General features: G+C 36.6%; 1 protein-coding gene across 2 annotated transcripts; it reads left to right on the forward strand.

The window, feature by feature from the left end:
• The first annotated feature begins 12,752 nt into the window (after positions 1-12,752).
• On the forward strand, positions 12,753-60,011 carry IGF1 (insulin like growth factor 1). Of its 2 annotated transcripts, XM_058023454.1 has the most exons (5): positions 12,753-13,015; positions 15,441-15,511; positions 17,236-17,392; positions 52,481-52,662; positions 59,871-60,011. In XM_058023454.1, exons 3-5 carry the CDS (start codon positions 17,242-17,244, stop codon positions 59,928-59,930), a joined length of 393 nt encoding a protein of 130 aa, XP_057879437.1. In that variant the 5' UTR covers positions 12,753-13,015; positions 15,441-15,511; positions 17,236-17,241; the 3' UTR covers positions 59,931-60,011. The 2 variants fall into 2 exon arrangements, with proteins under 2 accessions (XP_057879437.1, XP_057879436.1); XM_058023453.1 differs by lacking the exon at positions 15,441-15,511.
• Positions 60,012-72,089: the final 12,078 nt, after the last annotated feature.

Here is a 72,089-nt window from a genome sequence, read left to right on the forward strand (position 1 = left end):
AGTCTCCTGCAGACTATAATCAGCTTGGCACATGTTAAAACACCCATGCCAGGGCCATGGCCAGAACGAGTCAAGTCAACTGCTGTGTTGCAGTTACAGCTTGCCTTGTTACAGTTTCAGCAACACACTCAAGACCAGACTCTCTGACTGCCCACATTGTCTAGCGCTTCACATCTCCTTTATGTGAAACTGAGAGCATTGCAGCATTAATGTCAAGAAATAAACCTTAAGAGAATTTTCCTCCAGCATGCTCTGAATTCCTTACACAGCTTGGATGATCTGCATTCCTGCCAGCCCACCCCAGTACTCCAAAACATCACGGCTGACACAGCACTGCCCATCCTGCCCTCATCTCATGTCAGACTGGTTAACCCCTGTAGCTCTTCCTAAGATTTGTCCTTTCCAAAATCCTGCTGAACAGACCAAACTCACTGGCAGGCATTTTTTCCTTTTGGAGAGGTGTGACCACGACATCTGGGACAAGAAGAGGAAGCGGAGTACATCATTCCCTGGGAGGGGAAATTCAGGGAATCAGATATCCAGGTCTACAGTCATGAGGATGCAGTGGAGCATCTCTCCTGTCTACATGGCCACTGTTTCCTATGCAGGACATTCTGTTCACAGTCATATACAGAAAATGTGATAGCAGATATTTTTTAATGAACACTCAGTGGAGAATTCAACAGCCTGCATGACAGAGAAGGCTAATGGCACTCACACTTTGCCCATTGTTCTTTCAAAAAAACATATGGCTGTTAGGGGACGAAATTTTTTCTTAAATACTTTGGAGAAAAACAACCTTGTCACTGCATGACTGGTATTTCAATTTTCTGGTTTTCCCTGAACTGCAAAATTTGCTAACACTATAAAAACATCAAAATAAGGCAGCCCATCAAGGGCATAAACATGATATAGTGCTTCTAAAAAAAAAGTCAGTGCTTAATCTGACTGTGATTAATATGGGTAGCCTTTTTATATAGATTCTGTCTGTATTAGCAAAAATAATTTTATCCCTTTTGGGGAAGAGTGTTTGTATTTAACAACTGAGAAAAAAAGGCCTGTCTTTCAGATTTTACAGTATTTTACAACTCTTTTATCCATGCAAGGCTAATAAAATCATCTTAAATTGTAAAACAGAAGTGAATTTGAGAAACAGAAGTGACTTTTACATTCGACCAAAAGAAAAAAAATGTTTTTGCTGTTTGCAAAGAGACTATTACTTTGGCCTAATGCCCAGTATATGTTGATACAGATGGTATATCTCCCTTACCTTGCAAGAGCAGTGTCCACCAAGGTCAAGGTCTTCCCTGTATTCATATCAACAGTGGCAATCCATGCACTTTGCACAGAATTTTGAAGAGCTCTATAGTCCTGAGTGATCCTTATAGCACTCTCCACACTGCCAGTCCACCTGCTTCACAGGCAATGCCTTTGCAGATGCGTGGCACCTGTTCCATGTAGCTAAATTCCTTGCAGTCACCTCATTGGGGATGCTGACAAAGCAGGCCAAGAATGACCAGTGCCAGGGAAAAACAATGCTGCTTTCCTGTTCTGGGCAGCAGAATCAGCTGCCCTGGAGCCTCCTGCTCCCTTCCTCACTGTTCTTCAATGTCCTGGACAGTAATACAGTCACAGAAAGGCCAATGGCATTTTGAAGGGCAGCAATGAGAAGGCTCCTTTAGGAAAAGCAGGGTGATGGATCACTGAGTGTTTAGAGCAAAGAAAGGAGGAAGCATCCTTACAAGAGCTGACTGCATGGCAAGGACATCCTGTGAATGGGAATGGCACGGCTCAAAGTCCTGTGGTCACCTCATGTTGTCACCTCATGTGGTCACACATTCGTTGTGGTCATGTGTAGGTCCTTTCCCTGAGATATCTTCATTGCAGAGATGATCTGGAGAAATATAGAAAAGTACAGAACTGTGGGAATCTAGAACCCATTGTGAACTTCCTTCCTTTATTTATCCTGGAGCAGGAATGTTTCTGGGCCATCTTACCTGTTCCTATTTTATGCAGGAATGAAAAGCCCTAGAAGAAGCTATTTCTTGCAGTACACTGTAAAAAATAAATATAATTTTCAGCTACTACTGCAGCACAGACTGACATGTATAATGCTTCCCCACCTCCAAATTTGCAGATTCTTTTCTTTCCTGAAGATATATTCTTTAAGATAAATGTTTGTTTAACATTAGTAAAAAGCCTAGACATGTCTATTTATTATAAATCTAGTAAAATGGACCCTTCTTATTGATGAGGCATTAAATGTCAAGTTTATCTTGGATGACACTTGGAAATGTAAGCAATTAATAAATAAATGTGTCTTTTTTTGTTGATATAGGTCACTTAATATTACAGTTTATCAAAAATCAGTCATTTAATGGTATGCTTGAATCTGTGTGTGGTTTGCTTTCTTTTTTCTCCTTTGATACTTCTGGTATTAGCTCAATTTCAGAGTTCCTACAAATTTACTGTAAAAGATCTGTTTGACAATGAGAGAAGAAGTTGCCAGCCATGCCAATTATAGTGATTTTGTGGTGTGGGACTTAAGGCCACTGGGAACTAAAGATCCATGCCAGAAAAAAAAAAATAAAAGCTTTTCTAGGCTTCTGTGTTTCTTTCACAATTGTATTCACATATCCAATTCAAGCTATGGCTCAGTGGTATGTTATCTAAAGAAAGAGATTAGGTTCACATTAGGTTCACATTAGGACTTTTCTGACTACTTGATAGTAAGCAGGAAAAAAGAAGATTTTTTTTTTTTTTTTTTTTTGCCTAGAAAAGTAACATCTGGAACAAATAGAGTCTTTAACTGATTATCATTAACACAATTGTGTTGTGTTCTCAAAAAGCTATTAAAAAGTGTTAACATGGTTACATCATGAACTTCAGCTGGTTCTTATAACACAAGATCAACTAATGCCAGACATGTACACATATGGATATTTAAAATACTGTATTGTAAGACAAGATTCTGAGAACATTTTCATTAATATTCAGAGTACTTACCAGTTCAAGCAGTTGTTTTGAGGACAGATTTCACTACCCATATAACTCTGAACAGTATTTAAGCTCACATGTAAAGATGTTAACAGTTCTGTGGGTAGTAAGGAAGCAAGCAACCACTACGAATGAAGAGAAAATCCTTTTTTTTCCTTTTTGTCAAACCATTCTGTCTCACCTGTTATTCAAATAATGCCTTTTAAAAAGTGGCACACATGACAAAAAAAAAATCAAATACAGACTTCATTATATTACATTATGTCAGAATGTTAAAAATATCTCCCTGTATAAAGCCCAAGTGGACCGTGACAGCTCTTTTCTCACTATGCACAGCTTGATGTACCAGTGCAAGACAGGAACTAAAATAAAAATAAAAAACAGCGATCTGCAACTACAAGGATAATATGGGAAAACTAGTACCTGCCATTAACACCTGCTTTTGGCTTTGAGAGAGTAAAAGTGTTGGTTAATCCATTTGTTTTTAGGAGACAAACCTCCTTGACAGAACTTCCCAGCTGTATCATGAGCAAACTCTGGTCAGTTTGTCACATATAGCAGTGAGATAGCCAAAGGCCAGGTGCTTGCTGAGCTGTGAAAGCATTCCATGTGCTTGGAATGAAGGTTGCTCTAGACTCCTCAGCTCACCTGAGAAACAAGAAAACCCAGTAGTTGTTAGCAAATACAAGGAATTAGTACTCAGTGTTTCTGGACCACATTGGATTTTTCTGATGTGCAAGGTCATGAAATGGTTGCCTCCAGGAAGACTGAGACACATAAAAATTCAGGACACTGTTTCTCAGGCAATCTTTAGCCTGTGAATTTCCTGTGACTACATAAGGACAGCGAAACTGAGAAGGACTTCTGAGTTCCCCAGCTAGGATGTGCATTTTGAGCCTCAAGTCAAGACCTGACCATGTTGTGAGACCTTCCCAAAAAGGTGATATCCAAAAAATATCCAAAAAAAGGTGGTGACTGGATTGTCTGCCCAGTGAAGTGTAGGCACAGCCCCCAAACTCAGCATTGCTGGTAAGTGTGGCACTGAACAAAATACTGGTTTTCCAGTGTGTGGGCACTACATGCCATGTGCACCCACAGGGAAGCAATAATAATTATACTAAATAGTAGAGATACCATTTTCATGGCAGGAGGAGTAAATTGTGAAGAAAAACAATGAGTTCCATGCTCAAAGACCAAGAAATTATCTGCTTGCTATTCAGAAGGATGTTTTGCAAGGCTGAAAAGTGGTCTTGGAGATGCCAAATATGTGCTCATTCAGGTAGTCTTGAGTCCATACATTTTGTCCTATTACTGAGCTACAGAGTATTTCCAAAAACATTCAATTTTCATTCAGGAAAGAAGCTGAATGCACAGTGGGGGCTGATGAAAGGGTTCAGGTGCAATTCTATCTTATTCCTATCATATCCTGCACTTTATTTTTCAACCATAAAATCCTATTATTTAATATAGCGTGAAAGGGATGTTATTTTTATGCAGTAACAAGGCTATGGATTCTTATGATGAAAGAAATACTGGCAAAATAGGCAAATGTTTTTCCAGTAATGAACTGAACAGTAAATTTACACCTATTGCAATATGGCTGGAATCACATATAGCTGTCACAACAAAAAGTAGAAAGAAAAGCACATAGCATACTCTTCGTTTCCCTGTAAACTATGTTTCTGGAATAAGAGTAGAAGAAAATGATAAAAACTATCAGTAAATATTAGAATAAAAGAAACAATGCACCTATCAGAATAATATCATCTTATATAAAGAGTATAAAAAATATATCTGGAATTTTAAAAAACCAACTGATTCCAAGCCAATATGTTCCAATCTTGCTAAAATCCACGGTTCAATTATTAGTACTGAATTTTAGGGTTTCTAATACTAGATAGAAATATTCTAAGCATACATGACACAAAGCTTCAAACAAAACTCAGCGTGCCTGTTAAAATTTGCTGGAGTTTTGACAGGCTAATTCTGTACCTGCAGTCCTTATGGCAGCTCACATAAAAATTGCCTTCACCCCTATATTGTTATGAAGAATGAAATACCATGTCTCCTTCTGCAACCAGCACAAAACCACATCAACACTGAATCCTGCTCTGCCTTATTAGCTGAAATGTGATCTTGTGTTCACAGCTGATCTGGCTCAGACTTGTGATTCTGAATGACCTCGTCCCATACAGATCCCCTACAATGAGTATAGCCACATAAAAAAGGTCTGTTAAAATATGAATCATTCACCAAAAGACAGAAAAGTATAAAAAATTCCCAAATAAATACAAGCATTGCAAAATATAGGTGGATACTATGCTTGCATGTACTCTTTCTTTTATGTCAAAAGGAAAAAAGAATGAAAATAGAAACTTATAAAGAATGAGAAAATTTAAAATCAAATACTAAGCAAAGATATTTGCTCCACTGATGAAATCTGCTACACAGCCTGCTAGGCTTTTCAAATCTCTAAGTGTTTTGAAACATTGATGATGTGTGATGATCTCAAAACTGCACCAATATTCAGTTCTTTACCATTATGCTAATGCTCTTGCCCATAAAAAGAGTTTTCAAAAAGTACCTCTTTTTTTAAGGAAGTAATAATAATCTTTAGATGATGTAGAAAATAACCTATGTAGGAAAAAAAAAGTAAGAAAAATAAACATTTAGAAAACTGAAATAGGAGAGCTGTAAAGTAGACATAGAAACAAGAAAGTCCTGTTTAAACAGATAACACAGAATACAAAGTAAATGTGCTCACCCTTCTCTTAATCTTTTGTGAGGAAAGCTAAAATTCCAAACAATGAAAGAAAATAGCTTAAGATTTATTTCTCTTCATCATCTAAACTTCTAGCCCATGATACTCCTCACAGGACTTGCCCTTCTTTAACAAAGTTAAAACATGTGTTCTTACTTTCTTCTTTCTTTTATCATTTTAGAAAACCCTTATATTTATGCTTTTTTACTTTGTTGGTTGTTTTTAATCTAAAATTCTAAGTAACACAGAAGGATAAGAGGTTGAACTATCACAGAAAGCGTGCATAGGATTCAAAATGATCTTGCCAATCTTAAAGAGTGGTTACCATCTAGTAGCACCAAAAGAAGTCCAGTTAGCTCTGCAGGTGCTCATTGCCACTGAAAAGCACCCCAGCCAGTAACCTTGGCAGAAAAAGGTTTTGGCTGCACAAATGCAGGTTCAGGGCCTCAAAAAAATGTTATTCTCATGAGTCCATTTGTAGAACCAGGAACTTATTCTATAAACCAGTGATGTGTCCATATTTAGACTAATGATTAGTTAATAAATGCTTCCCTTACAACCCTTGCAATCCTAGGCATTGGTGTCTTCCACTTCTTGGGATGCAGTTCCCTTTCCACTTTAATTTCACTGTCTTTAGAGATGTTACTCCTCTCTTACTTAAGTTTAAATAACAGCCTTGCTTTTTTAAGCAGCATAGTAATGAGGCATAAAATTTTATTCTACCTGATTGTACTTGTATTGTACAGCAATCATTCCAGAAAAAAAGTTTTGTGAAGTAGGTCTTTGACAAGAACACTTGTGAATGGTGCAATAGAAAAAAATAAGAAAATAAGTAAAAGGAAGCATCTGTTGGGAATTCTTCCAGCTGTGCTTAACACATTTGGAAGATGACAGAAACATAATATGTGCAAGGCTAACACAGTAGCTTGTCACTTCCTATAAACATGCAGAGGTGTTCTTTCAGCCATGATAACGTTTTCCAAAAAATACATAATATGGCTTGCTCTGCTTTCCCTCCATGGGTCTCAAAGTAACTATTATTCCTATCTCACAGAGAAAAACATGCAATTGGTTGGAGAAATTACTCAAGTGTCTCAGGTCATTCAAAGGTAGGAATTGAAATAACAGCCAAGTTCAATGTAACCGTATTTAAGATCTGTTAGAGATCAAAAGTGCATTTTTGTTAGTTTTAATTCATTTACATACAGGATGCCCTGAAGCCCAGAACCACAAGTTTGCAAAATTGGTCTCAGTGGCCTAAGCTGCCACTGCCTTTCAGAAAACCTAAAACCACATCCAGTGACAAAATAACATTATCAAAGCACAGCAGATAAAAATAAAGGGTGCAAAATACATCAAGCTTACTAAGCAGATATTGCTCAGAACCACAAAATCCATGCACAGGTTAAGATCAATCTGCTATAGTTCAATGTACTTCATATTTTAAGATGAAAATAGGGGAAGGAAATCAGAATTGGTCATTTGATCAGACAATGTTTAAAATGGCAATGAAGTCTGTTATAGAGAAGCACTCATGAATCAGAGTCAATATAGCTCTTATTTGGAGTAACTTTGTCCTTCTGTGGGCTCTTTTCAGTACTTAAATTATCCAGTAGTTTCTTGATGAAAGCATAGTTGACCAAAATCTAAGAATCAGAATTTGATTAGGTTGTTTACGGGTCTGGGTTAATTTTTTTTTCCATTAGTTTTCAATGGTTTGTTCAAAATAAACCAGACTATCACTATATCAATAAGCCAAACTAGAGGTGACTGATTTATCTGTAACTTCTATTTGATGAAAATATACAGAAAAATGTCCGTGATAGAGCTCAGTATATTAGCATACAGAACATATTGGCTTCAGTCCACAAAACACTGTGTAAATTTAATGGGATAAGCCCCTTCTGAGTAGTAAATCATGGGAGTGAAGAGAAATGAGCCCAGAAGAAACAGTCCTAAGACATACAATAAGCACCAGATTAATTGCAAATTAAATAAATTTAAAATAGTCAAAGCAGATGTTCATTTTTTTTAGAGACATCTTAATTCATCTCCAAATAGAGTTTGCTTTAAGTAGAATAAGGAGCAGTATCTGAAGTGTCTAACTCATGCAAATACTCTTTAGTCCAAGATACAATAGATGGGCATTTTTGTCATTTTCTTACACTGTTTGCTTTGTATGGACATACACAACCTGCTTGTAATAAAATTTACGGTATTCAGTTCTCTTTACAGTTTTTCCTAAGTCAGCAATTAAAAAAAACCACATAGGCATTGCATTCATGTGTCTAACTTACAGAAAAAGCAAAATACCATTAAACATATGTGCTAGACCCTATTCTATAAAAGTCTGTGAGCACATATTTAGCCTTGATGCTAATGATTACTCAGGGAAAAAATTAATATGTCTCTACATTCCACCTAAATGTGGAAGGAACAGTTCTAGGAAATTAAGGGAATATGGTTATGCATTCTTTTCTAAGGTTATGCATTCTTTTTTCTGTAATAGAGGCACTTAAATGAATCATAGAAATCACTCTTCATACACATATAAGTTAATGGTTGCCCATCTCAATTCCCACATATTTTACCTTCTTTCTATGAATGCAAGGACACAGCTTACACAGTCATATGTCCTAAATTTCTCTCTTTCCTAATTCTGACTTTTTGCTGCTTTTAGGAATAAGAAAGTAAGCAAATTTTTTGAGCAAAGATGACCTATTCAGGAATTAATATTGGGAAAATGAGAGCAAGACTACAAACAGCTAAAACTGGGAATTTCCAGTTTAATGGAAAATGCTGGTATTTTGATTATTCTGAATCAGAACAAACTATTTCAAAATTTCCCACAAAGCAGAAATTTAAAAAAAAACTTTAAAAAATGCTTCCAGAAATGTTGAAACACATTTTTGAGCTTTTTAGTTTTGTTTAGTTAATATTTTGATATTTTGTATTTTTTTACAGTCATAACTATAGCTCATCTCATGACACAATTAATGCGTAGCTTCCATAATATAGTATAATTTTTCAAAATTTAATTGTTCAAATTGTGAACAATTATAACCAACAACAGTTAATGTATATTTCATTTGAGTAGGAAAATAGGATCAATAGTTGACTTTCTATTACTCACAGCACATTTGTTTCAGAAACAATGAAAACGTCGTGTTAATATAAACATATCAAAACAACAGTTACTTGAATTAATGCTGTACATTAAAATTTTGAATTAATTTTATCTTGCTCATCATCACAGCATTTTCACCATACACCATCAGTTTACATGTCCATGGATTAATTTTGAGCTGTTACTAACATCATTTTTTTTACCACTGCTACCTATAAGCCATAATTCTGGACTTTCTCACACATCCAGCACTCATGTTTTTCTTGATCAGCAAATACAAAGGATTTCAATTTATGTGATCCTCCCTAAAACTTAATCATGAAACTTGCACTCTCCCTGTTTTGCCCAAAATGAGAAACTGTTTTTCATGGCACTGCTTTCTCCTTGGTGTCTCTTCAATACTGACAAAACAATGACAGCTCAGTCTGCATGCCCTCATCCTTCCCATCAAATTTGTCACTTGTATTTCATCTAGTGATGATGCTGCTTGGGTCACCATTACAAAAGGTGTCCGAGTCTTTTTTTTAAAAAAAAGTTCTTTAGCTCACATCAACTAGCAAATTTTTTTTTTTGACTTCTGAACTTTTAATTTGATGAAAGGAATTTTCCACCATACATTTGACTAATCACTGACTTCAAAACAGAATCCCATATTAATAAAATATTCCACCTCTTCCTGCAAAGACAAATTTGTCTCTGCCATTTTATATAATGAAGAACAGCTGTTTGCCAGCCACTGGGTTTATTCGCTTTCTTCCATCCTCTCCTAAACCATGCCCTATCACCCTCTCAGTGATATCTGTTATGGTGGTGATATCTATTACAGTGGTTCTTTCTACTAGAGTGGTTCTGTCTTGGTTTTCTATAGGAAAACTTGTAATCCCAGTGTAAAAAAAAACAGACAACAGCTACAAATAATTGCATTTGGTTAGAGTGATCTAACAGAGAAGAATACACAACCAAGGCACGTTGGTTTGGGTGGTTTTAGGCATTGTGGCAATGTTCCTACCTTTTAAGAAAGGATTTAGGTAGAGACAATATATTAATTAGGATAATTGCCTATTTTTTTATTTGCTATCTTCTATAAAACAGAGTTGTCCCTGGAAAAACTGACACATGAGATCTATAGCATTAGAGCATGTTAGTGAAATCATTGGAGTAATAAAGAACAAAATATGAGGGTCAGGACACATAAACACACATAAATACCTGAATCCATGTCTCACACATTTCATATATCTTTGTGGCTATTATAACACTGAAGGTTATACTTAATAAGCCAAACAAGGATATATATACTATAGCCTTTTAATGTAGAATAGCTACACACATTCCAAGTAGAAAACTGTACATCTTTTGTAAATACTTTGAAAACTGCCATAAACTCTGTAGTTTACAGCTGCATTTTATTTAAGGGAATGTATACAACTGCATAAGCAAGCAGTCACTTATTCTAAGTGGTTTAAAAAGTTATTATATTTAACAAGGGAGGAATGAACCAATCTCCAATAGTTAACTGACTGCTATACTGACCAGAAAACTATCACCAGCATAGAAGCTGTATTTAGGAAATTAGTGATCATGAGATCAGTATGACCTAAGGGATTTTTAATTTTCTGTTTAAAAAAAATGGTCTTTGTGAAGAAAAGCACTGCACTAAGTCTAAAAATCTCTAATGGAATCTCTTGAATCTCTTCTGTTTTTCTGACTTTTTAATACCACTTTAAAACAAGAACCAAATGAAAGAAGGGAAGTGGGACAGAGCCTTAGGTTGGTCAGGTGTGTTTAGAATGGCTCTGTGGAGAGAACCAACATTACCAGTTGTTTGGAGACACCATGATTCTCTGATTACCCTGAGAGCCCAAAGCTGAGCCTTCTGCTGCTTGCTGCTCTCATGACCAAGAGAGGCCTGCTGAAACCTTGGAGAAATCAAACAGTGAAGAGTGAGGAATGTTTGAAGCCTGGGCAGCAGGGAGGTTATGGAGGAGTGTATTCCTTCTCTTATTTAGGAAGGGAAAGGCAGAAGTGTGTGCACCCATCTGTTGTGCTGCAAAAAGAAAAAAAAAAAAAAAAAGGTAAAGATTATAAAGATTATCAAAGCTTTCTAATTTGCCTTCCCACTTTCTTCTCTAAGGCTAGTGGAGTGAGTGATACATGTCCTGCAAGTTGCAGCAGGCTTCATCAAGGTATGTGCAGAATGGTGCCACCACTCAGTGACCTCTGAAGTGCACAGGGGAGGATAAAACAGAGCAGAACATGAAAACACAGCACCTGCAGTACAAATGTGTATCAGAATACCTGAAATATTAGTATTACCTGAACCAAGCAAAATTACCTCCAAGCCCCCTGTGCTTCTGCCATTATGGTACATTAGAAGAAATCCCTTCCAAAGATTAATCAGCTTAGCTAACCATACACTGTTTAAAAATGCACAGAGCAGAGTATTAGCCATCCATGGAGCATACAAATAACTAAATGTGTCCTTTCTGCCTGGCAAGCACCCTATAGTTCAAGGTGGATCTGAAAACTGACAACAGATCTGGGCCAACGTGGTCTCAATTGTTATTTTCAATAATAAAGTACAGCTAGCACCTCAGCATGCAACCCTCACTTAGGGGAAGCAGACAGGGACAAAATGCAATGTTCTGGAAGAGCTTTTATGGAAATCATGCACTGCTTGTGACATGTGTTTGGTCTCTGGAGCTGCAGCCTTGTCTAGCCCTCTACTTTTAAATGCCATCTTCCAAACTCCGAGGGTAACAAGCATAAACTGTGTCTATAAAACAACATCACAACTTTATTCTCAATAGCTAAGTATTGAAATGCAAGCATACATTATAAATAGAAAAACAGCTGGCTTGGAGCACATTGCAAGCCACTAACACAGTTGAGGGATTTGAATGACATCATAACCCGTGAGAGCATGTTGCTGGCCAGCTGGTGTTATTTATAATATACTCATAATTGAGGAAAAATAAAAAGGCAGAAGTTAGGTATTGCAGAACTAATAAAGTTGAATTCTCTCTTTCTCAGTGTCATTTAAATTGTTATCAAGAGAAATTTGAAAATTACTACTAAAAAGGAGGGGGGGGGGAGGGTTATCACTTTATAATTACAACAGCAGATATAAATGTCATGGAAGCCCCCCAAACTGGGCTACTTGTTTTACTCTATTCATAGTACTGTAAGTTCTAGGAAATTACATTATTTCTCCTGTGTTGTTGTTGAAACATCACAAAGCTATTTTGCCCTATTTACAAGTAGTTCTCAACAATTCTGTTATTTTTAGCAAACTACAAACTGCTGTTTTAGGGTTAATCACGGAGAGAGTTGGAGGTTTTAATTGGTAGTCACCATATAGGCGTGCCAAGTTTAATAACATAAAGACACATTAAGGGAAAAGTAGATAACTGCCTGCCTGCCTTTTGCTACTATATAAATAAAATACCTATGCTGCTATGCATAAATAAAATATGTATTTATATATGTACACAAAGGTATGCATATGTACAAACATTGCCCATCCATATTTAAGTTTTCATATATTTGAAATGCAGACACACATAAATACAAACGCACACACACAGCTACCTGAAAGTTAACCAGAATACATTTTCTTATTTTTCATGGCAGCACAAGCTCTTTTTGTCTGCTAACCCCTCAGTCACTAATTCACATTCTTTTAAAGGGAAAAAAAATATGCTTCTGTGCTCTAGTTTTAAAATGCAAAGGTATGATGTTATTTGTCACCATGCCCAAAAAAGTCCTTACTCGGTAACTTTGCCAGAAGAGGGAGAGAGAGAGAGGCAAATGCTCCCCCAGCTGTTTCCTGTCTACAGTGTCTGTGTAATGTAGATAAATGTGAGGATTTTCTCTAAATCCCTCTTCTGTTTGCTAAATCTCACTGTCACTGCTAAAATCAGAGCAGATAGAGCCTGCGCAATGGAATAAAGTCCTCAATATTGAAATGTGACATTGCTCTCAACATCTCACATCTCTCTGGATTTCTTTTTTCTCATCATTACTGCTAACAAATTCATTTCCAGACTTTGCACTTTCAAGAAGCAATGGAAAAAATCAACAGTCTTTCAACACAATTAGTTAAGTGCTGCTTGTGTGATTTCTTGAAGGTAAATCTTTATTACTATTTCAAATAATTTTTTAGTTTTATTTTGCTGTGTATTGTCTGCTGCTGGCTTGAGGAGTATTGTGCACTTTTCAATAACATTATTTTAGAACTGAGAATTATTTATAAATTGCTGAACATGCAATTTTATGTGATCTGGAAAATGGCTGTATGTAATAGTTGCAATTACATAGATAACTGTAAGGGTAAACTATTGCAAATACCTGTCTTAAATTTCACTTCTATTCAGAGAACTTTGTAATATTTCAGTTATGTCATTATTAAAAGGTCCACTTACATCATTGTCTATATTGTTAATGAATGCTTGTGAAAACATGAACTTTTAGCTATTTTCTGCAGGTGCAGGGTTTCACAGGAAAAAAGGTACTATTCACATGTTAAGTTTCTGCAGTTTTATTATACACAATTATAGAGAAAACGTTCATGCTTTCACAAGGAAACTTTTAAGGGATGTTGTCACTGCAGCAATTTTCTGGCAGCATCGTGGCATTTACTTGGTTTTTGCTTTCATAAATTAAAAGTAAATGAGAAGTTCAGTTTGTTTTCTACATTAGAAACCAGCTGCGACTCTTGCTGACCTTGCATATTTGTACAGCTTAAGCAATTGTACATAAAGAAAATGGAAATTCCTTTACATGTTCATCTCCAAGTTTTCCCTTCTAGGGAGGGCTTTCTCAGGAAAGTTTGCATGTGAAGTTTGATGTTATGACCCTATAATTTCTGCACAATAATATAAACTGTCTTAAGGTAAATTTGACTTCAGTAGGTGCATTGACCTCTGTTTCTGTCAGTTGGCTCGAGTCCAACTTTCCATTATCTGCAAATTTATATCCTTCAAGAACTTTTTTTCCCCTTAGTATTTTGCAAGGATATTTATGGAGTTGAAAGAATTATCTTATTTTAATTGCTTAGGGCCTAATATTTTTTTTAAGTTGCTCTTACACTTAAAACACACTTATCTCATTCCTTAATGACCTAATTACAGATCTGAAATTGCAAGGGATGAAATCATTCCCTTAATGTATAAATGGGCATCCTTTCCAATATACTTGAAAGAAGAAGGGTTGGGGTTTTTTTTAAGTATTGAGCAAGGCACTAAGAGACATAAAAGTAATGTGCTAGTTCCTCAGCTGTGCATCCTGCCAAGCTTCCTTGGAATCAATGGAACATATTGATTTAGGTTAGCATGTAGCCCAGATTCTCTGCTCAAAGTTAACAGTATTTAAGCCTTGATCCACTCCAGAGTATATATGCTTTATTTATATAACAATTACCAGTGAATACTGATATTTCATAATAATTGCACATTTCTACTATGGCTTGATAATCGGGCCCAGCCCCTCTGGAATAAAATGTAATTTTGAATATATAACTCTTGATTTCTTGCTGTAGCATATAGTCTCCAAAAAAATGTTGCCTCCTGCACGATACTTATAATTCTTGCAGATGTTCTTACATGTTACTGAAATGACCAAGCATGTGAAGAATTCTTATGCACAACTTGTGTCAAGTGACAATCTGTTAAATGAAGGGGGCTTACATAGAAGAATTAAGAAGTGACTGAGATGCAGTGTTCATATATGACATTCCTTTGTAGTGCTACTCTTCTGGACTACTAAAAGAGCAATGTAGCAAAAGCTGGCTATTTTACTGAAAAAAAAAAAAAGGAAATTCCAGCTGTGAAAATATGGTCAGTCATTCTATGCAAGTAAAAGAAGTGCTTAACCAGGCTCATCTTGAACTTGTATTCAATTTCCTAATGTAATTAGATGCTTCAATAAACCCCACCCACACGCCAATGCCTTTTCTTTTAAGCTCTCAACTTTCTAGTCAGATTGGGGATAATGTAAGTACCCTGCTTGATGGTAGAGAACCTGCAGCAATATTGGATTACAACTCTGTATTTCCTTAAGAATATTCCCCTCAGATGCAAAGGGGTACTTGGATTTTATCACTGGCATATTGAATCAATTAATGTTGTGTTTAATTAAAATGATGAAGTAAAGTTAAAGTTTTAAAATGTGTTTTGGAATTTGCTTTAATGAAACGGTACTTGATTTGTCAAACAATTGATTGAACCTCAGAAACATGTGAGCCTGTTTTCTTTTCTGCAAAGTTTTTACTTGTTTGAAAGTTCTTGACTGTTGTTAAATTTGGAGATAAAGTTAGAAATTCTCTGTGGTTTATACTGTGTAGCCTTTTTTGGCTTCCACTAAAGGAAAAACAGTAGATAATCTGTTTTGTCGTAGTTCAGTGCTGATATTTATCTGAAAATGCAAGCCAGCTGAGAAGTCTTTAAAAGTAAAAAATTGTTAAATGTCTAAAATTTATGTTTATTTCTGGACCAAATGTTATACGAGAACAAATTGTTAAATACATAATGTTCTTGTATTTGTAATGTCTTTCAGCTTTCTGAGGCAGTGTGCTAAACAGCTTTCTGCTTTACCTCCTCAGAACTGGGAACCATCTTAAACTGCAGGTGCATCACATTTATCTTATAAATTCAAAAATATGGCAAAGGAAAAAAGAAATTGTTATTAAGATATGGAATCATTGCAGGAAATAGTGCCTCATGTTATCATCATTCATTTACAATCTGATCTTTCTCCATCTGCCATTGAAGTCATGACCATGCATTTGAGCTTGTTGGGGTTTGCATGGCAAAGTTGGCTAAAGACACTTGTGAATTGGAAAGTAATTATTTTTTTTTATTATATATCATGGGATTTAAAATTATTCATTATTTTTACAGTGGAAATAAGAGACTCATCCAGCAAGGCACTAAGATCTCTTGCCAAGAAAATAAGAATTCTTAAAAATTATTGACTAAAAAAGGCTCAATATCACACTGGATCAGATCCCAATTGATCAGAAAATAGATAACTACATCTTTTTTTCAAAAGTTCAATGAAGAAATATTAAAGATTAAGTGGTCCCTGAACCCCTGAAAGAAACTTTAGGGAAGATGAATCATTTTACTTTCAATTACTTTGCACTAGACTGCTAACACAAAGCAGTTTTAAGCCAAGTTTAACTGTATGTGGAAGACAGATTTGTAACTTCTTACCCAACTGCAAAGCTAATGTTAACCTTAAAAGAGAATGAAAAAATTAAATGCAGATTTACACCTTTCAAAACTATCATTTTTGGCAAGTGATCTAAACAAGCTCAAAATATGCATTAAGCACGTTACTCAGTGTCCTGCTACTATATATAAATATCTTTTCTTAATATTAAAAGAAAAAGCCATCTTCTTTGCATGTTGGGTAAGAAATTGGGTGGACATAAAGGGATACAAAAATAAGTGACTAAATGGATTGGTGCAATTTTACACCCACTGAGAACTGGTCTTTCTTTGGTCATAAGTACAGGAAGATAGTTTGTAATCAAATGTAAATGAGAAAAGAATTATCACCTCTGTATTAACCTCATGGCCACATCTGCCTATGAGGGGACAAGTAAAAATAGAAATCTTTAATGGTTTAAAATTCACACTCCTGTTAATTTCTCAAATGTTTGCCTGCTAGTAACAGGGAACTGAAAGAGTGAATGAATGTGGTCTTCAGCTACAGAAGATCCCACATCAATTCCTGTAACTTTGGCAAGTTGAACCTTGAAACATTTTTGGTTTTTCCTGGTGTTTTCCTTTCTAAGGTGGCTGGAGAACTGTGGAGTGCTAATAATGAACTATTTTTCTATTGGGCCAAATTTCCTTACAGCAAGTTTAGAGCCATTTATTCTTCTGACAATGTTGATTTTAGTTTAAACAGCCTTTCTCCATCCTATGCCACCCCCCATTTCCCACAGTACATTGGCAGGCACCTATCATATTCCCTCTTAGCTTATCTGGTCTGAGACAAACCAATTCAAGGTTGCTTTCTTTATTTATATTATTCCAGGCTTCCCTTTGTTTATTCCACTCTTCCATCTTTTGCTTTCCAAAAGCAAATATAAGTCATAGATACTACAGGGTTCCCTACCTAGATGTGATTGTGAGAATTCACCAGAATAAATAATCAGTTTCCAAAATACATAGACAAGAACATGTAGGCGGTTGCAAAATCATGGAGAGACATTTCCTGATACCATGCTTATTGTCCAAGAAATCACAGTACATATTCATTATCATTCACAAGGGTGCAGGAGTCATTTTTTGTAAGACTCTTTGGGGAAATTCTGACACTGCTTCTGCTTCCTTGGCAGGTGAAGATGCACACTGTGTCCTACATCCATTTCTTCTACCTTGGCCTGTGTTTGCTTACCTTAACCAGTTCTGTTGCTGCTGGCCCAGAGACACTCTGTGGTGCTGAGCTGGTTGATGCTCTTCAGTTCGTGTGTGGAGACAGAGGCTTTTACTTCAGTAAGTCCTCCCTTTCTTTCCTTTAACTGCTAAACACTTTCATGTAATCCACTGGAGTCTGCAAGTGCTGTAAATGAGCTTAGCTATGATCATCCAGGCTGCCAGCTAGGACTGGTGTCTTATACCTGGAAGATGCTCAAGCCTTCAGTTACCATAAAGCCTCAGTGAGGAATAATATTGTGCCTGTGTTAAACCTCTCTGACTTTCTGATAAATTTTTATGTTCAGACTTGTTATTGTTTTTCACCACTTTCCAGCTGTCGCTATTTCACCTGCTGTGTTCCTGCTTTCCACTGACCTGTCACTGAAATCAAATGAATGAGAGCAAATACCAAACCCAAGACACTCATGAGGCAGAACTACATGTACCTGTTATGTGAGACTGCTAGTAAACACTTTCAGTACACACTTTTTCATATTAAAAACACACTAAGCTTCAACATCTGGTTTAAAAAAAATGAAGAGCTGGAAGGCAGCAAGCAGAAAGTTACTGCATCCAAGTATCCACATGCTTCATCATTTAAATACAGGTGGAGGGAAATTCATGTGTGGTGAGATAATAAAGACTATCATCAGTACAGGCAACAGATAAAATTAACTCTGCAATAGTGAGGATCAAGAAATACTCAACTTTTATGTAACAGAAATCTATTTCTGATTTTCAGCTATTTGCCACTTAAAGTTAATGAAACTTTTAGTTAGGAATATATTCATTCTGAACACATTCATTAATACATTTCTTCAAAACATGGTAGAATTTGTGCTCCTATAGCCTCTGAAGCTAGCATTTACTTTCAATAACAATATGTATTTCTCTGATATCCTTGATATTCCTTCATGGCTGAAGCTTCTTGTCTTCTCTGCTACCATTTTTGTTTTTCTGATCACATCCACCCTATTCCTATTCATTTCTATTCATGGAGTCACTGCTTTCAATGTTTTCTCCTTGCTTGCAGTAAAAACAAATTCAGACTCTTGCACTTCTAAATTACAGAAAATTCTAATTTCTTCAGCATATAAATTGTAGAGATTTTCACTATCTTCTTGGCATATTTTATTAAAGTTCACTTTTGGAACCTTAGTTTTACATATACAAAGTAATCCACTATTCACCAAAGAACCTTTCTTTTCTGTATTTAACACCTCAACTCCTGTGAATAAGCACCTACTCCAGGGTGCTGTTCAGCTTTGTATTCTGATGCTAAACACAGTATTAAAAGTACTGGAATCTCTCATACAGGAATTTACATTTTTCTACAAACTCATCAGGTGTTCATTTATACACCAAAATCTGTTGTGTTTATTAGCAGCAGAGTTAGGGATTATTTGAGTGTCCTACAAATGTTTTATTGCTGGAGTGCATGTAAAGACTGTCATCTCCCCGTCCTGTTTCTGCACCAGAAAACATTGAGACAATACATATAGAACAGCAGAGCAACTGTTCTTTTACTGTGGACGACTCTCAGGTGTTTCTCTACCAGCAAAATGTTTGCTGCTGGTTCAGAGACCTCTCATGCTTGCTTTCCACAAGAGAAGCTGTTACTGCCCAGCAATCAGACCTACTGTTAGGTGTACTTTGTGATCCTCAAGGTAAGAGGTCATGTGAAATGCTAATCATTAGCAATAACTCTCTTTGCTTTCAATCTCAGTTATTCTAAGGTTTCACAATCTGTTTCAAACCTCTACCCCAAGCTAGGTCATCCTTAATTTCAAATACCATGATGGGCTTCCAATATTTCAAAGGAGATCATTACCTTTGCAATCTTGACCTTTATCTGCTGTCAGTTTAGACTTTCTCTCTAGACTTTGTTGTTTTCTGACATTCTGAGTTTTCACTAAAAATAATGTAACGACACCATAAATGTCGACCTTGTTTTCTATGGAAAACTGTGGAAGGTTTTACTTATGAATGGCCACCCCATTTTAGGAGTCCTGCACAGTTTCAATCAATAGCCTGCAGCTGCATCATTCAACAGGAATGTTATGAAGCTGACATGTATGTGGCCCCTTGGATGCCAAGTAATGTGTGTGCTCTACCTGGCTGCTTCTTATTTATGAGGAAGAAAATCTGTTTAACCCTCTCCCTCTTATTTGATAGAACTAGAGAAATATAATATAACTAGAGAAATACAGAACTAGAGAAAAGTAAGCCCAGTAACATTGTTAAAACAAATTGAGATCCTCATATCAAATGTACTACAGAATGCAGCATACTATTAGAAGTTAAAAATGTTGCTTGATTTCTTGGGACTTTTTAAGAACGCCACATCATTTGCAGAGGTAAAAACCCAATGAATTTTTTTTGTTGTTGTAAAGAGTATGTCAATAAAAGTAGCATTTTAAGCCTTCTTTTCTCATACTCTGGTTCCTTTAAAGTATAATCAATGGTAGTATTGGCCTTTAACTTGCACAGGAAATAGCTGTGAGGAATTTTTTTTTCTTCCATCATTCTATATTTCACTAGAGACTCCAAATATAAAGAATACCTTTTGGCTGAGGTGGAATTCCTGGTTCTGAGTCAAGGTCAAAGCTTCTGACTGTTCCTTGGGAGTTGTGGGTGGAAGTAAAGATAGAAATAATTGTATTACTTTCTGTTGAAACTCTGTGCTTCCCAGCCACAAGGATGTATCTATGGCTAGGACTGGAAGACAAAAATTTCCTTTAAATAGTCTACTCTGCCCAACTTTCTAGCTATAAAAGGAAACTCCTTACAGCTTCTGAGGAGATGCCCCAGCTGCTTACCACACACAAGGAGAAGTACTGATTTCAAGAGAAAGTAAAATGTGATTTCTACCACTCTCTGTTGTCTTGAGATAGATTGACAAGGAGCATTTTTCAAAGATTTTTAAGGGAAAACACAGCACAAATACCCAAATTGAGCATCTTCTTTTTTTCCTTGGTCACATTTAACTCCAACCAGTACTGGCTACTCCTCAGACAGTTTTTTGTTTCTTATCATTTACCAGAAAAAAGCAGATTGTTGCCACCATTTACCTAGGGACATATCTCTAGGAGAACTTCTGCCCCTCAGGTTCATGTGTGCTAGGTTTTGTTAGGAGAAGATGACAGAGAACCTGGCCACAGCTACAAAAGTGGCTACACTTAAACACAGCTCTTCTCAATGTTTCTCCAATATCAAAACCTCTGGATCCAAGAGTCATGAAGCCAAGTGGGATGGCTTTGACATTCACTTAAATTTTAATGTCCAGAAAGGTCTACCATGGTACACTCATTACAAAACAACGCTGAGAGGAGAGAATGTTGGAAAAACTTAAAGGAGAAATTACAGGAAACTTACAAAATTGAAAGCCTAAGAGGCAGGAATTTTTTCTTGGAATAGTCTAGTCTTATCACAGAAATTTACTTTGTAGATTACTCAAAAAAAAGTCTTCATAAATGTTGAATTTGACGAACAATCATTCATTCTTGCTCATGCTGTTTTCTCAGGGCCATTACTACCATGAGATCTAGTAGTTTGTTCTAAGGAGAAAATACTTTATTCTTTTTTTATCTTCTCCTTTGAAAATATACCTTTTATAATAAATACATAGCAGTCTTGATAGCAATACAAAAGTGCCAATAAAGAAACAGATTTCTTAATTCCTTAAACATTTTCAGTCTTCTAATTTCTAAAGCCCAAGTTAGATGGCAATACTTATTTGAAACCATGACAATCAACATTCTGAATTAAAACTCCACCCTCTTTTTCTGTTAAAAACACTGCTTTAGTCTTTTGGTGAATCTTCTGAACAATCACTTGCATAAAAAAGCAAAGAGCTGAATTTGGGTACCTGAGACACTGGAGTTCCTCTGATATTCTTCAGAGAATGACCTAGCACATGCTTCCACGTGTAAAGCAGTGAATCCCATAAAAGATGGGCTTTTCTGGCATCAAGCTTAATGTTCCCTGTGTCAACTGCATTGAGGAGAATTACTGCAGATTTTTACTACTTTTTTTTTTTTTTTTTGTCCACTAAGACAATCAAAATTGTGTGCTGTCCTTGGGAAAATCCCCAGCTGTGCACAATGTAAGACTATTAGTTTATAATCATCAGAAAATCAGGATAAGCCTGTGAACATAATTTTGGGTGATGAGAGCTGTCATGAGATCCCATTGCTTTGTAGATCTAAGGTATATGTGGAGGAATTGCTGCCTTAGAAAAGAGGAAACAAGCAGCAGAGCAATAGGCAATTACGTTCTGCTTCTTCCATTTCCCTCTAGTTAAGAGCTTCTTGTTTACTTCAGGAAGTCTGCTTTTAAGATGTTATTAAAGTTTCTAGGCCTGTCAAACCTATCAGCATAATTACAAGAGATGGCATGGCACTCAGTTCTTTAAGTACTCCATACCTGTAGGAGCTATGAGTCATTAGCTCCTCTCTGCATCCCTGATTGAAAGGAATGTTAATGTTAGAAGCCCAGCAGAGGCATGCTGAAAAGCTGCCACGGACACACACAGACTCTGGTGTCACTGACTGGCTTACAAATCTTTGCAAACATGTGCTGGTCATCTTGGCTGTGTCCACAGAGCAAGATCTGAGAGTGTTTTTGAGTTCCTTGGTCTGGCTACATGCCCCATTCATGTCCAAATATTGTATCTATGGAAGATTTGAGTGTATTTCTCTATCTATCCCTAGGTTCCTTACCTCTTACCCTGGAAAGGAGCTCAGGTGTGCTTTAGCCAGGTCTGCAGGGTCAGTGCTCAGGGAACAAGAACTATAGGCACAGCTGCTGATGGATCTGTATAAGAAAGCAAACAGTTCTGGCTTCTGGAATGATATCACTGTAGAGTCAAACAGCTGACACAAGTTTGCTGTGTGCTTTGTTGCCCCTGGTAGTAAACACTGAGGAAGATCTCTGAAAATAAGCCAGTCTTTGAAAGAATTTTCTCATTTTTTACCACATTAAGAAAGGGTAAGGAGTTGTTCATAAAGGTTAACCTCAGTTTAGGTTAATCTCCTTAAGTTACCTCCTTAATAACAGAGAGGTTTTGTCTTCTTTCTCCATGGATTGCAGAGTAAGTCTAGGAAGAGTCAGCCTCTGATAGACACTAAATTTAGTCCCTACAAACAGGTCTCTGCAGCTAGTTCCTTAGATCACCAAGGATTTTATAATTTTTCAACCTTAAGAGGGACTGCAGTAGTGATGATAATTTTAATGAAGTGACTGGAAACAAATCATTGATCAAAATTTCAACAAGAAACATCTCTGTAAAAAGTGCCTACTATCAAAACCAAATAAGTACATTTTCTCCACAAGTTCAATTTATATATGTCCCTTTTAGCTGGTAGATATCAGAGATGTTATTGCTTTTTATGATGTTTACCTTTTTTATGCACTAGACCAAGCTTCAAATTTGGTCTCAAATAACAGAAAGCTGTTACTTGACATTTGATTCCCTAACTGCTAGATGTGTATTTAATACACTGTTTAGTCTCATGTTGGATAAAGTCACTCAAAGAAGCCCTTGGCAAAATCAACATTAATTCTTGGCATAGCTGCCCCTCTTACTTTTCCACTGAATCTTAAATACTGAGAAAAACCCTTCCCTGACTTCAGCTCTGGCACATGCTCTGTGCAATCAGCCAAAACCTTTGCGTATGGACCTCCTTGTTTGTTCTGGTATCAATAAAGCATTTGTGATTTTTGATCAGCAGCAGCGGTCACAGAGTGAATCATTCCATTCAGCAGAACCACATGCCCCATTAATTAAAACCTTTTGCATTTACTACCTGGGCATGGAGGGCATTCCATGCACAGTGCTCATTCCAAAGGCAGAAATTCACAGAGCCATTTCCCTAGGGCTTATTCAGCACTTTAGCTCTTAGGCACCTTTCAAACCCTTTCACATAGCTGAAAATCAAATAGAGACTTAAAGGCAACTCGGTGCTTTGCTAACAAAGGATGGATCTGGCCTTGCTTGTTAAACCAAATCCAAGCTTAATTGTTCAAAAATATGACAACAAATGAAAGAGATAACCAACAGTTAAGTAATTTCTCAGTCTAGAAATCAAGACAAATACCACAAATGTATACTTACTGAAGAAATTATGCTAAATTTATCTCTGGTAATAACCACAGGAAGTTCAATGTCAAGAAGAAGGAAAAGCCATTAATGCCTACTTTCTATGTGGTGCATTTAGTGCAAAAACCATTATGAAAGATAAATCCCAAATGCTGGGTCTAACTTTTAAGTAATGACAGCCATATTTCATGTTTGCATCACCAAATGATGCATTGAGAACAAAAATTCTAACACATCCATAGTCTTTGGAGGGGCATACCATATAACGACCAGTGGGTGAGTCCAGCTTGTGGACTTACTTAAATTCCTACAAAAATCCAGCCTTCCATACTTTCCATGTTTTCTGATTGAATCCCATACGCAGAGAATTTTTTTGTTTTCAATGTCCTTACTCTCATTAGGCAGAGCAGAATGCATTTGCTTATCTCATGTTAAATCCTTGAATAGTGAAAACTGGAATGCTTCCTTTTATCAAAGAAACTTTCTAGGGCTCATATGTCTCTTGCCTTTTTTTTTCCTTGAGTCTACAGTATATTTAAATATTTCCCATCTTATTCTGAAATTCAGCTGTGATCCCAGTCTTCCCATTTATGTAATATATCCCTTCTAGAGTAAGAGAATGCTTCCAGACAGCAGGCCTTTCTGCTTCCTTATGTGCCCATAAAAGTGTGGAAGTAGGGAAAAAGGGTCCTGTTAAATCCTTTCCTTTGGGAAATTATGACTCATGCAAACCTGAAATTATATGATATTTTTTATACAGAACTATTTGTTTATATTGTTTGTGTCTTTGTGTATTGGGCAGAGATTTACACAAGGCTGAGTATGAAGAAAAAGGAAGGGGTTGGCTCAGACCATTCTGATTCAATCTAGCTCAGTGAACTGTTTTCTTTCTGAAAATAAATATTCTAGGAACACCATTTCTATCTCCAAAATGTAAACACTTAATACCCCCAAATCCTATAAACAGCAGGTTCTAAGAAAACAAATCCTACTGAAAATTGGTTTGACTTGAAAAGAAGGTTCATTAACAGCCATATCCTTCTAAGGCCATGGATAAAATCATAAATTATGCACACAAACTCTGTATTCTAAAGAAAATTTTAAATGTATGGCTTATGCACGGGTATAAAACATCTAAGTGTCATGGAGAATATTGTAGGGAAGGTGTAATTCTGCTTGTGGATCTGAAAAAGATGAGTTTTTTCATTTTAACATTCCTAATTATATTTGAAGGCTCTTCCAGACCACATATAATAAATCCAATTTACAAGAAGGATTTTTTTTCAGACTTCCATTAACTATACTGAAGGTTTCTTTTAACTCAGCCCCATGAAAATGACTGGATATGAGCTTCTACTCATAATGAAAGCTATACAGCTTCTTTTTGTAAGTCTTCATTGATTACTTCAGATTGCATGAAAGCTAATAAGGATATTTATTTTAGGTTAACATAGCAAAAAAAGTGAATATGCTTCTTACCTTGAAACTTCTGTGGATAAATAATAATATTGTTGCAATAATTTGTTTCTACATCCACAAAATTCCTGAATTACTAGTCAACAGGTCTTCCATGAAAAAAACTTAGTTTTTCCTACGTATTTGAAGTTTTATGTTTCTTTCCATTAAAGTTTCCAGCCTTTTACAGACATATTTAGTTTGGCAGGAAGAATCTGGTGACTCATAGACTGTAGAAATTTGAGAGCAAGCTACTGAAAATGTATCTAATTTCTTCTTGTGTAATTTGGGAGCAAGCTACTGATAGTATGTCTAATTTTCCTAGTTTAATCAAATGTATTATTGGCAAATACATGTCCTGAATAAAAGCCATGTTTATTTCTGAAATATATAGCTAAGATTAAATGCAAAAACACCATATATATTTGCTTTTAAAACACTTCTCATTTTTTTGTTATAATTGTTTCTGGCATTTCTCTCTAAATCAATGGGCACTGAATGAAAAACAGAGGCACTAGTTGAAACAATTTGCATTACAATCCTACTTATATTTTAGAATTCAGTAATGTAAAAGTGTTCCTTATGTTGGTTTTTAGTGGTGTTTTTTGGATTTTTTTTCATATTTTCAAGAGAGGATAGAGGTGTAGGAAGCATAAGTGATGTTATTATACCTTTATGATTTATCTAGAGAAAGATAGATGCATTCAAAAAGATCTCATCTGTATTTTATGCTGTTGACTACACTATTCCCTTCATGTGTTTTCAGACAAAAGATTTTAAATTCAGACCTTCCTAGACATACATAATTTTAGTTTGTCCACACACAGAATGAACTTCCTGAATGATTAACACTGAGCAGAGTGTGACCTGAAATAAGAAGATTCTGGTTCAGATTCAGTCCATCTATTTTTGGGCCCTTAAATGAAGATTCTGAGTTAGGAGTCTACTCAAGCTCATCCTGCAGTCAGTGAGAGGACTAAAAAACTTTCAGGGCTCTCATTAAGTTATGAATTTTCCCTAGGACACGCTTTTCTTTCTCCACTGAACTAAGCGAGGAAGCTGTAGCAATTGTATTCTTATGCTTGTTAAGTCGGTTGGGTAAGGACCCATTGTGAGCCTAAATTTTGGTGCAATGAATCTCTTTAAAACCACACAATGAACTTCCATGTAGAGGTAAGGATGCACTCATGCAGATCCCATTTTAGATCAAAGCAAACCCAAGCTTATTTTAGCTGCTATGGTGTAGTGCAGTTAAGCAAAGACCCAGAAAGTGCCTTATGCAGGTAACACCAGTTAGAGCTGCTCCTCTGGCTCTTAAAAACTCCCAGGCTTTAGTCTGACTAAGTGTGAATCCTGTTGGAGAAAGCACTCCAGTTGGACACAGTAAAAGTGCAAGGGAAAAGCTTATCTATCTTTTCTTTCTTGATAGAATAGATAGAATATACTCTTACATGTTATACCAAGTAAAACTCCTTTGTGTTTTATTTCTGCAAAACAAGGTGCATTTTTCTATGCATAAGTAATGAAGCAGTTTTTTACACTGGTGCTCACACCAGATCATTTCTATTCCTATGAGTCTTCATTTTCCAGTAGTTTTAAAGAAATTGAGACAACAATAATGTTTATAACCTACAGAGGCAGCTAAATATCAGATGTCATTAAAGAGGGATTTTCTCTGTTAGAGGGCTGTGCCTTCTATCATGGTATCGTCATGGAGAAAGACACAGAATGATGCTCAAGTGAGATACTCAGGCAATGAAACATTCACAGTTAGGTTGGATGGGGCTCTGAGAAACCTAATCTAGATGAAGATGTTCTTGGTAATTGCAGGGGACTGGATTACGTGATCTTTAAAGGTCTCTTCCAGCCCAACCTATTCTATCAGTTGGAAGATTTAAAATATAGGTACTGCTGACTTAATGAGCTCACCTCTAAAGGCAATAATATGACTGAACTAAGAACCCCACTGAGGGTGTAAACCATTCAGCGAGTTGAAACAACACAAAGCATCTCTACCTTCCTCGCACCAGTACCCCTCCTCATCCTGTTAGCGTTCAAAAACACATAATCACGGAGCGATTATATGCGGTGCTTTTTATTAAGAGCTCTGGGAATCGGGGTATCTTCAACCCAAATCTGACTCTGACCATACATCCGAAATGATCATGTTTTATACTCTATCGTTTCTTAACTTTCATGTTAGTTATTAAACTTATATTGTTCTATTGTATACATAAATTTAGCCCCTCTCTGAATTTCCAACATAGTTTCTCACTATTCTTCTTATGGTTATATAATAATTACTTTTAATTACTAAACAATCATCACATCTAACAATTATATAATTTATCATACTGCTTATGCAGGTGCAGTTGATCTGGGAAAGCACAAAGCCTAACATTTTAGATTCTATCTTTAACTTTTTCCAGGGTTCCACTATCAATCCAAGACAATATAGAAAAGCAAAGAATCACTTCAAAGACATTGGCATTTCATGATCTTCTCTAAAGTTACCCCTTTGCAGAGAACAATAGTCACAGTAGTTAAAATTTCCAAAACATCTATGGGGACAGGAGCTGCTCTTTAGGTTGTTTGAACATTGACAATCCTTTTTCAGTACAAGTATTGTTTTGAAGCAGAGTAAAAAACAAGCACTAAAATCAAGAAAGAATGATTTATGTTTGCTATGAATAAATATGTATATGACGTAGCTTATTTCAAGGTGCTCTTAGTATTGTGCATTCTACTATTCCCAGCTGGTTTGGCTTGAGGAAAATGGGGTAGAAATGATGCTGTCACTTCACATTTGCTTCTGCATTTAAAAGACACAAAAAGGGTGTTCTCAAAAATTATTTCATACACTCAAGGAGTTCCACCACCATTTGAGGAATTACAAACACTAGGTTTAATGTAGCTATTCCAAGATACAAACATTTTAAAACGTGGAATGGTCAAGAAAATCTGTTGAATTAAAAAAAAAAAAAAAAAAGGAAGACATTTTGCAGAATTTCACCCTTGTCTTTCTTTTTGGAAAAAAAATAGAATTAAATTCTACAGCTGCAGCTACAATGGCGTTAAGTCAACTCCCCTAATTTTTCTTTCATAGTCATTTCATTTTAGTTTTTGAAAGCAATAAGACTTGATGCAATAAAATACAACTATTTCCTGTTATCACTAAGATGAAGACTAATAAAATGAACAGAATTCGTAAGTGGTGATATTCTCACTGTCTGCTGTCATTTTCAAATAGAAGTTTATACTCTGATATGAAACAGATGAAATTCAGATCTGTGAAAAAGGACAACACTTTTTCAATAAATAAGGCTTTCCCTGCCCCATCAAGAATCAAATAACCTGCAACAGATTCTGAATGCAAAATGATTATATTATGAAACAGGTGGAAATATCTTGTTTATTTTTTATTTTAGGATCTAATGTTTTTAAGGTGTATTTCTACTTTTTAATGTGGCAAAGAGAAAATGTCAAGGAAAATCTGATATGTAGGATAATAAAGAAGGGACAAAGCCAAAGCCAGAAAAGGAGAAACTAGTAATGTTCATAAGCAAGGCTGGCCCTATCCAGGAGTTTCTTCATAATCCAAAATTATGATTCCATGGATACTCACTCATGGCTATCTGTTAACTTCAAATGGCTTTAGTTCAGATCATTGACGACAGTAGGAGTCAGTCTGAGGAATTCTATTTCATGGCCTCTGTGCTATGCTCACTAAAGAAAACATTGATCATTGATTTTCCTAGGTCTTTTGGCCATCAGTGTCATTACCCCACAAATATTTTCCCTTGACTGGATTCCCATTGCTTTCCTACTAGTCACCTGTTTTTCCTAGGAACTAACCGCTGAACTTCTAATATTTTTCTTTCTGTGTATAAATACAGCAATTAAAGGCTTTTTTGAGCAATCAATAGATACCATTTGTTCCTGATTTGAAAAGGGTACACGCGCATCAAAAAATTCCACTTTTTTAACATTATTCAGACCAACCCGAAAGGTTTGTAGTGTAATTTTAAAGATCATCTATCATTCAGTTTTTCATAGAATCATAGAATATGCTGAGTTGGAACAAACCCATCAGGATCATGGAATCCAACTCATAACCCTGTAGAGGACATGCCAAGAGTCACACCATGTGCCAGAGAGCACTGTGCAAATACTTGAACTCTGATAGCCATGGTGCTGTGACCACTTATCTGGGGAGCCTGTTCCAGTTCCCAGTCACCCACTGGGTGGAGAACCTTTCCCTGATATCCAGCTTAAACCTCTCTTTGCTCATCTTCCTGTTGTTTCCTCAAGTCCTGTCGCTGGTCAGCACAGAGAAGGGATCAGTGCCTGCCCCTCCTCTTCCCCTCACAAGGACATTGTAGGCTGAAATGAGGCCTCCTGTCAGGCTTCTCTTCTCCAGGCTGAACAGAACAAGTGCCCTCAGCTGCTCCTTGTACGGCTTCCCCAAGGCCCTTCACCATCCCCGTGGCCTCCTCTGAACATCTCTAAGAGCTCAATGTCTGTTTTACACTGTGGCACCCAAAACTGCCCCCAGCACTGGAGGTGAGGCTGCCCCAGCTAAAAGCAGAGCGGGACAATCCCTCCCTTGCCTGGCTGGCCATGCTGTGCCTGATGCCCCCAAGACAGGGCTGGCCTTCCTGGCTGCCAGGGCACTATTGGCTCATGTTCAACTTGCCATCAACCAGGACCCCAAGCTCCCTTTCTGCTCTCCAACCTCTCTCACACAACCAGGGTTGCCCCATCCCAGGTACACACTCCAGCACTCACTTGTTAAACTTCATGTAGTTGATGATTGCCCATATCTCTAATTTGTCCAAGTTCATACATAATTGTTTGCTAAAGTGCCTAAATCAGTCTTGATTTTGTGGCAGGTAGATGGCTACATGTAAAAGATTGAAAACTAACTTTTGAGAAGTGTTACTCTATTTTCAAAAAGCAGCATGAGTCTCATAAATAGCCTGTGAGACCTTTGAAGGCATCAAAGAGGCAGACAGTCAAGAGATTTTTCAAAAGCAGTCATTATCTAATTTCCACTAAAATCAATGATAGGTGAACCTAGGCAGGTTTTTTGTTTTGATTTGTTTTTCTAATCCTTCCAGGCATATGCCTGTGTTTTTAGTTGCCTCAGCATCTTTGGAAACACAAGTCAGGGACCTTAGCTACTTGTCTAAATTTTGCTTATAGACCTTATTGACTACTTGTGAAAAAGTTATCACTATTAAAAGCTCTTCAAAATGACAATTGGCATAATGACTTGGCTTCCTCTCTGACGTTAAACACACTAATACGCTTAGTATGAAATCTTCTTATTCCTAGCATAAATATGTGAGGCATCAGATGAAAGCTAATAATTTCCCAAGTGAGCTAAAAATAATGATGGCTGAATTTGAATAAATATTCTAAGAGGCATTCTGGAACAGACAGTGGTTAATAAGTACTGTAAATGCTACCTTTCTACTAACCTCATTTGCAAGATGCCAAAGCCTAAACATGCACCACAAACAATACTGGATGAAAACCAAACATGAGAAAAATTATAATCACTGCAGAAAGTTGGAGACAATGCATATCTTATAATTTTATTTGTTTTCTAATCAGAAAAATTTAATTTAAATTCTCTCAAAATTCTTTAGGATGTCTTATTTAGGAGTTTCAGATACTTGTGGCTTAGACCTTGTCTCCACTGCAATGAGACTGACTGCACCTGAATTTACTGAAATAATTCAACATATATTGTAATATAAGGAATAAGTGTTATTTAAAACTATTACTTTGTGTAACAACAAATAATACAGGAATATATAAATTAAACTCACTTGTAAGCATGATGCCATGCAAATAGAGTTTCATGGAAGAACCAGTGACTGAAGATGTGTCTAGGAATTCCTTAAAATCAGGGAATATTAATCTTAATTTTGGTCAAAGCCTATGAATTTTACGTTATTATACGTAGACCATCACTAAATTACTAAAGCATTTAACAAAAAATTGTATCCACAGTTATGCAGACCACACACTTCTTGGGAGAAGGAAAAGAATCAGTGTCTTCATTATGTAATAGGGGGTCTCATGCCTTATTGACTTCCAAGATCCAAACACTGTAGACAATAAGAATTATTATTTTCCTCGTAAACTCCTTTTAAGCACTCATCATCGAAGTATTTGATTGCAGCCTTCAGACAAATACATTGTACACTAGAGTAGCCCAGGAAATCATCTATTCCTCTGAATATTTCTAAGGGGTTTTTTGTCCTAGTGATTGCATATCCAACTGGAGATGGCAAAAACTTATATTTCCTAAAAAATTTTTGTATTTTTGCTAGAACTTTGCAGGTTCAAAATAGAATACAAATGTCAAAGAATTTAACCAAGCAATAGAGTGAAGTAGTACTTTCCCTTTATACAGGGAACAACGAAGGATAAAGACAAAACCAAAGCTGCAAGCGTGCCCCTGCCTCAAAAGCAACTTTAGCATATACTCTATCCTACCTGAACTAACAAACTAACAAAGCACTTTTGCCAAAAATATCTGGAAAAAAGCAACATAATCCTCCTCTGATTTTGTTCAAATCTAAACACCTTTCCAAAGGCTCATTAGCTTCTTTCTACTTTCATTGGAGTAACAGAAATTGCCTCATTCTTGTGAGCTGCAGAAATTCCAGAGCACCTCCTGCGAAGGACAGCAGCAAAGCTCTGACCAAGAACAAGATTTGCAGCCAAGTGTCTGATGATAAGCAGGAGTCAATGCAGAAACCTTTAAAGTTTTAAATTATTGAAATTGCTTGGTGAAGAGATCTGATTTTAGATGAATGGATTAAAAGCAATTAGGAGAAAACATAAAATAATTAAATTTTCTTTTTAGCTAATGAAGGACTCCATGGAAGGAGATACAGAAAACCCTAAATCTGCTCACTAAAAGTTCATCAAGTACTAAGTACTATAGTTGTGTTAAAACTTCTCAGAATTCACAGAATTGTTAGGGTTGGACAGGACTTCTGGAAACGATGTAGTCCAAGCCCCCTGCCAAGGCAAGGTCACCTAGAGCAGGTGACACAGGAACGAGTCCAGATGGGTTTGGAATGTCTCCAAAGAGGGAGATTCCACAACCTCCCTGGGCAGACTGTTCCAGTGCTCTGCCACCCTCAATGGAAAGAAGTTCTTCTTCACGTTAAGGTGAAACTTGTGTTTCAGTTTATGGCCTTTGCTCCTCATCCTGTTGCTGGCCACCACTGAAAAAAGTCTGTCACCATCCTCTAGGAACAAACCTCTGAGGTATTCTATAAACATTAATGAGAACTCCGCTCAGTCTTCTCTAGAATAAATAGACCCAGTGCCCAAAGTGAGATGCTCCAGACCCTGCATCATCTTTGTCACCCCGCACTGCCCCTTTTCCAGTAGCTCCTCATCTCTCTGGTGCTGAGGAGCCCAGAATCAGCACTCCCAATCAGACCCAGCACTCCAGATGTGCCTCACCAGGGCCAAGCAGAGGGGGAATATCTGCTCGCTCAAACTGCTGGCCACGCTCTTGCCAAAGTACCCCAGGATACCATTGACCCTCCTGGCTGCAAGGGCACACTGCCAGCTCAGAGTTTCCTTCTAAACCTTCAGAAATTTCCTGTCTTCTGTAGTGACATGAATGAGGCTCATCCACGCAGGTAGTCAGTTGAAACTACCAACTGGGTGAGGATCCAATCAAGTGATTTTACAATGTGAATGTTTAGCAGAGACCACCAGTGCATTTCTCAACAGTCACCATAAAAATTCAATGTCTTTCACACACCAAACCTTGTTTGCAATGAACAGTAATCTACCAAATAAAAAGCCACTTGCTATGTCACCTGATTTCCTTCCTCTTTTTTTCATTCTGCATCACGATATTGTACACAACTCTTGGAAAATTGGTGGTTCTGAACAACCTAAATAGATAAATACGATTTTTTTTGGTCAAGTAAACTGGACTCAATTTGACTTTTTTTTTTTCTCCAGACAAAGGAATTGATAAGCTGTGATTGCCAAAATGCCAGTATAGATGGATAATATCTTGCCAAAGTATTCATTGTAGTGTTTCCCTATAGTCTCAGAAGATGGAGAGATGGCTCGGAAAACTAAAACTTAATTTATATCAAAAGTAGATTGTTTTCTTTCTGGAACAGCTACAACCACAGAAAACTGAAACATGCAGCTGAAACCTGAAAGTCCCATCATTTCTCATTTTGAGCCAGTACTAAAAATTCACCTTTCCTTTGAACTGCCTCTACCTCTTAAGTTTGCATGATGAGTTAAAAGCACAGTAATAACGCAGTTGTAAAGGCCTGCTTTGAATTCTTTCTAGACACATTCAAGCTACACTAATTTAGCTGATGGCTGCTTGATTTCAGTGTAGCCAGTGAGAAAGCAAACAATCCAATGACCCCAAGTTCACTGAGATTGCTGGAAAATGAAAACAAGAGTTTTGGAAGGCCAGTGCTTCAACACATAAAGAAATATATTGAATACTTCAAAAGATATAAAATTCTTAGAACTGTTGGACAGGCTTCTGTGTGTGAACTTTCCTGTCCAAGTGGCATTGCTAAATACCATGGCACCAATCAGAGGGCTGACATCATATTGTTGTGTAACTCATAACCATAGCAATGTCACTTCTTAAAATGCATTATATGTGCATTCAGCTTCTTAAAATCTCAGCTGTGTCAGCTATTAAATAAAGTACAGTGCAGGAGATTTATTTTGAAATATGAGCTCTTTGTGTTTTGTATAAAGGAAACAGAAAATATAAAGCTTGTTAAGCCAATGTTAACACTGGAAGTTTGGATTCAGACACAGAACAGGTTTCATCACCAATCTAATTCACAATGATATAGTCTAGTAAGAGAGATAATAGCGGTCATTTTAATGAACAGCAATACACTTGGTCTTTTACATTACAAATGGGCCAAAATGCACCAAAATATATGCATCAATAAAAAAAAAACAAACTCATAGCACACCCTAATTGCTGAGTAAATGATGCAGGTATCAGGCCAAGTGAGTTTAATACAGGTTTGGTCCAACAACTACAAGAAATGGAGAAAAACATGTAGCAGAAATTGGGAATGTAATCCTCCTCTCCTTTATTTCAACCCTAAGTGGCCTTCCAGAGAAACATTATCTTCTCACTGGAACAACAGAAATTGCCTCATTCCTGTGAGCTGCAGAAATTCCAGAGTAGGCGCTCTGCAGGGCAACAGCAGAGCCCTGACCAAGAATAGTGCTTGTTGCCAAGTGGCTGATGATAAACAGAGCTCAGCACTGCCAGGTACTAGTAAAGGGAATGACACGTACCCCTTGCCTCTGGTGACATGTGGTGTGGAGTAGCTGGAGTTATCTATTATCTGTCCTTTTGGAATATCAGCATGTTGGAGCTATAAACCAGAGGAACTAATGCTGGTCTGATGGTGCCTTTCTGTGACCACAGTCAGCAGCAGTGGTGTCATGTAGCCTTTGCCCTCCTCGTAATCCATCAAGAGGAACATCAGCACTGCCTTTATGATGCATAAAAATATGAAATAAAAGCTCACTGTGCCCCTTAGGCTGGCCTGTATTCAGTGAGATTTGAGGCTATGCTTTCAGAAGATAAGGGATGATGTGCTCCATGCAACATCATCTTGGGTAGATAGTACTACAGTTTCTTTGGCAAAGATAAAAATACTTGAATTTCTCTGGTAACCAGACCACCATCTTGCCTTTCAACACCAGGTAATTACAAATTCTACTTACAGTGCACAAGACTTCTGGACACAGATTACTTACAGAACCAAACCCACAGTCACTTAATTGATACGCTGCATAAGATGATCTTGTTGCTAGCCAATTTCTCAAATGTACAGAAAATGTATTTATAAATTTTGAAACCATGAGAAAGAAATTATGAGATGCTGAAATGTCCAGGAGCATGCAGTTATGACTAGCACAGTCCCTTTCTGTGCATTCCAAGAATCCAGAAATTAGACTTTCTAATGTGAGAAGCCTAATCGGTGTAAACCATCTTCTACATTTCAGAGAACAGACAAAGTTTTTCTTTAGATAAAAAGTAGAAAAAGAATAAGCAGGGGGGAGGGCTAGGACTATTTCTGGCTATGGGACTAACTGGTTTACATAACCTTGAACCAACTAATTTTATCTGTATTTGTCTAACTTTCACCACGTGTGAAAATGAGGCAACAATGTTTATTCACCTTTTAAAACTGCTTTTGAAATCCCCTGAGTCAGGTATCAATTCAGGTCCAACGAAACACTACTTTTTAGAAGCTCACCTACATACAACCTAAATACTGCAAGGGTTAAACTTTTAAGCTAACTGTCACATTGCAGTACTGATGATAAATTATAGGTAATAGCCTATCAAACTTAGGAAGACAGTTCAGTAAATACAAAAAAAAAATAGATCTGTTTACATAAGGGATACAAATTGGCTACTACTTTCAGTCTAGAAGTTAATATATGCCATATTACTGCAGAGAATCCTGCAAATCCTTTTAAAACAATGTTATAACAGTTTACATAAAACTTAATGGCAAGTTAAGTAGATCACCCCAGCAGGCCCTCTGCTTACTGCAGGAATATGGCACAGAGTTCATAGGTTACTTGAGACTCATTCTCCCAGCCAAACGAGTCAAACAATAACACTTTTAGGCACTGAAACACTTTTCCTCGGTTTTCAGCAGAAGCAGATGTGGGGCTGACTGCACAATGAACAAAAAGAATACTTTGAAAAGAAAATGACAGCAAAAACATAAGCTCAGTTTGCAGTTTATCCTTGATCATCCTTGCCTTTTACCTTGACACTAACTTTCTAATATTACCCTCCTCATCTCAAGATCAGTGCAAAGCTTCAATAACTTGAAGGAAGCTCATTTTTTTCATGTTTGCATCAGATTTCTCTTCTAAACAAATTGGTGCAGTGTTTCAATCTTCATTTTACTTTGGGGTGTAAGTTCTGAGTCATCATCATTTAATTTTCTCCAAGCCTCCAGCTCGTGTTTTCTGTTTTTCTTCCTGGATGTGTCATAACAACTAAATTGTACCACCCCAGTAAAATGGTGAAGCTTAGCACACATCTGCCAGCAACAAAATACTGAGCTCTCACTCTAATTCCCCCACACATCCCACTTTTCACACTTCCTTCGCATCCTCTCAATAAAGTGGTAGAGCCTAGTAAGCAATTTCTTTTATTTTCCACAACATTCTGCCAATAAATCAAAAGAACTACCTCAGAAAAGATCACACTTGCCTTGCATGCTCTTTTCCTAGTCCCATTTCTATCAATATTCCCATGAGATTAATTTTCTGAAGTCAGTGACTTCCCTGTAGTTAGGATATCTGTTGGTTCTGGGTCAATGCTGATGAGCTGTGAAGGCATTATTTTTCAGAACTGCTAAATAATTTTGACTTGGAAAAATCACATGAGAAAAATTTTACTGTTTCAAATTTCATAGAAACTCTTTTCAAAAGTTTCCAGTATTCTTAATGTAGAAACAATAGAAAAAAAAAATCTTAGTCTGAGCTTTGAGATATCCATCATGAATTTAAAGGAGTCAATACACCAGTATATTTCTTTTAAAAACATTCATTATACAACAGATTTGCACCAAGGAGAAAAGAAGGTGAGAATTAGCAATAAGAGAAAGGTGTTACAAAAAAGGCAGAAAAACCTCATCTCGAAAGAGGTGACAACAATGATTCAGAACAAAATGTAATTTAAGACTGAGGAGCCTTTAAAAGTTGCTCACAAAGTTCTGTGTTTGGCAACTACCTTACCTGAACTAGGACTTTGACTCCTTTGAGGGTGAATCATGTTTGAACCAGGTTTCAAGGACAGTTCTGCTCTCACCAGCATGCAGCACATGCAACCTTGTCACATTTTCCTTACCAGGTCTGGCCTGGGCAGTACCGGCCCCTGTAGTAGCCATTGCACACCGGTGGACAGACACACAAATATCGATTTTGCAGCTCTGGTTGGTGCAGGCTGTGAAGCATCCCTACAGAAACACCCACACCATCCCACCTGACCACAAAGCAGCCACACCTTGTTTAACTCCTGTACCAGTAGATTCCAAGAAAAAAACGTTTTTAAGAGAAACCTCACGTCAATGTTCAGATGGGGAAATGTCAATATCAGGCAGCAGGTTCACCTATGGCAGCAGTAACAAATGACAGCAGCCACTCCAACAGCAGGAAAGTTGCTAGATGATAATTCATTGAAATTATCATGAGGGAAGAATAAAAAGAAGAACACCTGAACCAAAGTAATCTCCAGGGGAGTTGGAACTAGATGATCTTTAAAGTCCCTTTCAACCTAAGCCATGATTCCTTTTTGCCTCTTCCCCAATTTCCACCTTCACATGGCGAAAGCACAGAAGTTATTCAGTAAAACAGGCGTACATTTCAGGAAGGAGGGGGTTACATTTTATCAGGGGCAAAATCGTATAGCTTCCAATCTTACTGTCAGAAATGACTCAATGGTTTTAGCTGCACCTTTTTCTTTCCAACTCCTCAACAAGAAGGAAACAAAACACCTCATGCACCTATAGAATATGCACAAAACCTCAAATCCAGACAGTTATGGTTTGGTTAAGTTATAACAGCGTTAAGGCAGAGATTAAAATTAGCAAATGTCAGGCAATCTGGAGATTAGTTGTCATGACCTGCTCCAACAATTAGTGGCAATATTACCATGCCAAACAGTCAGAATTTATGTGCACGATTACCAAACTTTGTGTTCTGTTGTTCAGATGATGATAGTGGATATTTAGTTTGTTTTTGCAGAGGTATTTAATTTTCAAACACTTATATGCACTTTGTGCAGTAAATCAGGATGAATTGCTCTTTAGGGGTTGGGCTGCCCCCCACTGACTCCAGTTTGAGCTATACCAGATGCCATATAGCCCCTCCAGAAAAGCTAACTCTTCATCTTTCTTTTTCTCCGTCCACTAAATACAACTTAATATAATTGTGCCAGAGCAATGAGACAATAATGAATGAATTGTCCATGAAGAACTCTGGAGCGTTTTCAGCAATTTTTGTGAGGAAATGAGTCAAAATTAATCTGAGCTAGATGCAGGATATGGTACAATAATATCTGTTTTCTTTTGATTAAAAGGAAAGAACAAGTGTCCTGACACTGATACTTTGTCTTAATCCAGTATGGTATCTAATGTGAAAGTTTAAAATATGAAATAGTAAATTAAAAATGTCTGTTCTATTAGGAAACAAGTACTCAATAGCTACTATCAACTTCAACACAAAAATTTAACAATATTTTGAGTTTTTAAAGACTACATTTTTATCAATTTTACAGCCTATCACTTTGAAAGACCTCATGGATACTTGCCAGATGTGATACAGTGGTAGAGGAACTCCACAGCAGAAAGCTTATTTATCCTTAGATCACCCCACTCTTTTCCTCCCCAACCAGAGAAATGATTTCTGAATTTCCTAACGATCTTGCAAGATAAACATTGAAAATTAGTAGGGCTAGAAATTACTATAGTAAAAGGAGCATTATATTCTTTAAATCTAGTGCTTAGAACATAAACCTTTCCTAAGTCCTACTTATCGGCGCAGTGACGTCATCCTGGAGTAGGAGACAGATAATCTTCCCTGCTGCTGCTTTATTGAAGAATGGCAAGGAGTCCTGACAAATGTGCTGCCCATCGTGCAGGGATGTTTAAATGCAACCAGCACTGAACAGTCTTTTACATAGGATGGAACACATTGTGCATATTAAAACCAATGTGCTGCTTTCTTTATTTCTGGCATCCTTTCTTCCCTACAACACAGGAATATGTTCCAAGTGTTTTTTTCAGTGCTTTGTCTCTGCTCTTTGCCTTTTCCAGTGCTTCTTCTCTGCTCTTTGCCTTCACTTCACCAGCTGTCACTCCAGTGACATTTCCCAAGCATGAAGCTGACATAGAGCAGGGCAGAGCTTGAGTGCTAAAGCTGTGGAAAACAGTAGCAGTGTTTTAAAATATCAACACAACTCAGTGTTTTGGGAACAATTTTTGATTTGTTACTTGAACAGACGCCGTTTTCTACAGAGCCACTCACTCTGAAGAGAATTCAGTTATTTTAAAAATTAAAAGGTTACTGAGCCATAGCACACAGCTATTTAGTCAGTAAATTTCAGGTTTTTCTGCCATAACACTTGACTTAAATTAGACATTAAGAAAGCTGAATCTGATTAATACAAAGAAATTTCTGTATAGAAAATTAAGAAAACTAATAATACTGTGCAAAAGAGGACAGATAACAGAGAGCAGGACAGATATTTGAGAAGTGTTTTGCTTCCAGATTTTCATATCTTCTCTACGTATCTGTCTTCACGTCTTTCTCTATTTGAAAACTTAGTTTTCAACTTTCAGAGCTGTATTTACAGGCCAAAATGACCTGAAATTTTAGTCTAAAAGAAAGGTCAATAATAGTTATCACATGGGGTGCCTTCTTCCAACAGTTAAGCTTTCTTCTAATTTTCTAGTTCTTTTCTGTTATCTGATCTACTGTAATCCAAGATACAAATATTGATAGGAAAGACGACTGCAACATGCAGAGTTAACACAGGCATTTTCCTCAACCTGTAGAAAGACCAGTCCCCAGTATTGAAATAAAATCAACTCCTCCACTCCAAATGCAGAAAGACAAGTCCAAATGATTTTCAGTAGTCTCCAACTATCTTCCCTAATTTTAGGAGACATTCTAGGTAAGACTTGCAGTTTATCAGCTGGCTTGATTATGACATTTATTATTCTCATGAGTACCTTTAGGCTGAACAGGGAGCAAATCTTAACTTCTCTTTGCCCAGAAATAGTTCTGTAATGTTTCTATTCTTCCCACCTTATGTGGTAAGGAGGAGAGACAATTACCACAGGCCAGTCTGACACTGCTCAGGAGGTGCCAGAATATTACAATATACAGAAGCAATTTCTGTGAGGGGAAGACACAGGAGCCTGTTATGTCCTGAAATGCAGAAAAACCCTTGTGCTGCAATGTGTTTTCATTGCCCTGACTTGTAGGTGCTGCCACACTGCAAAGCAAGTGTGAAGGAGCCCTCTAGTGTGAATAAGAAATGGACCTACAGCCCATAATTTGCACACAAATAACACAAGAGAGCAACAACTACAAATAATGTCACTGCCAGTCCTCAGGTTTTCAACAGCACACACTGCCCAGCAGATTCAATAATTAAAAACCTCCTGGATGTCAACCCTGAAGTCAAACAAACAAACAAACATATATGTCATAATGTATGACTGACCATAAAGATAGTCTTAATTGAAAAAAAAATCCAAAAACTTGAGAATAATGTAGAAATAAACTGCAGCCCTTGTCAGATAAATATTTTGTTTAAATTTTTCAATAGACCTTGACCTTAAGAGCAAATGATATGAACAACTGAAAGACAGACAGCCTTTTTTAAAACCTTATATACTGGGGTAAAATTTATCAGCTATCACAGAATAATTCAAATCTTCCAGAGAAATAGTCAGTTTGCACTATCATGCAACCATATCCAGGAGATTCCAGTGCTCAGATCTATTTGCAAGTGGTGGTATGGCAAAAGATCACAGCCATGCAAGTAGACAGAGAAAGACAAAGAGAGGAAGATATTCAGTCCCACACAGGTCATAATGTGCATCTATTTCTGTAGAGAAACCTTTTGGTTTATGCTTTGTATCACTAAGATTAGGAAAAAAAGCAGCAAGGATGTTGTTTATTTTATTGCCACCAATTCTAATGGAAACATACCTTAAATGTATCTGCTTTAAAGCAATACTGTTCTGAAGCTGCACAGAGAAAGCCATATGCAAAAATTTATTTTTTGTCAGTTTTGTCTTTAGAGTGATCACAGTTGATTGCATAGCAGTTTTATGATGCTGAATGGAAAGTCAAAACAACTATGAAGTTTAAATTGATAGCAATGTATTTAATGCCCTGCTGTCTAACTGCTAGAGGGATAAACAAAGAACACCTAGAATTCTGGAATGAGTTTAGGAAATTCATTAGAAAAGTTTTGAAATGGTATCAGAAGAAGTCAAGAAAGAACACATGAGAGACATAAGCAACTAACAGATGATGAGAAATTGCAAATAATTAAGCCAAATCACCAGAGATTCAGTCTAGGTAATCATTTAGAAACAAAGAAGAGAAAATTCAGACCCATTTTAGACAAGAAGAATTGTGGAAGTGACCTCATTGTACTTCCATTTGGGATTTTATCCTGGATGCAGAAATGAAACTTTTCTAAATTTCACAAATGGGGAAAATGAGTGAACAGCCATGCTTACTAAACTTGCTGTACTTCTCGCTTCTGGAGAAGCTGCACAGCCTCCTTGGGTTATTTTGGTACCTCCTTTTCTGGCAAGCAATGAGGAGTTTAGAGGAATTTGGAAGAAAAAAAACAAAGGAAAAAATTAATTCAGCTTTCCCAAACCACAAAAAATTCAATTTAATTCGGGATATCTTTAGCCCAAATTTTCAGTGATATTTTATCCAAAAAAATCACTCTCGATGGAAAGAACTCTGAAAGGTTTTGCTACAGAAGACCTGAAAGAAAGAAATATTGTATGCTGGCATTATAACTTCACTAAAACTGTATAAAAATAATAGTGCAGGAGGTTGTATTTTTTTCATTTTTTCAATGACCTTTGAGTGGATAATGACAAAGTTGATTTGGACATGTTATTAAATGAAAATCAACTACACATCTAAAATCTGAAAAATTATTTAACCTCACCTGGGCATTCTCTAACTCCTTCAGTTGTACCCAATCAGATAGAAGAAGCAAAGAGGAAAAAAATTTAAGGAATTGGTGTTTAGGTGGCTTTCTTGTGTGGAAGTTTTGTTCTCTATGCCATTTGATTCAGTTTATGTATATCTGTACCAGATTTAATTGCAGGATTAACTACAATTAACTACTTAAGGCTAGTTATCTGGAAATATTTATGATCTTATTAAGTCAAATTCTGGGTACCAACAGGGTATGCCTGAACATCATTTTTGCTTGAACATCTTAAGTCTTAATTGGAATACTGGGTTCTTAATCTCAAATACTTGTAACCTCAGAACTAAATATCTAAAGACACACACCAAAGATATCCATACTGATGTTTATGTCCAAGACAAAACAGAATCTCTGCTTTCAGGTGATCAAAAGGTTTCTTCAAAGTCCTGCGAGCTTTGAGATTAATTAGCATGTAAAGGAATAAAAAATGAGTGATAGGTGTTGAAAACCTGAGAATTAAAAAGGGCTGTGATTTTTGATAACTGACAGGAATCCTTTAGAAATGCATTTTATAGGAACTACTTAATTCTACTTTCTCATTTGCTCTGACACCACGGAAGCCCTCCACTGGCCAATGATGCCTAAGACAAGTATTTTTTCCACAATACTTTTTAAAATAACCACCATAGATCCTGAGCAGGGCTAGGCTCAGACTGACAAAGGGGATGACATGATGTGAAAAACATTGGCCCAGCACTGGGAAGAATGATTTTGCAGACAAAGTACATTTAACAGGACTTATAGAGTCACCATTAAGCTTACATATTTTGGCACCTGTAAGAGAAATGCAAAACTCTACACACTTATAAGAATACTTATTCATCCTACTGCTTTTCTGCTGAACTGGAGTCACTTGCTTAAATAATTGTGGATGTTGTGGCTCAAAAAAAGTCAGTGAGTACCTAAAATTTAAAGGCCAGATCAACATTGCCACAGCCCATTTAAAGTTTATAGTATTGCCATATGACCCAGAGAAGAAGCCTAGTGAGGCAAAGGACAACAGGATTGCAAAATAAAAGAAGCCATTCAAAAACATCTTTAACTGATGCAAAACTTTCAGTCATTAATCAGACTTAAGTTGAAAAGAAAATCATAAAAGAAAGGAATAATTCTGGTTACTTATAAAAACTTCTCTTTTAATAGAAATGAACTTTTAAAACCTTTGAACTTCCCTGAAAAGGCCTCTGAAACTTAGCAAGTGAGAACTGCAAAAAAATGTGTTCAGAAACTACATTCCCTTTTAGGAAGCGTGACCACAGAGAACATTGTCAGCCCCATAAAAGAAGGACTGCATCCTCTTTGTTTCATAAAACAGCTTTACTGCTTACAAGCACTGCTATTTTCAAGGATCCTACAGAAACTGTAGTTTTGGTACTTAAGGTGTTATACTGGAGCTAAGGTGTTATACTGGAGCTAATTTCTCCCTGCAATATACCAGTGTTCCCTTATAATCCCCCTGCATGTCTTCAGCAGTAACAGGGTGAGCTGGAAGGACAAGGAGAGCAAATGTAGCTTCATCTCTTATTCAGCACTGACTTCTTTTTCTTTATGTTCCTTTCACTGGAATTGATTTTCCTAGCTCCTACTTGCAAAACTAAATCACTAAAGGATACAGCTACAACTGGTAGTGTGAGTGAAAGATGAATGAAATGGGACCATATTTTAGCTAGTTTTAGTTCTAGTTTTAGTTCCAGCCACAATGCACTGTCCCTTTCTCATCCCAATGACCTCATCCTCACTCCCTAATGACTATGTACTCCTCTGGAAAGTTTCACTTTTCTTTTATCTCCTTTGACAAATTTAACAGGAGCATCATGACCTCAAACGAATGTTTCATTTCAAGATTATATTTTAACATGTCCAACTGACTCAAAAATTATGGTTAAAGGAAGACAGGTATATAGTTAAAGCCTGATGCTTATGTTGATGTAGATTCACTTCCTGGCAGTGACACAGCCTTCTCTTGTGCAAATAATTGATAGTTAGATTCCATAAATATTACTCAAATTATGGTCTTATCTTTCTCTGCAAAGAGCTGTTGTAATTTAGGATACAGTACTGTTTAGCATCACAGAAGAGAAAAGAATCTGTCTCAATCTTTCTGTCTTAATTTCCCTTCTGAATGTAGTGGTTAATTTGTACTTTCTAATCAGGAATCTTGCAAGTCAATTTTCACAGGTAAAAGCATTCCAATATGGCCAGAAGTAGCAGACAATAATTTTTTTTTTTTTTGGAAATAATTCACATCTAAAGTGTTGGCTGTAAGAAAACTACATGCTGGACTTTCACCAAAAGCATGAAGTCATCAGACCATGCTTAAAGTAACTTCTGAAGTAATTCATGTCATTGTACAGAAAAGTTCAGTAACTGAAAGTTAAAGAAGATTCAGGACTTCATAGGTACAAAACTGAATCTTGTTCATTCCTTAGGCTCTGTTGCTGCATCATTGTACAAGGTTGGACACTTTTCCCTGGCAAAGCCCCTGGCAATGATGTGAGCTCAGAGCACATTAGAGCAAACCCACCAAAGTTAATGGTGTCAGTGAGCCAGGCCCTTACTGGCCTTACCTTCTTTTCCCCTCCTACTTTCTCTTCTATTGCCACACCATCAGAACCATTAAGGATGGAAAAGATCTTCAAGATCATCGAGTCCAGCCTTTGACTGCATACCACCTTGTTCACTAAACCATATCACAAAGTGCCTACAGGTTTTCTGAGCACTTCCAGGAGTGGTGACTCCACTCTCCCCTGATCACTGTTCCAACACTTGACCACACTTTTAGTGAAGAAATTTTTCCTGAAATTCCACCTGAACCTCCCTTGGAACCACTTGAGGCCATTTCCCCTTTTCCTATCATTTTTTACATGGAAGAAGTAAAAATCAACCAACCCTCATCTCCCTACAGCATCATTACAGGTGGTTGTAGAGAGTCATAAGGTCCCCCCTGAGCCTCATTTTCTCCAGGCTAAACATTCCCAGCTCTCTCCCTCAGCTGCTCCTTTACCAGACTGGCGTCCCAGACCCTTCCCCAGCTCCGTGCCCTTCTCTGGACACCCCTCAAAGCCTTTCTTGTAGTGAGGGGCCCCAAACTGAGCCCAGCACTCCGAGTGTGACCTCACCAGGAGCAGAGGGACCATCCCTGCCCTGGTGCTGCTGGCCACACTATCACTGACACAAGGAGGATGTCGCTGGCCTTCTTGGCCACCTGGCTCATGCTCAGCTGCTGTCAACCAGTACTTGTTTCTAATAAGGAAATTAAAATTGTCTACCTCTCTGGTAGGTGACATTGGCCTGTGCCCACCTACTTGATCCCCTTGTAAGGACTATTCTGTAGAAATAAAAATTAAAATTGTAATGTGTGCCAATACATGCACTCCTGGACAATGGGAAATGTATTAGATGGGACTTGGAACAGCCATTCCCACCTTCTGCCTCTTAACCAGATGATGATGCCAAAATGCAAAAGCTAGAGTACCATGCTTGGCTTTTGCCATTTGCTTTCATTTCTCAGCCTACAGCTGAGAAAGAGTAACCACAGAACTAAAAATTCTGATTACAAAGTGCACAGCAAGGTACTGTATGTTGCGTGGTCAGTGGCACTAACCACATATCAGTCATTCTGCTTCACACTGTACATCAGTATCCTCTTCTTCTTACCTCCTTCAAGGAATTTCAGCACACCCATTCCCTGCAATCTCTTTAGATGCCACTAAAACAATATTTACTTACTGAACTTTAAAGCTGGAAGAAAAAGCAAGTGTTCAATACCAGCATGTTGAGAAGCCTACTAAGGATAGTGGAAATCTTTCCACTGATTTCAGCAGACCTTGGATCAGGTTATACACAAGTAACTTCTGGCATCTGATTCATCAAGACATAATCCTGACAGCACTAATTTACCAGTTACTTCAGCAATGCTACAATTTCACCCAGTCATATGGCTTCATTGTTATTAGTTTGGTAATCCAAATAAAACTCAGTTTTACACTGGCTTGGGATGAGAAGGATAGGAGTCTATCATGACTGCTCCTACTTCCACCACACACAAGGCTAAGCAGCAATTATTTCCTGTGAGAGCATGTATAAGGCAAGAGGATGCATTTTCATTATGGATGGATGTCTGTATTACCATTTCCTCCTCAATGCACTTTAAGGGGCAATATTCTGATGTAGAAATGACCTACAGACTCCTAATTATCTTGTCTTAAACCCTGATCAATCTGGCTATTCTTGCAATAGTGAATTTCTCTTCAGCAAAGCATTTCCCTTGCCAAAGTATATATTTTTTGGCAGCACCTGGCAATTTCCAGCCCTGGAATCTATGTAGGCTTGTGAATTGTGCTAGGTCTGCAAGGTTTTCACCCTCCAGAGTACTGGTTTGGTGCAAAATAAAACATCATATTGTTTCCCATTCTTTTTCCAGTTGGTGTTTTTTCCTCAAAAATATCTAAAGACTGAAATTCCTCCTTCATATCCCAGCACAACACTCAAAACTGTAGTGCTTTCTCTTCACACGTTGCAAAAGGCTTGGGAATTACTGTGTGAAGCAGAATGGCTCTATCACATGCTTAATAAACTTGATGGCCTCCAAAACAGCTATTCCATACCAAGAGCAGAGTACAGCACTCCTGTATGTGAGAAGAAAATGTTACAAGTGCTGTACTTTGGAAATAAGTTTAGGAGAAGAGAACTCCTTCCCAATTCTACAAATGAAGGGGAAAAATGTTTCTCAAAGGATATTTCTATAAGAAAAAATATTATTTAACTCTGAGACAGACTAAATAAACACAATCATACAAATTACAAATTAAGATCTTCTGGAAAAAAGCTACGCTTGTCTCACTGACTTTAAAGAAGTGAAATAGTTATTTTACTCTGCATTTGAAATATCAAAGAAATATCTTCATTTCAAAATTTGAAGCTTATAAATCTCACTTATTCAGGCAAAACTCTCTGTGAAGTCCTGATAGATTTCTCTTATAGATCAATACTCACTGAGTGTCCATATTTTCCCAGTCTTACTTGCTAGGATTTCAGAGCAAAGAGCAAACAACTTATTGCATTGGACTCAGTAGTTAATACAATCTAGAATTCCACAAAGCAGTAGCTGTAGTGCAATATCTCAATATTCACAAATGCAGATGCTTTCATAAAGATTTTACTTGTGCATACTGATAAAGCTTATCCTCTATTCTCATGCATATTAAATTAGATTTCAGAGCTAGGGCATCCATTCATTCAGCATTTATAAATGCTAATATATGCCCATTTTGATGAATACAAACAAAAATCAGTCTAAGCATAATAATTTTTTGCATTAACAAAACATTGAAGGAAAATGGAAACTAAATATTAAATATTGTCACTTCAAAATGCATGCAACTTATTAACATGAAAATCAGATTGCCTACTTTGCACATTTAAACCTTGATGTATTTCTGGTAGGGGACTTTACAACAATCCCCAAGATTTGTTATTTGCTTGTTTGTTTATTTGCTTGTTTGTTTAACACTTCATAGAAGTATCAAAACCCAGGCATTTCCTGCTGATTGAACATTGACTCATAATTTCTCAAATATAGATGAGAAATTCCAGAGCACCCTCAAGAAGTATTACCAATATAACACTAATCCATTTGTTCAAGATTACAAGGAGATGAAAAGTGATATCAACAGTCTCTTATTTTGCATATGAAGGCATTTATAATGCAAAAATAGATAGTACTAGACTAACATACAGAATTTAGTCAAAGAGGTACAGAGATACATAATTAAACAGCACACTGGCTGGCATGCTCTTTAGAACAATTTTTCATATTTAATTATTAAATTGGAAATTAAAGAGAACAGCTTTGTACTCCATCAGGTGCATACATTTCGTGACTTAGGACAAATAATTTTTAATTTAATTCATTTTCCTTGAGTTCAGTTTCCTAGAAGAAGCTGTGTATGTATGCTAAGACTGGATCAATTAGCTTTATCTGTAGCTGATGAAAGAACACTGTTTCTTTCAGAGGAAAGAATAACTTGAATTTTATGCAAAGCATTCAATACAGGAAAAATTCACTCTCGATACACACCTTCACAGGTGATTTCACTGTGTTAAACTAGATCCCTAATTTTCAGAGACCAAAGATGAGCAAGGTGCATCCCAAGCTCAGCATCCCTAGCCTCCTGTGCCACCACATAAGGCACACAGCACATGCAATTCAAAACCTCTCCAAGCACTAGCTCCCAGTCTGGATCTAGCACATAGGAGGTTCTTGTTCAATTACTGTGCTGTAATACAGCAACACAAACTCTCAGCCACAGGAAAATCCTGTCTGACTGACCTGCTGCCTTACAGGATGCTCCCATACATCCTGATGCTGTAAACTGCTGTCTATGCTTCCAAATTGCACCTGACCCCAGTGTTTTGATGGAAGCATTTTGAGTTTCTTGCTACAAGACCACAGCACTCTAACAGGTCAATAGCCTTTCACCATGCTTTAAAAGCTGCAGTTGTATCTGAAGATTGACTCTAATACTAGATTAGATTAGATTAGATTAGGATTAAGAGCACTGTTTTTCAGATTTATGATGTATTTCTGAATTACAGTCTACATGGCACTCAAATTCTACTGCTTGGCTAGAAGGACACAACAGCAAATACAAAGAGTCACATAAAAGTTCAAGAACACATATCCCCAGTTCTTTCCTAGAGTGCTAGATTTGATTAGTTTTGCATTTATCCTGAGCTATTTCTCATGTAATTTCTGATTTTAATACTACAACAGCAGATTATGGTTCTACACAGAATGCCTAGATAACCTTACATCTGAAACTTCTGTAGTCCACCTACACCAGTTCTTCTCCCATTGAAACCAGTGGTAGAGCAGATCCAGTGGCAGCAACAGGAGGATATTTTGGAGGGATGAGGAGGAACAGAAAGAAACAAAGTGTGAACAAGTCCTGCTGAATTACTCCACTGACTTTGCATCCTTTAAAGGGAAGTGCTGTTAGTGAAGAAGCCAGCTATTTAACTATTGGAATCCTATACCTTGGACTGCTTTCAGGAGACATCACTGTGACTGGATTTTGTATCTTCTTGTTGTGCACTGAAGGCAACATCCACTGATATGATAAAGCAGATTAAATAACAGCCAAATATTCTATTAAATAAACTTTGACCTACATGATATGAAATCCTTTTGAGCTAGCCACTGACAAAAAAGGAAAGAAACCTCCAAGGAAATCAGTGTACATCAGCAAAAAGGAATGCCCAGGACTGTTGTATGTCCACAGGCAGCACTTTGAAGGTTGAGTAAATAGAAGGAACTTTTGATAACAGCTGGAAGGCAGCACTCAAATTGTCAGAAAGATGAGAAAGAACTATGGTCTCCCAGTATAGTGACACAGAAGGTGCAGTCCATACTGAAGGCAATACTATTAAAACAAAAATGAGGAGGAGAAATTACATTAAAATTGCAGAACCACCTGCCATTTATTAACCAATATGGACTCTTGTCCAGAGAGCAACTGAAGTGCTTAGTTATATCAGTCCCTATGCAGGAGAGCAACTGAAGTGCTTAGTTATATCAGTCCCTATGCAGGAGAGCATTGAGGCATGTGCTCACTGTCTAATATGTGATTTAATCCAACACACCACGTAGGAGCTTGAACAGTTGCCTAGATCTAAGTGCATGCTTTGTTAACTTGATGAACTGGGACCATCTGACCCTGCAGTCCTGCCAGAACAGATGGGCCCAACAGTGATAACATCTGTAGAAGTGGTGGTATGTCCTTGTAATTCTTTATCTCCTCTTTCTCTGTGATAGCATCTTTGTATACTGCAGCACTTAAAAGGTCAGCAGCAATTTAAAATCTATTGCTTAAAAATTACTTTAGTCATCAAATACTTATTAATTGTGATTGTGGATCATGATTACTGAAAAGGAATATTTTTTTCTGTTAATTTGCTCTCTCTGTTGTACAGCACATTAAGCAATATCACACTTTCTACACACTTTCTATCTTTCTACTTCACACAAATTTTAAGTATACTCGATTGCTTTGGTCTTTGGAAAGCCTTGGGAAAACATTTATCAGAATAAAAAATTCTGACTTCTCTAATACTAATGTTATCTTTATGTAAAGGATGAGCATTTATTATGCCATAGGATACACAAATATTTAAGCCTGCAAATAAGTGAATGTCATGTTTTATAGCTGAAATCATCACTGGTGTGATAGATATTCCATTCCCATCTTGTTACATGTCCCATACAAGCTTTTTGAAGAGCTATTAGACATAATTCTTCATAAAATTATTATTTTGTAAGAAAAATACATAGACGTCTTTGGTCTGGCTACTCTAAAAATGATTTTGAAGTACTCTGAGATTTTCACAGAAAGATTCCAGGATTCAGGATTTGTATTAACTACTTATGCATATTAATGATGGTATGGAAAAATGTTGCTACTGATTAATAACTAAAGTAGGCAGCAGGAATAAGTTAGTAAACCTATCAACTTTATAAATTATTAAATTTGGACATTGAAGTGTAAAATAACTTGAGCAGAAGCTTTTAGGGTTTACTTGCTTATGAAAATTTGACAGACTGATAAAAGAAAGGGAAGGTTGACTAATCAGTTCTTGTATCCACAGTTCAGCTGGATCTGGCACCTGCATATCCAGGAAGAGAATTTGCCCTTCCATGCTTTAAATGGGAACAAAACCAAATGTGGCATGCTGTGGGTATACTGCAAATTCAGGACACTCCACTTTTTATCAGGAGCGCTCACTTTTAAAAGCATTAGGCTAAAACAACCTGATTGGCAGATTTCAGGAAAAATCCCCAGGGAAAAGCTTGTATTTCTTATTATAACTCAGTGAGGGAAAATAATCTGGGGAAAAAAAAAAAAAACAAAACAAATCAAACTCCACATCTTTAGTATTTGTAGTACTTTTCAGTGATACACATAAAACAACATGCACACAGACACAAACCAAAATATTACTGTAATCTACTCCTGGCTTGCTGTACTCTTTAGTCTTATGAAACAAATAATTTAGCAGGCAATGTACAATATAGAGGCCTCCAGTGGATTGCAGTATACTAAGTAAGCATGTTTTTCTTTTTGTTTAATTTATAGTCCCTGGGGGAAAAAAAGACATTTAAAAAGCCTGTTTCCTGGGTTTACAAATCTCATAGGGATAGTTCTTAACTGGCTGAATTGCTGGCTAAAATGTGAAACACACTGTACCACTAGAGGTCTTTTCATTTGCTAATATTCTAAGGCCTCAAGGGTTCTTCACCAGGGAATCTCCATGTTTAAATCACCGGGAATAGTAATGTGTAGAGCTGTCTTTTCAAATTGACAACTGCAGGACAAACAGAGGGATATCAACCTAGACTTTGCTGTATAAGCATTAGGGGCAATAAGTTCCCAAAGAGAAACTGAATATTCATCTTTTTTGATGTCCTAAATCTTAATTTAACTTGAGTAATTCTTAAAATGTAAACTCCTGCCAAACTCTGTGAATAACAGATTTTTGGTCTCAGTGATATAACTGAGAAGGAGAAGAGGAAAAAAAAAAAAAAGGCAAGAAAAGAAATTGGTAGAGCTGACTGAATTGAGTTACTTCATGTTTTGGCTCTTGGCATGCTTGTCTTTTTTTTCCATATTTTTCATTTCTTAACCAAAGTGGATCATTCTGTAAATGGAAACATTTAATGCTGAAAATGTCAAAACAAAACACTTAATCTTTTCAGAATTTTACTGTCTAAAATCAAATTCTACCAGAATTTTAAAATAGATGTAGTAAGTAAGCAACTACTTACTTTTTGTGAATTTATTGTTCCTTCATTTCTAGCTAGTCATAACAGGGCAACTGCACATCCGACTTGGTCGTGTACAAACAATCCCAGGAAATAATGGATCTCTAATCTTTGTGTAGGACAGCAGAGAATTCAGCAGTTACTAAGGAAATCAAAAACCACAGCAGGAAAAAAGACAAAAATACAAGAGTGTAAGAGTTGTATGAATGAAAATGTTGACCTTTACTGGAGCTGAGTGAAAAATGCAAGATATTTGCCAATTAAGTATTTTCCATAGGTGGCTGGTGCAAATGCAAAGCACAGGAAAGCCATGCTATATCAGTCCCATTTCTTATCTTGTAGACATCTATGGAATATAAAAATCTTCCACTTATCTGTTCCATCAGCCTTCCTATTTCATCGGTTACTTTGCTACTTTGATTCCTGCTTCCCACTTTTTAGCTGGCAGACCTTACAGCCTGTGAGTGGTACACAGCATTTCCCCTTAGGAAGACACTCTGACTGTACACAGTACCTTGGTGTGGCCTTTTTTATTAGGAAATACTTACCTACAACACTGTTGTGATCTACGGTTTTAAACACTAGCTCAAAACAACAGCTGGCTCAACAATCAGTTTTCATACAAAGCTAAAAGGTAAACTTCCTTTGTAAGGTGTCCAAATGCCAGATTTCAGCTTCCTCCCTCTCCATTTTTGAGGCTAATGCAGTTCAATAAAATATTTTAATAATACCTTTCTAAGAAGGCATAGATTTGCTCAAATGCTTAAATAGCAACCACACATAGAGATCAAAGCTGTCCATTTCCAGGAATATCTGGAAAGGGATATTCAAAGGCAGCCTCTACAATGGCCACTGGTGATTCAGTTAACATAATACACCTCAGTAACATGACTGCTCCTGAAACCTTTGCATTTCCTTTCTAACCTCAAAACTTCCCCTTTGTGTTTTGAACAGGCAAGCCCACGGGGTATGGATCCAGCAGTAGACGCTTACACCACAAGGGAATAGTGGATGAATGCTGCTTCCAGAGCTGCGACCTGAGGAGGCTGGAGATGTATTGTGCTCCGATAAAACCGCCCAAATCCGCGCGCTCCGTACGCGCCCAGCGCCACACCGACATGCCAAAAGCGCAAAAGGTAGGTCAGGCTGGCAAAAATTCCCATGAGCAACCAAACCAGACCAACAAAACAAAAGAGCCAACCAAAAAAAAAACCCCTACGTATTTTAGGGAAGGAAAATTCTATCAAGCATAACATTCACATTCTCTGAAAAAATCCCTTCACCCAGGATTTTTCTCCTGGGAAGCTGAGAAGTCTCAGGGAAAAGGAAAACAATTTTTATCTCATTTGCTTCTCCTGTGTTTTGCTCATGTGGAATGTGTTTGGAGACTGTTTACACACAGGTGATTGTTTCATTGGATTCTGCTGTGAGTTGTTTTGACTCACTGGCCAATCAGGGTCGAGACTCTGGAAAGAGTCACAAGTTTTCATTATTAACTTTTTAGCACTCAGTAAGTATCCTTTCTGTATTCTTTAGTATAGTATAGTATTCCTTAATATAATATAGAATTATGACATAATAAATTAGCCTTTTCAGAACATGGAGTCAGATGCATCATTCCTGCCTTCGTCGGGACATTCCCAGCAAATACAATAATCAAGGCTGGTAACATAGAAAACAATTGGTGTGTTCTGCCTACTAAATTTAGTGGAAATCTGGAAAATAGTTGCCAAGGTGGGAAATAAGTGGGAAGTGGTGTTTTCTATCTCATCTCTTAGAACACTGAATAAAACACAGAATTGCTAAACCAGTAGTTGTGAGGTCTTATCCTGCCATAGGGCAGTAAGTGACAAGTACCTACATCATCCAATCATAAATACCACCTAAGACTTCCTTCAAAAGAGAAACTAAACGCTGAATGTTTGACAACGCATCTATCTAGAATCTCTTCACTCATCCTCCCCTCTTAGGTAGAGGTAGAGTGGGTGATCAAGAAGGAAATCTGACATTCTGCTATTCATTTTACATTTAAATTAACAAATTCTTTTTCTTCATTATTTTTGCCCTTTTTTTTATTTATCAGAACTAAATTAAATGGATAGTCACTTCAATCATTGCATACTTAATTTTAACTATTTAAACTTCAATACATATATTCTCCAAGCCACTTCCAAAATTGATTGGTATTATTTATAGAATTGCGGAGTTCTGAGTATCCAGATTTTTGTTGCTCTGATACCAGATATACTGTACATATGTGCACTGTATGTATCAGCAAAGTCTGTAGTTCAGAAAACCCATCTTAGACTAGGCTACAATTAAGCTCATGTTCAACTGTCTCTCCTGTTTGAGGTCTGAACATCTGTTTTACATATTATCTGTCTTCTGCTGTAAGTCCCTCATGATTTATTTTATTACTGTTGATCCTGTCTGTCCTACACACATGTTGGCACCACTCCTGCAGTTATCTGAAAATTTTTGCTTACAAGACCTGGAACCTAAGATTTCATAGGAAGTCAGGAAACCAGTGCTGTATATTAAAATCCTTAATATCAACTTTATGAAAAGAACTATTGTAATCATTCCAGCATCCATTCTTTTCCATAAGTCAATTCATAGAATGGAATCCTTTCCCCTTCTTTCCTCGAGAGTTTTCCAAAAATCAGCGTACGTGTGATCCTTCCTGGGAAGTATCACCTTGAGGTCTCAAAGGGCACACAGGGCAACAAGTGAAAACTTCTTCAGGTGGAGCTCAACTGCAGAACCCCCTGTTTTAGGTTTATTCCTGTCTGGGCACACATAAACTTAAGGAAAGCTGGAGAGAAGAAAGCAGGCTTGGCCAGGAACCAGTGTGCTCCTTCCCATGCTTGTTGCTAAGGAGATGGATAAAACATTGGAGTAAAGGAGACAAGATACCTGCCAGCTCTTTGATGAATCTCCACACCACTTTCCTTGGAGGACTAAGGAATGATGTCATCTTTAGGCAGCTGTCCTCTTCCCAGTTTAAAACATAGGCAGGAGAGCACTGTCTTTCACAGACAGGAAAGACCTTGTATCTCTCTGCAGCATCAGGGGAGGTAGCACTCAGGAGAGGTACTGGAAGAAGGAAAAAAAATAAAAGGGAGTATGTAATTGAGTAATTGAGAGAGCATAGCAGCTGAAGAAATCTTCCTGGAAATTGAAAAGGGAAAAAATATCAAGAGGTGAAAAGGAGAGTAAAAGGACAATGAGGAGCACAAGAGAAAGAAAAAGGGTGAGGGAATTAGATCAAAGAGGTCAAGAAGATGTAAAATATTGCAAAACTGAATAAAGCAATAAGCATCCCAAATAAAGGATGGAATTTTTAGAAAATTAAATTAGAGATAAATTAATATAAAAGAAAAGACTTTTAAGGAAACTGTGCATGAAAAGGAGCATGTTGAACAGAATAAAAGTCATAAAGGCTTCTCAATAGGAACTTGGTAATAAAATAACAAATCTTATGGGAAATACAAACAAATTTTCATTTTCATCTGTGGATGAATAAATTAGCTTGAGGAAATGAAAATACAAACAGGTAGGAGAAACTATTATGCAGATTTCTGATAGATAAAAGGATAGTACACTGGAGGGAAGAGAAGTGCAATTCTGTAGGAAAAACCAGTACTTATCCTCATTTAATTTTTTCTTTCTCTTCACTTTTTTCAGTCAGTTGTACATGCCACCATTAAGTAAGACAACTGTGTTCAAACTTTTTTTGGACACACTCTCCCAGGATGAATGTATTTAGCTAGTTCATAGTGTTGATTTTAACTAAAATAGACCTGCTTAAGTCAAATTATTTTTCTGTTGAACAATGTTTCTCTCAATATGATATGCCATATATGAGATCTATATCTTCTTCATAGAAAGTGAATATATATACACCTATGATTTTATAAATACAACCTCTTCAAAATTTTCATATTTAAATGCAAGATGTAAGGTAGGACTTGATGCAATACATAAGAGGTTGTTCAGTTCCTCTCAGATTTCATGGAGAATCAGTTTCTTATGCTCTTCATATATTGGATAGTCTTTGTTCAGCATCTCCTCAATCTTTTTAAATGGTAAATCCAGGATTTGGTGTTTTGGTTTAGTGTTTCTAGCGCTTAAGTGGTCTATTTCCCCAGTTCCTTGTGCAGATGGTTCCTGCTAGGCACAGTTTGGTAGATGATCCTTGTTCAGAGGATTAGGAATCTTCTTTTATTTACAGTTTCAGTATTTCTGCTGGAAAGAAAAATATTGGTTTCTACTAGTTACACATTATATTTAGAGTTTTAAAGTGCAAAACAAGAGCAAGAAGAGGAGTTTAAGTCCTGTCTTCAGTGTCATGATACCATCTAGCTTTTCTTTTGTTTGTTTCTTCCTCTTCTGAAAAATGCTTAAAGTTTAGTCAATTATCCTTAAGTGAATTAAATTTTAACAGCAATTTGGAAAGGAGCTATTGAGTAGCTCTTTGAAAAACAACTGCCCTAAAAAAGGAAACAACTGAGCAATTCCCACAACTGTACACATGAGGAAAGATTGTGACCTTTTCAAATGAAGCAGTGTCACAGAAACAATGTCACAAAGTCCTTCTAAATTCAAGATTATCAAGTACCTTGAAAATTACTACTCAATAAGAAGGTTGGTGAGGCTGATTTAAAAATCCAGTAAAAAAGAACCATAAAATAATTTAGGTAGAAAAGGACTCCAAGAACATTAAGTCCAGCCATTAACTCAGCACTGCCAAGTCCACCAGTAAATCCTGTCTCTAAGTGCCACATCTACATATATTTTAAATAACTGCAGGGATAATGACTCCACAGCTTCCTTAGGCAGCCTTTTACAGTGCATAACAATGTTTTCTGACAAAAAAAAAGGGTTTCCTGCCATCCCATCTACACCAGCCCTGGTACAACTTGAACTTGTTCATGAGCATAGTGCCATGTCATCCCCTCGCCACCTGGGCAAAAGGCATATCTAGATATAATTTTGCTCTTCCTTACATTTGCAGTCCTTTTTCTTCTTTAGGCCTCATATGTGAAAAACACACATAAATATATATACCAACAAAGTATGAATAGGAGGTGGATTTTCTCAAAAATTGTTTTCATATTTAATCCAATCTTCAAAATTTAAATAAATACTGAGTGGGACTAAGAGAGAAAGGGAAAAGATACTAGTATTTTTAGTTTAAGAAAATGCCATTAAGAAAACAGCAAAAGTATTGCAATATTTTTCATTAATTTTTCTAAGACTGGCAGATTCTTTTGTAATTGGCTCAGTATCAACTCAGACACATTCACAAGCCAAAATATGCACCACGGCACCAATCCTAATTTCTGTTGAAGGCATGCCACATTACCAAGCCAATGACTGAACTTTTAGGTGTAACAGATAGAAGCACTTGGCCTTTTCAGAGAATTATTTTCTCCCATTGCTTGCTTTGCAGCCCTGTTTTTATGTCAGTGATCACACTGCCCACAGAACTAGAAATCTTTCAGAGACCCCAGAGAATTCATAGCTAAGGTATCATGCCTGTTACTACAAACATTAGACTTTCCATTTATTACCAATGGAGCAAGAGAACTTTCAATGCCAATATGAGGTTTGAATGTCTGCCCTAATGGGATAAGAATGCTGCTGCTTGCTGCCCAGTCCCCTTCCAGCTCAGTCAAATGACCATTGCTGAGGCAGTTGTTATCCCACTGCTAATGACGCCTTATCTCCAAAGATCCATGCTGAAGGTGATGGGCTAGAAGTCTGCTCCCCTGTTCTTTAGCTGACTTATAAATTGATCACATTTTGCATCTCTCATCTTAAAATAATTATTGTCTTTGTGTGGGTTTGAATATCAGCTCAGAGCAGTTTTATTTCCAATTACCTTCTTCTCAAAGACTTGAGAAACAAACCAGACTTTTCTACACCAGTACAAATGCAGGTCTGAGAATCTAATTCAGGCATTCACACCTGCTCTTGGGGTCTGTGCTTTTTTCCCCCTAGTGGTCTCAGTATTTCATACTTGAAAAGAATGTGTTATGTGGGTAAAAGCATTTTATGGCAAGCATGCTACCACCAGTACACTTATTGGTAGTTATCGATCAAAATGCTGATTCTGGAGAAGGAAGTGTTCTAAAACAACGTGCCATCTTCCTTCAATTTCAAAGCTAGTTCTATCATGACAAGTCTTTTCCCACCTACATGTCATGATCAAAATCTGTAAGTGAAACACTCCTGCTTTATTTGAATGATAAAGCCATTTTAAAATCAGACAACAACAGCAGCAGAGAGAATTTATATTTTCATTTTGGAAACATACAGTTAATTTTCAATCCAAATAGACTTTGAAAGTCACTGCAATGACAAATGGCTGTTGTTTCATTTTAAGGCTCTCACTGTCTATTCTATAAATCAAATTTTTAATCTTAAAGAATATATGACTTTTGGCAAATAAAATGAAGCATAGAGCTTTTCCTATATGCTGGTAAACTCTCTTCAAGGAGGAGCACCTAGGGTCAGCACTGAGGAGAATATTTTGTTTTGTTGCTGTGTAGAAAAAAAAACCCTGGGCATATGAGTAAAGAAATTCCTGTTTTCTTAGCTCATTGTAACCAATATAAGCACTTGTAGAATAAGTCAGGATCCCTAGTGTTGGCAGACTCCTGTGAAATGCTGCAATGATGATTTTAATCATTGAAAATTTAAGGGTTCACCCAGAATGAGTTTTCAGGATGAAAACTAATGTATAACTTAGGAAAAAGTGAAGGCAACAAAGGTCATTTTGGAAAAGCTGGAAGAGAAACAGGCAATGAAAAGAAAAATATATTCTAATTTAAGGATAAGCAGAATTCTGTTGACATTTCTGATTCTGTATTTGATTGATGCTATTCTATGGCAATATTAGCAAAACTGGATGAAGACAAGCCAGCATCCTTCTGAACTGTTCACAGAAATAGTGACTAGATGATTAATCTAGTCTATAATGGCATATTCCTAACAAAAACATTTCTTCATTATGACTATTTTGCTGTTAACAACTTTGGCTTGTCAGTGTTGATAAATCCTAGTTTGGCTCAATGTTTAATACTTGGTGGTTGTATAATTAAGTTAACAATTACTAGTACTGCCTAATTTTTGTTTTGCATACTAAAATAATAATTCCTCTCATATCCATCAGATGCCAATACAAATCCAGTGAAAATTATAAGCTCTCTATGAGTTCAAGTTTTGTAATCCTTTGAGTTTCTGATTTGCTTTATTTTTAATTTAATTTCTGGTTTTATTTTTAATAGATACTGAAGGGAAATGGAAAGGTTATAAGTAGAATAGTGTTTTTAAGGGAAATTACTAAAAACCCCCACAAAAACAATGCACCAAATTAGCTTCCATTTTCTTTCTGTCCATTAGAAAAGCAAGAAAATGTTATTACTTTAAATTTTAGAGGCTTGCTATTTTTAGGGCTTAAATAACAGCTAATGCAGTGGTAGAGCTGCATACACATGGCTTCACCTTTTACAGAGATTTTGTTTTTTTGCTTTTCTTAGGAAAAAACCCCATAACTTCACCTGAACTAAGGATTTGACTTGTGATGAGTATTATAAATATGGAGAGTCACTTAAAAATTCTGGCCTTGGTCTGACACAGAATATGCAGTCTTGGGCCTGGTTAATATTTACTAGAGTGGCAAACAAGGAAATCAAATTGAAATGTATGTACCACCCCCATTGCTGCTGCTGGCCTGTGTGTGGAATGACAGAGAACTGAGGGCATTATTCACTCCAAAGCTCTCTTGGTTTGCCTGGCACATCACCCTTGTGTGTTTTGAAAATACAAATTATATTGCTGCAGCTCCTACAGCAAACCCACAATTTTTTTCCTCCTCAAGGTCTTATCCAACAAATCTATTATGCCATCTGTGCAATATGCAGTTAGCAGAGCAATTTTGAAAATACCTGGTACCGAAGCCCAAGAGATTCCATAAATTCTGCAAGTTACAACTCAAAAGTTCCCTGCCCTACATCCCTTCTTTTGCAATTATCTTTGGGAAAGAAAGGAAATCTTTGGTACCTGCTGTACCCCTAAAGCCTATCCAGGTTTCAGCAGCAGATGTCTCCTCTGCCAAGATCAAGAATGACAACAGTGAAAGTGTTTATGTCTAGGAGAACAGGGGAATTCAAGTACAGAAGTTTTGCATAGTTAAGTTCTCTGTAGATAACTGAATTATTGATTAAAACACAATTACCCAGCAATCTGGACAACTGTTTTCTTACTGCTATAAGTTTTGTGATCATACAATGTATTTAAACCTACCTGTAATAAATTTTTCTTTCTAAACTTTCAGGAAGTGCATTTGAAGAACACAAGTAGAGGGAACACAGGAAACAGAAACTACAGAATGTAAGAACATGCCATCCACAAGAATGAAGAATGAATGTGCCATCTGCAGGATACTTTGCTGTAAATAAATTATTCGTTAAACATTGGAAGACTTAAAAAAAACCTTTGTTTTAAAAAGCTTGATGCAATTTCAACCAATGGGCATTCTCCCAGTGAACAATGCAACTAAACATTCCAATATTAAGTCTTTAGAGAACAGAACATTTTAACCAGACCAGAGCTAAAAAAATTCTGTGGTTGATATATTGCTGTTTGTTAACCTGTTTTAAATGTCCTGCACGAAAACTCAAAGTCCTGTGCCCCTCAAAAGCCTACAAATTTTTGGGCTTTTGATGGATCCAATTGCACTAAATTAACCTATGAACACTGGCTGCTGGAGTCATTCATCAGCCTTGTCTAAGTGGTGGTTTTTTTATTTGCACTTCTTAACAAGCAACAGGCTGTTTATTTTACAGTGTCTGAAAACATTGTTTGTCTACCCCTTCATATTTGCACAGTTTGACATTCCCAGTAACAGCAGCAGTAAGGTAACATATACAGTTTTAAACATCCATTAATTCCATCTCTGGCATTTCGACAAAATATGGGTTATAGATGCATTTGTTTTTAAGACAGTTTTATTCTTCCTTCTCTTGCAAACATGCAAATTTTTTTTGCAATTTGTGAGACAAAAGATTTTTAAAAGCAGTTCAAGCATACATAGGCTCTCGAACCAGTAATGATTCTTCCAGGTAATTATTTTGTAACAGTATAGGTAACTTCTTTCTTCCTCCATATAATGCAGTATGTAAAATTTAGCATATCAACAATACACATATATCAAACAGTATGTAAAAAAATCTCTGTTTTATAGTACAACGGTGCTATTTTATAGTTTGTTACATGAAAGGGTCTGGCCAAAACGGTAATAGGTAAAAGCAAATATGGAAACACCAAGCCAAAGATTAAATAACAAATTACTTGCAAAAATATTCAGCTTAAATCAACTAAAATGGCTTCAGATTTCAACATGAAAATAACTTTACCATCTTCAAAAGAAAATGCTTGTTTCCTCTTAGATACATGAAGGGTGGTATTTTGACATCTGATTATGTGGAACACAAACTCGTGTGTAGGCACAAAGAAGAAAATTTGAAAAACAATTTGAAAAACAAGTGACTTCAAAGAGTAGTCCACCAGGGCCTAAATGTTTCTGAAATATCAGCATTCTGTTCAATCATAAAGGGGTACTCAAGCCCCCCTCCATTTTAATTCTTCCCTCAACCAGATGTGGCTTACCTGACTGTGAGTTGGGCTGCATCTCTCTGTAAATCAGAAAAGCTAATGTAATCACCAGATTACTAGTGTAGAATGAGTCCTTGAGGAGAGATTACCCATAGCATCCTTACACCCTCACGAGTGCCATTCATGTGCTCTTGCGGGAGTCAGAGATGCCCAGATAATCCCTGCCATGTAACTTTGACAGGCCTTGCAGAGGTTCTTCCTTGAATAACACCTCTGCTGCATTTCTGTAAATCAGCCCAGTGTAAATTTGGGATAAGCAGCCAACAGTGTCCCAAGGTGAGCATCAAACCTGTCTGTGAGAGAAGGGAAGGCAGAGGAAGAGGGAGGGAGGAAGAAGGTACTGTTCCACCCTGTCCAAGAACCCCAATGCAGTCCCATTCAACTTTTCCCCCTCACCGTGCTGCATGTGGTAGGCTCAGGCAAGGGATGAAGCATTTCTTGGTCAGCTCCAAAAACAGCATATGAAGGGAGCAGTTAGGAAGGTGGCAGATTAGATCTATAAAGGAAGTATCTCCTTTTGAAAGCTGCTCAAATCTGCTCTACTTTCTACTGCAGTATCCCTTCTGGAGAAGGAAGGGCTTTAAAAGCAAAAGAGGGAGTGGATAACTATTGACTTAAACACAAGAGAAAGTTCTCTCCAGACTGCATATGTACAGCTCCTCAATAGTCCCTTGTGAAAGAAGTAGGAAAGGTCATAAAAGTCTAAAAAATTATTGTAGTTCCTTTTCTATTCCCATAGAAAATTTGTGGTTTGTATTTTTAACAAGTGCAATGTATTCCTATACAACTCTTTAAACCCTCTGCTTTCTGTGAGATGGATGTCTATATGCACAATAAGCTGCCATAGCAATGTAAAAGTAGAACAGCAAATGAATAAAAAGAATATGTCACAGCTCTCACCGACTGAGATAGTTATGTTGAAAAAGGAAGAAAGTAAAGAGAAACAGATGGGGAAACTAACCTGAATTATTTACCACCAATTTAATAAACAGAGTTAGCAATTCTGATACCTGTCACAGCTCCTACAGGCCTTTTTTTGGCAGGGGGGATGGAGAGGGAAGGACTTTCTTTAGTGGCTATAGGAATTCTGCAATAAAATATAAGAACAAGCCATTATTTTGATGTCACAGACAGAATACATATTTCCAGTTCAAGCCCCATGACCCTTTTTGTCCCCTGTCTCTTCTGAAGTTCTAAGGGGAAGAGGGAAGAAAGGTGTGAGGGCAAAAAGCAAATTGAGATATCTGTGGCAGCAAGTTTCTTTGTAGATAACTTTTTTACTGATGTGCTTTTAACTGAATAACTATACATCATTTTGCATTAATTCCTGCAAATTAATTCAAATTTTTGGTCTTATCTTGGGATTCACACACTCACATTCATGCCACCATATTTCTCCTGTTGAAAAACCATAATTAGAAAATGTCACTCGGAGACAGCAATATTTATCACAATTTGACAACTGCCTAAACAAATTGGAGCAATTCTTGAAAGCAACTAAAATAAATACCGAATAGCTGCAAACTTCAAAGGCAACACTTTGCTTTACTAGAGAATAAATGAGATTACAAAATGGGAAGTAGCTCCAGCCCCACAGAGGTGAGAAATGCATGGGTGGGGAATGCACTTTGTATAAGAAATCTCCAGTCATAAGGCAGGGAGCACATGGTAAACCAGTTAGTTTGAAAGATAAAGCATTAGCTTAATAATCACAATAAACCCACTACTTAAAGAAGTTGAAGCATGAGCTAAAGCATCTCCCTCCCAAATGTACAAAGCAGTCTGCCTTGAAAAACTTCTAATTAGAGAAATTGAAGGGTTCAGCTGGATTTTTAAAAGCACTCCAGATATTTAGGAACAGGGCTCCCACCAGATGCTATTGATTCTCATAAATCACCGAAATGCTAAACAAAAGCACATTTCTCATCTTTCCCTATTGTTTAATTCACATGACAAAGATCACAGATCTCTGCTTTCTAGAATAGACCTAAAATTTCAACTATTACACAGAATATCACTGAAATGCATAATTTAAAAAGTTAATTAAGCCTCATTATTTTCAGTCAGTCCAAAAAGCACTGCAGATCTAAACCCACTCTCTTTCATCAACGTAGCAAAATTTAAGTCTCATCTCCATAGTAAACATAATTAGACATTAAGAGTTTAAATGAAAAATCAATAAATTATTTATTCTGCTCAAAATGTAGTTAGAAATGCACACTTCCATGAAGGACTTGTATGAGCTTATTTGCACCATTCAGCCAAGAGAGACAAGGAAATCAAAGCCTGGGATATTGCATCCAGTCCTGGCAGACACATGAAAAGACCCCCCTTTTTTCCCAAGGCAGCTTACCCTGCTGATCCCTTTGGTAAGACTGAAGGGTGAATTAGTGGTAAGCTTTCTTTACAAAAGTGAATTCCACACACAACTAGGAGCACCTAGCTGCCCCTGAGCTCCTTGTTCTCCCAGTACCAATGGTTAAATTTGATTAATGAAGACTTCAGGCCAAGCCCTGTGTCTTCTTGGCTCTCCATTCAACAAGCAAGTGGATGATATGACAAGATCAGAAAAGTGTATTTACATATTTGCTTTACCTGTTACTGATTTGGCCAACAATGCCAAAGTGGTGCTATTGTTTTGTTTAAGAAAGTACTTGACTAAAATATAAAAGAAAGCATAAATATTTTTTTAATGTATGAAAATTACATAGGTATGGTTATTAAAATAGAAATAAAACTAGCCATAACTTTTCAACTTTTTGTCACTCAAAAAACAGCAAATTAATCTTATATCGATGCAGGTGGGTCAGGAATAAGAGTCAAAATGCCACAAAAATTCATAGGCTTTAAATGAAATTTGAATCCTTATTCCAAGTCAGAAATTCAAATGTAGAAAAGTGTTAGAAGTCAGGGAATTGAAAGCCTTGATGTGACTGAAAGCTTTTCAGATTGTGCAAGTCCTATATCATACCTGATTTTTAAGCCACACTCTAGTCTGAAATCAGTGTAGAGTTTGGCTTGGTCAGTGGCATGATATGATTGAGATTTTCACTGTGCACACATTTTCAGTTTTACCTGATTATTTTCTTATTTATGGCACATAATTGAAAACTTAATGTTCTTAAAACTCACAAAAGATGCAAGCACATCTGAAGTTAACAAGGAATGAAAAAAATTATTCCTAACAGCAAATTGTTGGTTTTTTGAATTCTTATCATTTCTAAATTGTGAGAAAAAGTTGAAATATATGGCTAACAGTCTGTGAATTATTTTTCTTTTATTACTTTATGTGGTCACTATGAACAACCTTATGTGCAAAATTTCACATTTCATTTTTCTGTTTTGAAATTATCCTAAGTTAAGCCCAAAAAGAGATTCTTGGAACCTATAGGCCAAATAGAATAGTTATATTGTTCTGATGAAGATATAATCAATATATTTAAAATGTTTTATTTTTAGTCTGAAAAGGAATAGTAATAATTTATTTGGGAGGGTCTGCTTATACTGGTCCCTCTTTTTAGGTTACTGGTCAGTGGAAATTAGTCTTCCAAACACCCATCTTCTAATCAAAACCAATGTTTTTCCTTCCTCCTGCTCCACCCAGCAAACTTAGTTAAAAGACTATTGCAACATAATTTTATTGTTTGTCTGTTTGTTTGGGAGGGTTATTTTGCTTTGATTCACTTTGTTTTGATTCTGGGGGCAAGGGATAAGGAGGAGGAGATGAGTGATATTTTTTTCTCTTGGGTACAATCCGCATAAAATAAAGAATTTTTCTTAATGAGATTACTAATTATCCAATTCATGTGTGGAAGTGGCATTCAGTAAAGCAACCAGATTAAATTTGTCTCGAAACAAGGAAAGAAAGATTTCAACACAAAGTTGTTACCCATTCTACTCCTACACTAAACATGTTAACATGTTGCTTGTGACAGCATTGCAATATTTTACTGGACTATAAACCCACAGTATCTGATATATATGATATATAGAAAACCTCTTTGACCTTTTTTTTTTTTTTTTTTTTTTTTTTACATAAAGGGTGTTATGGGAATGCCAGAAATTTGATTACAAGTCATGCAGTAGTGAGATTCCATTCTGGCAGAGGCCAAAATAGGAAGGATCTCCCTGATGGTTACATTAAAATCTTAACAGTAGCTGCATAAAAAGGTGTGGTTGTGTATATATACACATATACAGACACATGTACATATATATGGGTATATATAGACAATGCTACAGTGTGTGCATGTCTATGTGCATGTGTGTGTGCACGTGTATATTATGATTTTCTTTTTCCTGTCAAGTAAAATTTGAAATGCTTGCTTTTTTCTCTTCAGATTTTATGGATTATATTCAGTAATCCAACTGGAATCTAATTTTAGAAGAGCATTGTGTAATATGGATGTCACAATTTAGGTCCTGTCTTTGTTTTTCATACCTAAAGAAATGACCAGATATTTAAACCATAAGACACCTTTTCATTGTCATCAGGCAATATATATATTTATCTGTCTAGATACAGATATAAAATACTAACTCTGAGGGCCATATTATAAAAACCTGTATTAAAATTTTATCTTCTATTTCATTTTTCTCCATAAAACTTCTATTGAGTGTGGTTTTTTTAAGTGTAACCATCTCTCCAAAGTAAGAATAATAGGGAATATAAAGACAGCAGAATGATAATTTCTGTCATCACCTCAACTATTATTTTTGTCATTTATATGGTTTTTGTAAGAATAATTCATCCCCCTCTACAGCACTCTTAACTATATCCGAAGTGGAAAAGGCTTAGCAAATTCCTATGCACAAATTGTTTATAATAATTCTTGATTTCTCTGTATTCTTCAGTAGCTTTTTATTTTGCCAGCTTAGCTCACAAAAGTCATAAAAAGCACCAATGTGATACTTCTGCTGCTAAAAATTCTTTCTTACAAATATTAAACATGCACCCAAGATATCTATATATTCACACTTCATTGAAGCTCTTAAGAAACAAAACAAATGCAGTTGAGAGATAATTTTTCACACCATTTTTTAACTAAATCAAAGGCATTGCATTTTATTGTGTTTTCCATTCATTAGTATAATTTCATTCCTCTAATGCAGCAACAAAATACCTGCAGAACGAAAAGGACTTTATCCTGACCAATTGGATCATGCTTCATGTACTCATGTTAAAGAAAAAGGTTTATTCAGATAACTATATAAACAACTGATTTAATGAAACTCATATTTTGTAGTGAAATATTTAACTTCATAAATTTAAAAATCAAATGAATGCTCCACTCTTCCTGGTTTACCAGCATTAACCTGATTTATGGTGTGAAAAAAATCCTCACTTCAACAATGATCAAAGACAAAGGATCAAAAACAAACAGACTAAAGTGTTATCAATTAAGAGGTAAAATGTCCTAATTTTGTGCACAGCAATGAATTCTATCCTTTTTTTTTTTCACACTAGAGTTTCAAATGCAATTGATATAAATACTGCATAAGAATTATGGTTCTCTCCATTATTTCCACTTAGAGACAAGTTTGAATATAATACAGCACATACAAGTGAGAGCACATGATATAGTGTGATACACTCATATCTTTTCATTTATTACCATTTCTAACGAATTAGTCCAACAGAATTCTATAGAAATCCTGAGCAAGTTGAAAAAAATAATTCTCAGAAGTGTATAAAGATAATAGTTGCCTGATTAAACTAAGTCTCATCAGACATGAGTCATAAAAGGCTCCACTGAAAGCAGATTGGTACTTCATTATATTCTGAACAGCTTCACCTGTAGTCTGACACCTCTCATTGCTTTTGTCAGAATGTGATGGTTCTGTTTCACAGTTTCTTAATCCTTGGAGTCTTAAGGTTGAATATTAAACATGTTTATCAAGACCAAGGATGTCAGGAAACAAAATGAAAGTAGAAGAAGCAGCACCACCTGCTGCTGATAATCAAATCCTGTATAAGCTTTCTTTTCTCCCAAATTACTGCAAGGCCACCCAGAATGCTAAACAAAGAGATTAGTAGCACTTGCATTTCAGGACAGCCTTTCCATAAGGAGTAACTGTCCTCTCTTTCTTCAGTGTTGGACCTCAATTGGTATCCTGACTAAAACTGGGGTTTCCATGATGCAAAGCATGAATGTGGATACATGAGTTTCTGATTTCACTACTGAACAATCCTACTATTAACATTTCAAGTCATTATAACCAAACAGTGACAAGTGTTAAGTGTTCATTTACTAGAAACCATTTAAATATCTATTAAAATTCTAACTGGATTTATTCTTTTTTATTTTCTCGTGCTTACTCATAATACAATGTCACTACTTGATGACAAATAATATTTCATACTGTGTATGTAACATCATTGTGTTGCAGAATCCCCCAAATACCTCAACAATGTCTTTGTTGCGCTATTCTCCCCATCTAGCACTTATAAGCTTTTTTAGTAACAACCAATAAATAAAACAAAAAAAATTGAGTTCTTGATATGTACAAATATAAAAAAATTCAAGAAGTTTTGCTAGTTTGCAGTTCATGTAATGCCATCTTGACCATTCTCTTCCCCTCTCTCTATGAGCTGTCTAGAACAGTAAACTTTGCTCCATAAATAATAGTGTATCCATGCTTTTAAAGGCTTTTATATGCATTTATGGTAGGTAAAGGTTGGAAGAGGTAGTTGACTGATTTTCACTTTTATCTACTTTGATTTCAGTAAAGGGCTTTGTCACTCTGTATACATAAAGGCTAATGCACCCTTTGGTTTGTAGAATGTACTGAAATGTTTGCAACCCTCTTGGTATCAGGTCCAAAATGTGAAGCATTACTGTTGAGAGGGTATCTTTCTAATGTATTTGTATGTATAGTTTACACCTCTGTGAGGTCTAATAAAGGATTATGGTTAATAAAAAATGTGTTGAAAATTCATCATCCATGCAGATTTTGCAGCAATTTGCATTCTTCCTTTCTCTTCCCTGGCATATACATTTCAATTTTCTCAGAATACACCAAAATCAGGACATACCTTAGCAGGGTGATCAGGCTGCATTCATCCTAAAAGAGAGCTGGCATGGAAAGTGGCTCAAGAGCCTCGATGAAAGGAAGTGTCAGCAGATGAAATTATGGAATCTATAGATAAAATTGATAGAAGTGAATGACCAGGAGCTGACTGTGTTCATGCACAGAGGAACATGATTGAACTCTGCTTTACAGAGGTCTCTCAAAAGCTCCTGACTACAACAGAACTAAGTGGTAGCTAGTATCTGGCTTGTGTCTCTATCACTTCTGTTCTAAAGAACAGAATCTGTGGGTAGGTGAATAAATACTATATGAAAAATATGGTATCTTGTAAGAAAAAGAAGATTGTTGTGGGGTAAGCTTCAGAAAATCATTGGGAGCTCTTTTTTAAAAAAAGAACCTAGTCAAGGAAAAACAGTGTGATCTGGTATTTCCTAAATGTTTGTAAATTAGTTCCCTCATCCAAAGTTATTTAAAACCTGAATTGCCATGCAAAGAGAGGCAAGTTCTTCATACCTGCACAGTGCTGATTAAAAAGCAGAAGAGGGGCATCAGCAGGAATGCCCAGTTGATAGTGGAGTGGCACCATATGTGAAACCTGGATGCAATCTGTTCCAGCACCCTCAGTGTTCAACCTTTCCCTAAAGGAGCAGGAGAAGGGGTGGACAGTAAGAATACAGTTTAAAGGTGATATTAAGGCAATCAGACTGATCAGGCATGATGGTGATAAATCTATGCAGACCATTCCCAGTTGTCAACTTGTCCTTCAATGTGCACGTCCACAGCTCATGGCCCTCTCAGATGGGTGCAATATTGGCCTTTTTCGGCCACTAAACTCACACACTTTCCTTAATCTTTCCAATATGATTGAGAACAGCCTCACAACACCACAGTGCAGCTCCCTTTGCACCCTCCTATGTATCCCATGTGTTCCCAAACACTTGTGTATCTCCATTTGGATGAAGTGCTTCATAACTCCATCTACTTTAGTTCTGGGAAATGCTCCTCTCTGCCAGTGAGCTCTGGTGCTGGAAGGCTTGAGGACAGCCTCACCATGGCAAAAACTGAGAAAAATATGCCTATGGTCTGGGAAGTCCCAAAATTGTGAATCAGTGGAGAGTAGGAGTTTCACTGCCTGTTGCATTGTTCTGGTATTTTTCCTTAGATATTGATTTAGGCTAAAGGGCAAAACAATTTACTGGATTTACCCCATTTTATCTTTACTCTGACTCCTTGTGTTTTAATCTTGCTGTCATAGTAGACATTCCAGATTCCAAATGCACAATCTCTAAGGGCACAATCCCTGAAGTGATACCCTTCATACAAAATTCTCTCTATTTAAACATTTACAGGCAATAATGCTTAAACCCATACTTTTATCCTTATTGCTAATTGAGCAATTTAGGGAGATTTTGGGTTAAAAATAATTATTCAGCAATATTCAACACATTTTCATTTTTACATTCTCATGACAAGATTCAATCAGCAGAGATCCAATGGAGAGTTTGGCAATACAGCCAAGGAAAAGTATAAAAATCCATTCTTTTTAATCTTAATCACAGTTTTTTAAAGCTGTTAATCATATGTCTTCCATTGTGCTACAGGTTTTTAATCTTACCTGAATTGTAAGATTACAATTGTTGATATCTACAATTGGATGGTAGGCTATGCTAACACAAGCAAAATAAGAACACAGATTGAAGAAATGTACAACAAATTACTAACAGTTCAGAAAAAATAAAAACTTCTCTGTTCAGCCTCTTTCTTCAGTTGTGTGCTTCCTCAGACACAGAGAAATAAATTTATAGGTATTTTGATCTAAGAATTGTTGCATATTAACCAAACCTGGAAATTGACTTGGAAATCATCTTATTTATTGCCCTAACTTGAAACAGGTTTTGGATCACAACTAAAGAAAAAGAATCAGTCTAGAAAACCATTGCTACATGAAGGCCAGCAGGACTTATGGAAGCTTAGTGAAAATAAGGACTATCAACAGCAGCAATTAATAATGTCATAGAAGACATTGTTATTTTGTTAGTGCTAAGTTTATACTGAATATAGAGAACTAGACTGATATTTTTTTAATATACATGGACAACTTCATTAAGCTACGTGTGGTTTTGTCCTGTATTTTCATACACCTTTACTTGGTTTAAAACACCCTTTATTCTTACATCATTGCCTACGTTTTGACTCTTACAACTTTTATCTAAAAAGCGTGTACAAGAGATACAACAAGTAAAAATATGAAGTGGATTAGTGGTGGTTTAAGCCAATGTCTCACCTCTGTGAAAAGGAGTTACCTCTGAGCAGTGTTTTCCCAGCTGAGAGGGTGACAGAGCTATTAACATTCCCCACATGTTGCTCGATGCATCAGCCGTACACAGATTTTCTGCCGGCGTTCTGCAAAGAAGTCATTTGTCATCTCTGTATTTTGACAACCAAAACACTGAGAAGAAATTGAACAGATCAGGAAGAGAAGTGTTAGTCAAACTGAGATAAAACAAAGATTAAAGCAGGATTTTCAGATTACCACTGGGCTGGTTTTATTATTTTGGGGAGTGCTTGGACTTAATCTTTAATAAAACAACCATTTCAATTAAAATGCACTGTCTTTGTATCAGACTCCAAGCTCTCCAGGACTTGCTTCTCAGCATGTGCTCTCTTCACTAAATAATGTTTTCACTCTTTTTGTTTTCTTTTTCCTTCTGTTCCATATACCACCTATTCTTGCTACAGGGTTACCTGATGCAATAGGAAAAGTGGCAAATGTCTTCCCAGCCCTTGCAACAAAAAAAGCTGATAAAGTCTACTCGGGCTAAACATGGAATGAAATCAGATCTCCCATTGATTCTGCACATACCTCAATTAGTTTAAAATTTGCAGGGGGAGGAGGCAAAGCTACAATGCCAGAATTTTTGGGGTGCCCAGTGCTACACCTTTAAGCATGCCCTCAGCCTCTCATGGCACACAACATAACTACAATCACTTGAAAATATTTTGGGTTCAAAATAGATAGAGCAGGGAAAACCAGTTGTTTCCACCATTAACAGACCACAGAGAAGCTGCCAAATTTTTTTTTTCAGTTTTTATCTAGGCTTTAGCATTTCAGATACATTTTTCCTTAATTATTTAAGTTTCTGTCACATGTATAATTCTTATTCTAAATCAAATGACAGAGAATCAGTCTCTTACCTGTATTTGAATTCATATGGTTTTTATTAAAACTACCTGCCTGCAGAATCCCCACCAGAATTGGTATTCATACTCTGTAAGGGGGAGAGTTTTCTTCATTTCACATTCTTCAAACTCTTACTTTCGAAATAATGCTTTATATCATTGCCTCTCCTGCAGATCTTCATCTGGATATTGTTATCGTTGTTGGTACTTCCCAGCTTCAAATTTTTTTTGTACACATAACCTCTAGAGCCAAATCAGTCAGTAAATTTCTTGGTAATTTAATATGCTGAAAACAAGCCTGTACTGCTTTAAGCACATTCTGTTGTTGTTTAGTAATCAATAAATAAGCAATTGACTTCAGACAAAACACTTCAAGTAGCCTTTTATGCAAATAAATCTTACTATCAAACATATTTCCTGCTGCTTGTGTTTTGTTTAAACAGCATTTCTCTTTTTTTATACATCTTTTCAACTTCATTCAATTATTACATATTCTCTGCCATGCCAGCCAGAACCACTACACCAGTAAATATTAAAACATGCCTTCCTATACTTAATCTCATTTTTTGCCCTACCTATCTCAGCATCCATACTGTTTTGAATCCCAAAACCAACATAATTTAAGGCTGAACTTGCAGCATGCTAACTGCATCCAAGGCCTCCAGTG

This window comes from Melospiza georgiana, chromosome 4 (genome assembly GCF_028018845.1).
Source record: "Melospiza georgiana isolate bMelGeo1 chromosome 4, bMelGeo1.pri, whole genome shotgun sequence".
Taxonomy (NCBI): domain Eukaryota; kingdom Metazoa; phylum Chordata; class Aves; order Passeriformes; family Passerellidae; genus Melospiza; species Melospiza georgiana.

Excerpts from the sequence above, each read along its gene's own strand:
- IGF1 (XM_058023453.1), top strand. The coding sequence starts at position 12,953 with ATGGAAAAAATCAACAGTCTTTCAACACAATTAGTTAAGTGCTGCTTG. Across the intron at positions 13,016-17,235 it reads GCTTGTGTGATTTCTTGAAG|GTGAAGATGCACACTGTGTC; the intron begins GTAAATCTTTAT and ends CTTCCTTGGCAG. Across the intron at positions 52,663-59,870 it reads ACATGCCAAAAGCGCAAAAG|GAAGTGCATTTGAAGAACAC; the intron begins GTAGGTCAGGCT and ends CTAAACTTTCAG.